General features: G+C 49.7%; 3 protein-coding genes and 1 non-coding gene across 8 annotated transcripts; 3 read left to right on the top strand and 1 right to left on the bottom strand.

Moving 5' to 3' along the window:
* Positions 1-4575: 4575 nt before the first annotated feature.
* PWWP3A (PWWP domain containing 3A, DNA repair factor) lies at positions 4576-37527 on the top strand. 5 transcript variants are annotated; one of them, XM_066277690.1, is made up of 14 exons: positions 4576-4709; positions 5702-5826; positions 6375-6457; positions 9540-9610; positions 12105-12854; positions 14048-14152; positions 17551-17621; positions 19396-19472; positions 20060-20120; positions 23943-24018; positions 24460-24510; positions 26303-26739; positions 28632-28720; positions 36966-37527. In XM_066277690.1, the coding sequence occupies exons 2-14, from the start codon at positions 5773-5775 to the stop codon at positions 37018-37020; spliced, it is 1980 nt and encodes a 659-aa protein (XP_066133787.1). In that variant the 5' UTR covers positions 4576-4709; positions 5702-5772; the 3' UTR covers positions 37021-37527. The 5 variants fall into 5 exon arrangements, with proteins under 5 accessions (XP_066133787.1, XP_066133802.1, XP_066133815.1 ...); XM_066277705.1 differs by having other exon boundaries at positions 4624-4706; XM_066277718.1 differs by having other exon boundaries at positions 4685-4806; positions 5702-5878.
* Positions 37528-44759: 7232 nt separating this feature from the next.
* TRNAN-GUU (transfer RNA asparagine (anticodon GUU)) lies at positions 44760-44833 on the top strand. The gene has a single exon. It is a non-coding gene; the product is annotated as a tRNA-Asn (tRNA).
* A 118-nt stretch (positions 44834-44951) lies between these two features.
* On the top strand, positions 44952-55519 carry NDUFS7 (NADH:ubiquinone oxidoreductase core subunit S7). The gene is made up of 8 exons (XM_066277796.1): positions 44952-45100; positions 46601-46634; positions 48314-48382; positions 48923-49040; positions 51150-51329; positions 51408-51454; positions 52965-53053; positions 55353-55519. The coding sequence occupies exons 1-8, from the start codon at positions 45085-45087 to the stop codon at positions 55448-55450; spliced, it is 651 nt and encodes a 216-aa protein (XP_066133893.1). The 5' UTR covers positions 44952-45084; the 3' UTR covers positions 55451-55519.
* Positions 55520-56257: 738 nt separating this feature from the next.
* On the bottom strand, positions 56258-59718 carry GAMT (guanidinoacetate N-methyltransferase). The gene is made up of 6 exons (XM_066277786.1): positions 59450-59718; positions 58363-58508; positions 58142-58205; positions 57452-57519; positions 57198-57308; positions 56258-56621 (listed from the first exon to the last, which is right to left on the bottom strand). Exons 1-6 carry the CDS (start codon positions 59628-59630, stop codon positions 56481-56483), a joined length of 711 nt encoding a protein of 236 aa, XP_066133883.1. The 5' UTR covers positions 59631-59718; the 3' UTR covers positions 56258-56480.
* Between the last annotated feature and the right edge of the window lie 1230 nt (positions 59719-60948).

Genomic DNA, 60948 nt, shown 5'->3' on the forward strand with positions numbered 1-60948 from the left:
TTACTTTAAAATAAGATCTGTGCAGTGTGCATAGGGATTTGTTCATAGTTTTTTTTTATAGTCTCGCCCTCCAACAGTCTGAGGGACAGTGAACTGGCCCCCTGTGTAAAAAGTTTGGGGACCCCTGTTGTAGAGGAATGGTAAAGAAGGCATTCTTGAGGTCTAGGATTGTGAATAAGTGGTGTTTGAGGGAATGTGTGACAGTAACTTGTAGAGATAGGGACTACTGGATGGAGGGGAATTACTGCTTCATTGACTAGGTGTAAGGCTTGTATAAGGCGATAAGCCCCTGAAGGTTTTCGAACAGGAAGGGTGAGGGTATTGCAGGGAGAGTCCGTGGGGAAGTGTAAGCCTGGTTTAAGAGGTGGGTAATTATTGGTTTAAGGTCTTAGAAACAGACACAGTTATACATTAAACAAAGACTATACATAAAAATTATGAATTAAGGAATTTAAATGGGCGTGCTTTACTTGTTTCAATTCAAATTATACTAGAGATATTTTCTGACAAACAAAGGCAAGACGGATTATTCACTCACACAGTTCAATAGACGATTTTGGGTTTTTTTTAAGCTTTTCGAGATGGCAGGGAGTTGCCAGCAAAGAGGGGAGGAAGAGAGAAAACAGATGGATGGACAGTGTGAGCAGCTGGATGAAGAAGAAAGAGGGTCAGAATCTGCAGGAGGAGGAGGAGGAGGGTAAAGTACTGGTGTGGTGCCACATGGTCAGAGGAGTCAAAAAAGATTTAGAGCTCTGAGGAAAGGGGAGAGGGGGCAAGGAGGAAAGAGGCACAGTCACAGTTTGTAAGGAAGGAGGAGGGGTCGGAGAGGAGACAGGCACCGCAGCCAGAGCCACAGCTTCTAAGGAGGGGGGAGAGGACGAAGAACACAGTGGAGAAGGGAGAGGCCCCCGGCCAGCAAGAGAGTTGAAAGAGAGACCGGTGAATGAGAAATAGGATTTAGTGAAGGGAGGGGACTTTCTGGAGGGAAGAGACTCCAGCAAAAAAGATTTGCTGAGGGACTAGAGAGGGGTCCTGAGAGAGGGGTGCCCCCAGGGGTCAGGCAGGAGAAAGAGAGTTGGGAGTCCGTGGAGAAGGAAAGATTAGGAGCAGAGGTTTTAGGTGAGGTTTCTTTGGCCAAAAACGGCCTGCATGTAGAACAGAAGGCACAGAAATTAAGGACAGGAGAGAAGGGAGAAGAAAGCCTGCACGTAAGGAATTTCTGATGCCCTCCCTGTCCAGTGGCAGAAATTGTCAAGATCTTTTAGGATATTGTAATAGAATGTCCCGTTTTCAGGCCAATGGGAGTCATTGTCTAGTTTGTACTGAGGCCATGCCATGTTACAGAAGAAGATTAATTTCTTCGGTTTGAGGTCTGAGAGACCGAGTTTGGTGAGGTTTTTTTTTATGAGACATCCTAGAAGGGTCTGATCGGAAGGCTTAGACTCTGAAGAGCCCATAGTGGAGACAGGGTGTCCCCACCTTTTGTCACTGTCCCAAGAGGAGAGAATCTCCATGTGGGGGAGTCGTCCTTGATAGAGGTCGTCACCACCTGTCAGGGAGCTCTGAGGACGAGAAGTCCGAGAGAGTGGAGAGGTTTGGTTAGGCGCCTAGTCTTCCGTTCAGTCCACTGAGACTGAAAGTCAAACCCCTTAAAACGTGAGGTGTGTCAGAGAAAACCATCCGACCATGAAGGGGTGTTTTTAGAGAGAAATTTAGAGGCCAACCGGGGAAGGGGAAGGGAGAAACTCCTTACCTTTCTGGTCCAGTAGGGGTTCAGGACAGGGTTAGACTGCTGGCCAATTGACCTACAATTACACATCCAAACAGAATCAGGGAGTAAGCCCGGGACAAGCTGCCGCTGCCCATTGCTTCCCTGGTTGTAAGTTTGGACGGCAAAGAGGGATCATCCAGGCAGTTAGTACCCTGTCCTGGGTTTCGGCACCAGATGTTGGAATCCATGGGAGTCTGAAAGACCAGAGTAACAGGCTTTATTGAAAGGAAGAAAGGAACCCTGCCAGGCGCTTCTCTTGGGGGAAAAGAGCGCAGGTTACAGACTAGGGGCGAGTTATATAGTGTTTGGGAGAGCTTGAGGGGATACTGAGGCAAAAGTCCTGGTATGTCCAGAATGCTCCTCCTTGGGGGGCTTCAAGCATGTGGGTGTTGAATCAAAAGTCCTGGTATGTCCAGAGCCCCTCCTTGGGGCGGCTTGCCAGCTTTTTGCAATTCCTCTGTCTCAGGGGCAACAGTCCAGTAAGGGTGAGGTCTGACAGATAAACAGAACTTCAAGAGGGCAGTTTGGAATACACGTATCTATCAACCCCTTCCTTTCCCCTTTTTACGCCACTCCTGCCATGCATTTTTGCCTCAAGCTTGCCTCCTTACAGGACCACTAGCAGTCGGAACCACTGGACTCCATCCATCTCCAGCTCACCAAAAGGCTGGACCCTACAAATCCCCTATTACTCCTCTTTTTTTAAAAATCCTTACAGGACCGCATCCACGAAGTTTCTCAACTCACAGCCACACAGATGTTCCTCCTGACATCCCTCAAAGCCATCACCTTCCGATCTCCCCCTCCCCACAATGCCTCTAATCAGCAGGAAGTAGCCAGATGAATAAACGGCACCCCTTTTCTTTTTTTTTTTTTTTTTTGTATTTTTCTGAAGCTGGAAACAGGGAGGCAGTCAGACAGACTCCCGCATGCGCCTGACCGAGATCCACCCGGCACGCCCACCAGGGGGCGATACTCTGCCCATCCGGGGCGTCGCTCCGTCGCAACCAGAGCCACTCTAGCGCCTGAGGTGGAGGCCACAGAGCCATCCTCAGCACCCGGGCCATCTTTTGCTCCAATGGAGCCTCGGCTGCTGGAGGGGAAGAGAGAGACAGAGAGAAAGGAGAGGGGGAGGGGTGGAGAAGCAGATGGGCACCTCTCCTGTGTGCCCTGGCCGGGAATCGAACCCGGGACTCCTGCATGCCGGGCTGATGCTCTACCACTGAGCCAACAGGCCAGGGCCCCCTTTTCTATTTAACACAAAAGGTCAGAATGTAAGGTCGGTGGATAATGGGGAAAGGTCAGGCCCCAGAACTTTGGCTAGGGCCGCCCACAACCAAGCGCACCAAAAGAAACTTCGCAGGAACCCTTTGGAGAAAAGCGACCATCGGCCAGCCAGTGAGATTTCTCCACATCATATTAGCTCGACCACCCTGAGACCCTTTAAATATCTCCCACACGGGTCACCACTTGAGACTTCCCTGGCCTCCATCTTTCCTCGGAGCCAGGGAACCTTGCTGGGCGGGATGCATGCTCTGTACTTAATAAAACCTTTTACTATTCCACACTTCGTGGCTCCGGCCCCTTCCTTCCTTCTCGGCGGGGAAAAATACCAGACACATATGAGAAAGCAATCAATGAACAACTAAGGTGTCACAACGAAAAACTGATGATTGGATGCTTCTCATCTCTCTCCGCTTCTGTCTGTCCCTATCTATCCCTCTCTCTGACTCTCTGTCCCTGTAAAAAAATAAATAAAAATAAAAATAAAAAATAAACAACAACAAAAAATAAGCCTGACCTGTGGTGGTGCAGTGGATAAAGCATCCAACAGGAACGCGAAGCTCACAGGTGGGAAACCCTGGGCTAGTGGGGTCAAGGCACATAGAGAATCAACTATGAGTTGATGCTTCCAGCTCCCCCCCACCTTTCTCTCTCTCTCTCCCTTCTCTCTAAAATCAATAAATAAAATCTTCAAAAGCAAAAACTAACATCATAGCCTGACCTGTGGTGGCGCAGTGGATAAAGCGTTGACCTGGAAATGCTGAGGTCGCCGGTTCGAAACCCTGGGCTTGCCTGGTCAAGGCACATATGGGAGTTGATGCTTCCAGCTCCTCCCCCCTTCTCTCTCTCCTCTCTCTTTCTGTCTCTCTCTCTCTCTCTCTCCTCTCTAAAAATGAATAAATAAAATAAAAATAAAATTAAAAAAAAAACAACTAACATCATAGTAATAATATTAAAGAGAGAGCGAGAGACTCTTTAGGCTGTACAGTGCGCACCCGGCTTTCAGGGTCCATGCCAGAGCCCTGCTTCCCCAAGTACTGGACAAAGTAAACCGGTTATTTGCAACACGCACAGCCAACTTTTGTGGGTGTATGCAGGGAACGTGAAATTCAATGGCTTAAGCAGAGGCTCTTCAGGAACAAGAAGGCTCTGTAAGGTTCTACAAGGTTCTCTCAGGGTCTGCGCCAAGCCTCGCGAGTGTGACTGGAGACAACAGGCCCCCAAAGCAAGTTTACAGAGTCTTGGGCCAAAGTCCCACACAAACTAGCGCTGGGTAGATGGAAGCTGCCCATCCGCCACTAAGCCTCGCGTGCTACCACCACGGTCTGCATCCGCCCCACACTGATCTCTAAGCATCCGGCCCAAAGATCAGTTTCTCCGCCCCCCTCCCATGCCCGTCAGTCAGCCGGCGCCCGCCCACCTCGCACCCGTCAATCAGTCTGACCCCTCCCCGCGCCCTTCGGTCAGTTGCGCCCACCCATACTGCGTACACCTGTCAGTCTTCCAGCTTCGCGCGCGACCCGGCGGAAGGGGCGGAGCCAAAACGGGGTATCATGTGCCCTATTGGTCGGCTGTAGGGGCAACTTGGCTGCGCCACGAGACTGGCTCCACTCCCGGCCCCAGGGGAACGGCGGAGGTGGCCGCGGTAGAGGTGGTGAGCGCGGACGTGGGCGGCAGGGTTTGAGACGGCTGTTGGGTCGCGGCGGCCTCCTCGCTCTCCAAGCTGGGCTCGGAGACTCCGCGCTGGGGTGGTGAGAAGGGCGAACCCTGAAAGAGACTACTGGAGGCATTGACCCGCCTGCCCAGGAACCCTCGCCCCTGTAGCGTGAGCTCCTCCTCCTCTGTTCACTAACTCTGCTCTCCAACTCCCCCCCCCTCCGTCCTCTGTAGCCCGAACTCTCCTCTGCTGCGTGATCCCCTGTGTTGACTAAACCCCTCGCTCGGCTGCATGAGCTCCCCTCTGTTGCTGCCTAGACCTCTTTCTCTTTCTCCTATAACCCCTCCTCTCTGAACCCTTCTGCTGTTTCTGTCTCGTTTTTTATTGCCTGAATCTTCTCTGCTGCCTTAACCCTCATCTTTACCAGAACCCCACTTCTGCTGGCTGACCGCCCTTCGCTACTGTAGTGAACCCCTCCTTTGCAGAAACGACCCCCCTCCATCACCTTCTCTTCGTTTGTGCTGACAGCCCAACCAGCTTTCTCACTGATGTAAGGAGCATCTGCAAATGTCCCGTCCTCCAGGGACATGGCGGTCTGAAGAGCAGGCGTTTCTCTTCGATTTTATTTTTTTGCTCTGCGGTCAACTGTTAGCCCCCGAAATGGGAGAGGGTTGTGAGTTTTATTTGTTTAAAATGCTTCCCTTGCGGATTTTCGAGGTGGCCTTCAGCATAGAGATTATTTATTCAGGAGCCTTTAAAAAATAATATAGACAGCCTTTGGCGAGGGAATTTGGCTGTTTTATTTATTTAAAAAACAAACAGGTGCCTTTTGGGATATCAGGGCCAGTCATCTCTTGGTTATCAAGCATCTTCGTGCAGGGTTACAACTTGAGGATAAAAGTCCCCATAACCTTTGGCCTTAAGGTTTACATTTGTGTTAAAATCACCACCAAACCATGTTAGAAATCACCCTGCAAATTTTGTTGCAGGGTCCATCGCACCAGACCTTCAAGCATTTTGTGCCAAATCCTTACCACTTGCTACATGAATCCAAATCATAATGGATGCCAACTATGTCCTCTGCAGATGGAAAGAACGGTTATGGCCTGCAAAGGTGACAGCTTTATTGTCCAATTTCAGGAATAGAAATGACTTTCTGGTTACAGGTAAAATCTTTTTCAAGAGAGACCTAGGAGTTGCTTCTGTGGAGTAATTGAGCCTGAACACTTAGCTGCTGTTTCTGCTGGCACTGAATCTCATTCCCCATTTGATGGGGTTTTGGTGGAACGCTTACAAGGTTAAACTGCTGGGAGTGTTTTTCTTTTTTTCCACACTAAAAAAAAAATTAACAGAATCAGCTTTTAATAGGCATGTATATCTGTAATTCAAGGAAAGTTCTGACAAGGAACCTTGTTATATAGTAAAGAATGCGAGGACCTAGGAAGAAAGTCAAACCGCAAAGCAGAAACCCAGCCTTGTCAGGGTCTGCTACTGACTCCTTGTGCCACAGTTTTCCTTGCCTGCAAAATAAGATTAGACGGTCTCTGAAGTTTGCTTGTATATTTAATAATTTTTCTCCTACATTTGTATTTGTTGTCACTGTTTCTTACTCTTTCAACTGTTTGTTGTATCTTAATAACAAGGATTTTTTTTTAAACATAGGTTTTGGCCAGAACTGAGATGTCAAAAACCAAGAGAAAAAAGGAATATTTTCTAAATGTTCAAATACTCTCCGTAGACAAAAAGTTAAGTGTTACGTTTCTTTTCTTTCTTTTTTTTTTTAAAGCGTGAAGAGGGGAGATAAACTCATGTGCCCCGACCAAGATCCACCTGGCTGGGGCTGATGCTCGAGTCAACGAAGCTATCAGCATTGAGGCTTGAACCAGTGAACCAGTGGAGTCTCTTTGACTACGAGAGGGGAAGAGAAGCAGGTAGTTGCTTCTCATGTGTGCCCTGATGTGGTATTGAACCCAGGTTGTCTGCACGCTAGTAGGCTGACACTCTATCCACTGAGCCAACTGGCCAGGGCCACGATTTTTATCAGTACTATTTTTACCTTATGGGACTTCTGATACCACTCCCCCCTAAAAGTGAAGTCATTGCCATCCCTAAGGGCTTATTAAATTAACTCGTTAGAAAAAATAAAAATAAAAATAAATAAATTAACTTGTTAGTTATTGTAACTGATTAGTGCTCAGAATAACCTTAAGAGGAAAACAACTGGTTTTATTTTACATCAGCTTGGAAATTGAAGACTTATACAAGGCATTGTTTGCAATCTCCCTAGAGACAAGTGCAAAAATGGAAGAAATATAAATTACAACAGGGTAAATTCTCATCATTGGTATTCAAATAGGACAGAGGTTGGGAACCTATGGCTCTCAAGCCAGATGTGGCTCTTTCAATGGCTGCATCTGGCTCGCAGACAAATCTTTAATAAAAATAATAATAACATTAAAGATATAAAACATTCTTGTGTATTACAATCCATTCACTTCCTACCACTCTTGTTCATGGTTGTGGGTGGCTGGCGCCAGTCACAGCTGTCCTCCTGGACAACACCAAATTTTTATTTGATAATGCATAAGATACACGGGTGTCGTATGGCTCTCATGGAATTACATTTTAAAATATGTGGTGTTCATGGCTCTCTCAGCCAAAAAGGTTCCTGACCCCTGAAATAGGGCTATTTCCTTCACACAGATTTGTGTGTCTTTTTTTTCCCCATAAACATGTGTGATAGGCCTATCAGTTTTGAAATATTTGATGTTTGACCCTGACACTCAAACAAACTATTATTTAGCATTTAGAAGGCACACCTATGATTCTGGCAGCACACTTCTCTTGATTATCTGGGATAGAAGGACATAAGATCATCTATAATGAAGGTTAAAATGCTCGGATTCTAGCCTGACCAGACAGTGGCGCAGTGGATAGAGCATCAGACTGGGATGTGGAAGACCCAGGTTCAAGACCCCAAGGTCACCAGCTTGAGCGCGGGCTCATCTGGTTTGAGCAAAAGCCCACCAGCTTGAACCCAAGGTTGCTGGCTCCAGCAAGGGGTTACTCGGTCTGCTGAAGGCCCACGGTCAAGGCACATATGAGAAAGCAATCAATGAACAACTAAGGTGTTGCAACGCGCAATGAAAAACTAATGATTGATGCTTCTTATCTCTCTCCTTTCCTGTCTGTCTGTCCCTGTCTATCCCTCTCTCTGACTCACTCTCTGTCTCTGTAAAAAAAACAAACAAAAAATGCTCGGATTCTGTAAGACTGGTATCTTGTGTCTGGTGGAAGAGTTCCCAATTCTAAGTAGAGAATTAAATCCCAGTGGGCTCTCGCCCTGGCCGGTTGGCTCAGCGGTAGAGCGTCGGCCTAGCGTGCGGAGGACCCGGGTTCGATTCCCGGCCAGGGCACACAGGAGAAGCGCCCATTTGCTTCTCCACCCCTCCGCCGCGCTTTCCTCTCTGTCTCTCTCTTCCCCTCCCGCAGCCGAGGCTCCATTGGAGCAGAGATGGCCCGGGCACTGGGGATGGCTCTGTGGCCTCTGCCTCAGGCGCTAGAGTGGCTCTGGTCGCAATATGGCGACGCCCAGGATGGGCAGAGCATTGCCCCCTGGTGGGCAGAGCGTCGCCCCTGGTGGGCGTGCCGGGTGGATCCCGGTCGGGCGCATGCGGGAGTCTGTCTGACTCTCTCTCCCTGTTTCCAGCTTCAGAAAAATGAAAAAAAAAAAAAAAAATCCCAGTGGGCTCTCCATGTAGGTCCCCACCCCTCTTTCTTCAGAGCCTCTTCCTAAGATTCCTTAGTCCCCAGTTTACACTTTCGCTGCAGCTGGGGAATACGTGAATACTTGAATTTGAAAAGACAGCACATTTTGTTTTTAATTAATTTTTTTGGTATTTTTCCAAAATGAGAAGTAGTGGGGAGGCAGACAGAGACTCCCACATGCACCGGACTGGGATCCACCTGGCATGCCCACCAGGGGGCGATATTCAGCTCCTATGGGTCATCGCTCCGCTGCAATCAGAACCATTCAAGTGCCTGAGGTGGAGGTCATGGAGCTGTCCTCAGCGACAGGGCCAACTTTGCTCCAATGGAGAGGGAAGGGAAGAGATAAGCAGAGAGAAAGGAGAGGGGGAAGGGTGGAGAAACAGATGGGTGCTTCTCCTTTGTACCCTGGCTGGAGTTGAACCCGGGACTCTCACACACCAAGCTGATGCTCTACCACTGAGCCTACTGGCCAGGGGATAAGAGCACATTCTTTTAAACTAAGGCATCTGCTTGGCTGTAAATAGCTTTTAGTGACATTATCTTTACTCTGAAAATCTAATAAAGGGGTTATTTTTGCAGTTGAAAGTAGGATTTGCCTTATAAAAGTCAATTTGGCCTGACCTGTGGTGATGCAGTGGATAAACCTTCGGCCTGGAATGCCAAGGTTGCTGGTTTGAACCCCTGGGCTTCCCTGGTCAAGGCACATACAACAAGCAAGCAATGAACAACTAAAATGAAGCAACTATGAGTTGATACTTCCTATTCCATGCTCCCCTTTCTCTCCTGTCTCTATAAAATCAATAAAGTATTTTTTAAAAAAAGTCACAATTTGAATTCCTTTTTACTCTTCAACCAACCTTTTCTGACTTAAAAGAGAAAAAAAAAATCATTCACCAGGGTCCTTGCAGCCTCTTAACTTCAGGCACATGGATTCCTAGTTGTCTGTAACTTGGTTTAAGTGGAAAGTTAAGGAGGAAGAAAACAAGCCTAATTCTTTTGTCTAAAGAAAAACAGGTTTAAAAATGTCTTCACGACCCATCGTTTCTGTCAATGCAGAATGAGAGTGAAAAGCACAGAAGCCGAGATTCTGAGGAAGTCCCACATCGAGGACATTGCTGCTTTATTAGGTAAGGAACCTGTTGGTCAAATAAGTTTGTAAATATGTATATGTTTGCACACTTATAGTTTGCATTGGGTGTGGGGGACAGGCTGTAAGCTAGCAAAGTCCTTATATCCTAAGGCTGTTTTAAGACTAAGCCTTTCCCATCCTTTTAATACTAAGATCTTTTCAACATCCTTCTAATACTAAGATCCTCTCAAAATTAAGCTTTTCCCCACACCCTTAACTGTTGCGAGATGGGGGGTGGTACACTCTTTATGAGGAATCCCATTATGCCTCAGATAGGTGACTTTGTATCAGAGACTTCCTTATTTGTATATTGGTTTAAAAGGCTTTAATTTTCTACACTATAAAATAAAGCAGACCGAAAAAATAAAGCAAACCGGGGGCTCTCTCTCTCAGTTCCTGCCATCAGCATTGCAGAGTCCTCCCTAATCCCTTGCCTTCCATGGGAAAAGCAGGTTTTCTGCTTTTCCCTTAGCTTTTCTTGTGGCTTGCCTGTCTTGGTGAGACACCAATAAAAAGAATGGCCCACCATCCTCCAACTCTGCCGTTTCTTTACTGTCTGCCGGAATTGAATGAGAACCTGCATGAGCCAGGCAGCTATAATGATAGCCATGGCTACTGGCTGTACAGAACCCTAAGGCCATAACAAAGGGAACGTTTGAGGACAGGTAGGGACACAGCTCTTTAGGTCAAAATGACCTGACTTAACAGTCTTGTCAAGGGAACATGAATTCACTTTAAGGAGAGAAAGAAAATAGGTGTACTTTCTTAAACCTTTCTAGAATTTGCCCCTAGGACTGATCTGTGCTTGACTTCCAGAATGGCTGCAGCTGAGCCGAGCCTTGGGAACTTTCTGGTCATATCCATGGCCCCCAGGGTACAGAGGACATAGAATGTGTTTGTTTCCTGAGGAGAGGTGGAAATAACTCCCACCCCCACCCCCGTCCTCATCCCATAGTAAGACCATAAAATGGTACTCTTGCTGGTTTGGTCTATACCCCAAATTTCAGAGACAGTAGTTTTTGTATAGTATTTAAATTCTGAAGCTGACCCAGTGAAGAGAGCACTGTGTAGCCTCCCTGACCTGGCATCAGCATCACTGACTACCCATTGTGTATGGGAAAGGCAAAGGGAGATTGGTGACCCCTACTTCCTTTGCATATTGCATAGGTAGGAGACTGCCTGGGCCTAGCCCCACTACAGACTGCTGAGGCACTCCCACTCCCCAGGAAACCCTGACCTCAGGCAGCCGTAAGCTTTCTCCTCAAAGTGGGAGTGCTTGTCTCATGTGCAAGGAACTGTTTATCTTGTGAAAAAGTTGTCCAGAATTCCTTTCCATGGTGTTTATAAAATAGGGTGTATATTCTTATGTCTTTGGATAAACAGCTGTATATTGTTCAAAGCAGGTTTCACCCTTGCACACCCTTGGCATGTCAGCCATCACCTCTCAGTTACTGCTGTCTGTTCGCTAAGATCATGTTGGGGGCTGGTTATTTGTGGGTACCTTTATATGAAACGTGGGAAGTTCTGTGTTGATGGAGGTTCATACTCACTGAGCTACAAGATTGTATCTGTCACCTGGTTCCTATGAATCAGGTCCGTGTGTTGGAATGAATAAATGACACTGTTGTGGCTGAGAGGCCAGGCTGAACTTCAAGCCCGGAGTGCTCTTTCCTGCCTTTGCAATGGCCTTTGTAAGAAAAGTATGGAAAATTGACCTGCCTAAGAAGGAGTTGGGTGTTTTTTTGTGTGTAGCATAGACAGAGTCAGAGAGAGGGACAGACAGGAAGGGAGAGAGATGAGAAACATCAATTCTTCATCGCAGCTCCTTAGTTCATTGATTGATTTCTCATATGTGCCTTGACTGAGGGCTATAGCAGATTGAGTGACCCCTTGCTTGAGGCAGCAACCTTGGGCTCAAGCTAGTGAGCCTGGCCCAAACCAATGAGCCCATGCTCAAGCTGATGACCTCGGGGTCTCGAACCTTGGTTCTCCACATCCCAGTCTACGCTCTATCCACTGCGCCACCGCCTGGTCAGGCTACAAAGAGTCTTTTCAATCTGTTCTTTCCCACCCTACCCTCCATCCCAGAATACATTGCCTCCCAGTTCTTTATTTCCTTGGCATGGGTTCTCATTGACCCTGATTGAATTGGAAGTTGTCAGGCTGCAAGAGGATTTGTGAAACATCTGAATATGTTTTGCTGGCAGAATTGTTTTGTAATCTGGAGGAATTTATTTTTTATTTACTTTTTTTTTGGAGAAATTTATTTTTGTAACCAACTCAAGTTAGGGTCACTAAGTTTGTTTTTCTAAAAAAAATGGAGCCCCACAGCCCTGAATGCAGCCCCTGCAACCAGCTGTGGTTTTGTAACCTTGTCCTCCTTTGGGAAGAGGAGGGGAGAAGTGTCAGTCTTACTTTAGGTGGAAAACTACTTACAGAAAGAGATTGAGCTTGTAAAGTGATGCTCTCTTTGTTTATTGACTATCCTTCAGCCTCACAGGTCAAGGCTTCAGCCAAACCCGTGGAAGAGTTGACCTACAGACGGTCGCTTCGGGTGGCTCTGGATGTTTTGAACAAGATAACCTGTTCTCATCAAGAAAGCTCTTCAAGAGGAGAAGGAACTGCTATTTCTACACTTCGTAATCCCAACTCTGTATCTCTTCTCCATGAGGAGGGGGTATTGGGCGGTTCCAGACCTGAGAGTAGGGAACATGAGCTGTCAGGCTCATCCAGTAGTGAAAATGACCTCAAGTGCCAAGTAGACCATAAGAAGGGGGTTGGGGTTAGTGAAAGTCCACTTGCCCTGGTTGTCTCAGCCAGAGGTGGTTCTCGGGACCAAAGTAGATCAAGAATACACCTTGAAAATGGGACAATCTTGAGTAAAAGGAGAAGTTTGGCACAGGAGTCCAGCGGATGTCAAAATGGCCCTCCACTTCCAGTGGGAGATTGGGAAAGAAAGAACAAGGAAGAAGCAGGCAGCTCGGCAGCCCTGAGCTCACCTTCTGCAGTCAGGAAACGGGGTCTGTGTACCAAAGGGTGCCACCCAGGTTTGCCATCAGGAAGACCCACTATGCACCCAGTCTGCCCAGATGCTCAAGGCTCACCTTCTAAGCAGCTGTGCTCCAGTGGCAGCCAGAGGTCAGGGCCAAGTAGGTGCATGACTCTGCACAGTGCCAGTAGGCTTGGCCCACCCACCCCCAGCACTCTCTCAGAGGACACAAGTCTTCATATCCTGGAAGAAGGTAGGTCTGTCCCAGTATTAGGACAGGGTGGCATTCTAGTTCTCCCTCAGCCAGATCCAGAGCCAGGCCCCATGTATTTTTAACCAGATGTTAATGAGATCAGTACCAGAATAGATCCAGAACAGAAATTTCCCAATTTCTTTTGTCTGTCTTTCCCACTGGGCTGTTGTGACTCCCACTTCTCCCCATACTTGTGTCATTATTTTTGTTTTGAGAGGGAGGCAGGGGACAGAGCAGGGCCTGGTACAGCTTGCACTATTGTTGAAGGCACTATGGCTATGGAAATGCTCCCTCCACTCCAGGATTAACTCCTACTTTTAAAAAAAATTTTTTAATTGATTTTAAAGGGCGTGGGGCAGAGAAGCATTTATTTATTGTTCCATTCAGTTGTGCATTCATCGGTTGCTTCATATGTACCCTGATCCATGATAGAACCTGCAACTTTGGTGTTTTAGAATGAAGCCCTAACAGCTGGACAATCAGCCAAGCCCTTAACTCTTCTTAAACTGTTGGAGGCAGGAGAACAAAGGAACCTCAAAGCGATGAACTAACTCCCAGGCTCCTGACTTCTCAGGAATTCCTATGTAGATATATTTCTGTGTGGCCACAATCAGGCTCTGTGATTTTTTTTCCATTTTCATTGTGGCATCCCAATTACTTTTGAAATGCTAATTGAGAAATCTTTGTTTCTGCTTGCTGAGGTATCTCCAGTTCTGCTTGCTACCCACCTACCACTTAGGGTTCTGCCCTTAGTCCAAACTTCCTTCATGAGGCCCGTGCCCTGGAATGTTCACAGGCTTTAGGCAACTAGTTTGTACCTCCCTGTATTCTTACTACAGCCTTGCCTTGTACCCCAGTTGTATCGTGTTCCTGCACATCCACTGAGTGCTTCACACTGGATAGGAATAAGTCCCACAAAATGAATCCTGCCCAGAATTGAGTCAACAACCTGTGACTACCATTACTTCTTGTGCCTTCCAGCCTCGGCATGAATGGCATCCCCCTCTCTGTTTCTCCCTTTGTCTCATTTATTTGTCTTTTAAATGCCTTCTAATGGAAGTGTGCCCCACTTGAATTGGGCAGCATGGAAGTCTGTGTAACTTGGGATCTGTTCTCACTGATAGTCACGGATCACAGTGTTTTTCTTGAGATAAGTCACTGTCCATGAAAGTCTAATTTGACATTATTGGCAGACCATCAGTCTTCTGAAGAATCAATGGAGTTTGATTCCGTTAATTCCATCCTGGAGGAGGAGGAGGAGGAGGAAGAGGAACCCCCAAAAATCCTTTTATATCACGGTAAGGCATGAGAATGACATGGGGGGTTGGGGGTGTGCACAACTCTCAAATGTCTTGATCTTCTGGAAGGAAGTGTACATTCCTGAATCACTGTAACACCTTTACCTGAAGGGCTCTTGCTTTTTCATTTTTATTCTGCTGAGCCAAGACCTTGGAAAGTGCTGGGTTTTCAGTTCTCTGCCTTAAGCTTAGCCACACAGCAGAAGGAGGGACACTTTTTCCCTTGTTCTGCTGTCGCCTCGTGGGCTCCATGGCTACTGTGAGTGTGGTCTGGTACTCCTCACAGGTCTGTGGAGATGACATCTGTGTATCTTTCAGAGGCAGGAGTTTGCACCCTTTTACATCTGCTGCCTGCTCTGGACAGATCAGAGCTAGGGACCCAGATTGTGAACTGATGACAAAGTCTATTTGCTTCATGAAGTAAATGATCGAGAACCACTTCCCTTATTAAACTAGGCTAGCCCATTAACTCTCAGGTTAACAGTTGTCTGTTGTTTTGTGTTTTTAGCGAGCAAGAGAGAGACAGGAAGGGAGAGAGATAGGAAGCATCAACTCATAGTTGCAGCACCTTAGTTGTTCAATGATTGCTTTCTCATATGTGCCTTGACTGGGAGGCTCTAGCTGATCCAGTGACCCCTTGTCAAGCCAGCAACCTTGTCATTCTATACGCCCATGCTCAAGTCGGAGACCCTGTGTTCGAGCTGATGAGTCAGCACTCAAACTGGATGAGCCTGAGTTCAAGCCAGCAACCTCGGGATTTTGAACCTTGGTTCTCTGTATGTTAGGCTGATGCTCTAGCCACTATGGCACTGCCTAGTCAGGCTTGTTTTATTTTAACCATTTGATTTTGAAAGAAAGTCACAGGATGCTGCAGAAATAGCACAGGAGGGGATGGTGACCTATCCGCTAGCCTCTCAATGACAACAGTCTGCAAGGCCAGGAAGTCATGAGTATAGCACTAGGGTGCCCTCACATCTCCCATGCCACCCAGGCATCCTTGTCACATGGTCTTTTCCCCCAGACCACCGATGCTTTTCTCTCACTAGCACTTAGGTGTTTTCCTTTTTTTTGTAAACTTAGTGATTTATTAATTTTTTTGAGAGAGAGCGAGAGGGGAGAGAGAGAAAACCGGGGGTGGGGGGGGGGGTAGACGCAGGAGCAACTACCCTGTAGTAATTGCTTCCTTTATGCACCTTGACCGGGCAAACCCAGGGATTTGAACTGGCGACCTCAGTGTTCCAGGTCCACACTTGATCCATTGTGTCACCACAGGTCAGGCTAAACGTAGTGATAATTCAGGTACTTTTTACATTTCCACATGGTCTTCTGATTATTCTCAGTGGCAACTAGTTACTATTTACTAGGAGTGATGGATAATTATGTACTGAGCCTCCCCATCCGCCAGTTGGCTAGATTGTCCCACGACCATGGGACCACAGTGCTCATGGCATGTGCTTCTGGGAAATAACTGTAGCATCAGCTGCTGGAGCAAGACTCCTTCCAAGGGAACATTTTCATCCTCAGTGCCACCAGCTGAGGGTCAGATTGCCTTGACCCCCAAAACCTGGGTGTTTGTTATTTTCCTGGTTTCTGCTTCCATTTGGTTTGAGTTTTTCCTGTCAGCCTCGGTGTCTGTCTGGGTATTTATTTTTGGTCCCTGCCTAGCCACCTGTGCCCTGACCCACTGTCCTCTGAGAAAGGGAGGCTTGTCACGGGGGGGGAAACCCCTCACAGACCTGTGGAAGGCAGATTCCCAGTTTGCCTCTGTCTTCCCTTGGTTTCACTTCTGTCTGTAGACTTTTAACTGTTAGGTAGTTGGACAGCACAGCCTCCCATCTCCCACAGTAGCATCACAGAGGATCCTGGCTCTTGTTTCAAACACCAGCCTCCACCCTCTCTTCTCCAAGGTTCTGTTACCTGGTTTTTCTTTTTAAGTTTTCCCATTGATTTGAGGTGGGGTGAAGGGGGGGAGAAAGAGAGGTATTAACTCGCTGTTCCATTTAGTTGTGCACTCATTGGTTGCTTCTCATACGTGCCCTGACTGGTGATTGAACCCCGCGACCTCACCATGCCAGGCCAATGCTTAATCCCTAAATACCAGCCACGGCCTTGTTGCCTGAATTTTTAACAATTAGAATTACTTACCTGGGAGGTTTTGGTGGGAAACAGTTTGATTTTATCCGGAGATAATTTATGTTTTTTTTTGGGGGGGGGGGTTGTATTTTTCTGAAGCTGGAAACGGGGAGGCAGTCAGACAGACTCCCGCATGCACCCAACCAGGATCCACCCAGCACGCCCACCAAGGGGCAATGCTCTGCCCATCTGGGGCATCACTCTGTTGCAACCAGAGCCATTCTGGTGCCTGGGGCAGAGGCCATGGAGCCATCCTCAGCACCCAGGCAAACCTTGCTCCAGTGGAGCCTTGGCAGCGGGAGGGGAAGAGAGAGACAGAGAGGAAGGAGAGGGGCAGGGATGGAGAAGCAGATGGGCGCTTCTCCTGTGTGCCCTGGTTGGGAATCGAACCCAGGACTCCTGCACACCAGGCCGACGCTCTACCACTGAGCCAACCGGCCAGGGCTATCCAGAGATAATTTAGTAGTTCCTTTATGACTGTTGAAATAAGTCTCTTTTTTCCCCTAAAATACCCAAGTTTCTCAGACAGGGGAGCTTCTCAGAAATTAAGTTCTCTATTGGTCTTCATTGTGTGGCATTGATTTTCTACCAACGCTTTCAAAAATGTTTATAGAGACATTTGCTAAAGTGGCACAGAGTCCCTGCTACCAGCTTCCCGTTTTACCACCTACATGACCATGGCATGTTGTCGCCATTAGGAAACAAGCATGTTGCCTGGCTCTTAACTATTCAGCATGCTTATAATCGGCCCTGAGGTTCCAGGATGGGAATTAAAGACCTTTCTAGTCCTCATGATCTTTTAAGTGATCCATATTAACATTGTGATTTTTCTTCTTGTTTGTTTCCAAGTGAGAGGAGGGAAGATAGTGAGACAGACTCCCACATGCTACCCATCCAGGATCCACCTGACAGCCCCTGTGTGGGGCCGATGCTCTGTTGCTTGGCAACCGAGCTGTTTTAGCATCTGAGGCAAGGCCATCAGTGCCTGGGGCCTGGGGCCAACTTGGGAGAACCATTTGAGCCATGGCTGTGGGACGTAGAGGGAGAGAGAGAGAAAGAGAGGGAGGGAGAGAGAGGAGGGGTAGAAGTAGATGGGTGCTTCTGTGTGCCCTGACCAGGAATCAAACCCGGGACTTCCACATACCAATCTGATGGTCTACTGCTGAGCCAACCAGCCAGGGCCTATGTTTTCTCAAGCTGATGCATTTGCTGCTTGATGTGGATCTGATTTGTCTGTCTTTTTTGTTTTTCTTTTTTAATTCTAGAACCACGTTCATTTGAAGTAGGAATGCTGGTCTGGCTTAAATACCAAAAATACCCCTTCTGGCCTGCAGTGGTAAGAATAACTGTATATCCTACAAGGAATTACTCAACTTCCTCAACATTTGGACCTAGGCAAATGTTTTTACCATTTCATTATTACTAGAAAAGTAATGGGTTTATAAGCAGGATTTCTAGAGACATGTTTCTAAAGGGAGTTTAGTCATTGTGGCACCATTAAGGGTAGAGTTTACAGGTCAGATTTTTACCAACCAAGCTTAGAGAAACCTGCCTGAAAAAAATATTCACAGTTGGCTCCTTTTAAATGTTGCATGTTTCAGACTTTTTCACTTGTGGAACTTTTTTTTTAATGATATAAAAGAGCTCACAGATATTTTTTATTTATTTATTTTTTTCTGAAGTACGAAGTGGGTAAGCAGAGAGACTCCCGCATGTGCCAGACCAGGATCCACCCGGCATGCTCACTAAGGGGTGGTGGTGATCTGCCCATCTGTGGCATTGCAACTGGAGCCGTTCTAGTGCCTGAGGCGGAAGCCATGGAGCCATCCTCAGCGCCTGGACCAACCTTGCTCCAATGGAGCCTTGGTTGTGGGACGGGAAGAGAGAGCTAGAGAGAAATGAGAGGAGAAAAGTGGAGAAGCAAATGGGCGTTTCTCCTGTGTGCCCTGGCCAGGAATCAAACCCAGGACATCCACACGTCAGGCTGACGCTATACCACTAAGCCAACTGGCCAGGGCCATGTGGAACTTTTTAATCTTTTAGGTTTGGGTAGGGGGCCATTGTATGTGTAAATCAAGCATTTGCGATTCTGCCCAGTGTCCCAATGTGGTGAATGAGCTTAAATGAAGCCAAGTTCATGGCTTTGCTTTCTCTATAGTCCAGATGTTGCAAAGGATCAGTTTATTTTTTAGGCAAAAGCACTATCTTGGCTACTTTCACCCCTTCATTTCCCTCTTTATTGTCCTCCAACTGAGACAGAATCTAGATAATTCTAGTTGGAGTTCTTTAATTTTTAGTGAGAGACAGTGGCATTTAAGTTGGAAAGGTATCATTGGGTGTCAGGAGGAGCTGTGTTGTCTGAATGTGTCTGACCAGCATTCAGCAGGGCCTCCTTGCACAGGGCAGCATAGCTATGGGAAGGGCAGAACCATACCCTGCAGTGGGTTTTTTCTTTTTGTTTTTGTTTGTTTGTTTTGACAGAAGGAGAGATAGGGACAGACAGGAAGGGAGAAAGATGAGAAATCAATTCTTTGTTGGGGCACATTAGTTGTTTACTGATTGCTTTCTCATATGTGCCTTGATTGGGGGGAGCTACAGCAGAACAAGTGACCCCTTGCTCAAACCAGCGACCTTGGGCTTCAAGCCAGTGACCTTTGGGCTTGAGCTAGTGACCATGGGGTCACGTCTATGATCCCACACTCAAGCTGGCAACATTTCAAACCTGGGTCCTCTGCGTCCCAGTTCAGCATTCTATCCACTGTACCACTGCCTGGTCAGGCTTTTTTTTTATTATTATTTAAGTAAGAGGAGGGGAGATGGACTCCTGCATGCATTCTGACTGGAATCCACTTGGCAACCCTTGTCTGGGCCCGATACTTGAGTCACCCAAGCTATCCTCAGCACCTGGAATGGGTGCTCGGGCCAACCAAGCCACTGGCTGCGAGAGGGGGAGAGGGGGAGAGAAGCAGATGGTCACGTCTCGTGTGTGCCCTGACTGGGAATCGAATCTGGGATGTCTGCACGATAGGTCCATGCTCTGTCCACTGAGCCAACTGGCCAAGGCCATCTCCTCAGTTGTTTATGCTTTGTTTTCTTGGTTTTACCCATAGGTCAAGAGTGTCAAGCAGAGAGACAAGAAAGCAAGTGTGCTTTTCATCGAAGGACACATGGACCCAAAAGGGCGAGGGTGAGCCCACCCATCCCTGGCTTTTTACGGATGCTTCCAACCTTTATTTGCCAACTTTGAAAGCCCACCCAACCAAATGTGCATTAAAGCCCTTTTTCCTTGTGAACTAACAAAGGTTGCTCCCTCTGTGTAGGTCGTGAGCAGCAACTCTGCCTCAGTCTGAGTTTTGCTATGTGTGTAGTTGCCTGTCTTTTTCTACTTGCTTGTCGTCATGGGATAAGAGTGCACACAATGTGTCACTCTGCTCCCAGTGGACTGTGAATGCACCGTACCACTCATCTGAGGTATGGAGCTGCTCCTCTCTGACCCTCTGGCACTTAGGTGCTGCCACTGGCAGTGTGAAGATCAGGCCCTGGCATCTGCCTGTCCTGCACAGCCATGTCCTCCTGGGGACTCACTCAAGGGTACCAACACTCTGGGGCCTGGCTCCGAGGGGCTTCCTTAGGCAGCTGGGGATAGCAGTAGCCTTGAGTGACCTGGTCTGGCAGAGATCCCAGCGTGGCCCCTACTAACTTGTCAGAGGAAGAGAATTTCTTTTAAGTCACACGGTGCCTTCTGTCCAGTAACCTTGCCTTTGCTTTCTGCAGCATCACAGTGCCTCTCAGGAGGCTGAAGCACTTCGACTGTAAAGAGAAGCAGGCACTTCTGGTATGTGGCTTAGTATCTGTACTTTACTAAATAGTTCCATTGTGACTGATGACAGTGTCCTTCATGTAGCTTTTTTTGTTTGTTTGTTTTGAGAGGCAGGGAGATAGAGACAGAAACATTGAGTTGCTCCTGTATGTGCCCTGATTGAGGAATCAAACCAGCAACCTCCCCACTCTGGGATGACACTCCAACCAACTGAGCTATCTGGCCAGGGCTTAATTTTTGTTGATTTTTATTTATTTATTTTTTTTTTGGAATAATAAAGGGCTTTATTGAGTACAGAGCACACACCCCGCCCAGCAAGGTTCCCTGGCCCCGAGGAAAGAAACATGTAGGCTAGGGAAGTTGCTTTGTTGATTTTTAGAGAGACAGAGAGAGGAAGGGAGAGAGGGGAGAGGCAAGGGAAGCATTTGTTGTTCCACTCAGTTATGCATTTTTTCATTGCATCCTGTGTCTGTCCCGACTAGGACTTGAACCCGCACATTGTTTCTTTTTTTTTTTTTCATTTTTCTGAAACTGGAAACAGGGAGAGACAGTCAGACAGACTCCCGCATGCGCCCAACCGGGATCCACCCGGCACGCCCACCAGGGGCGATGCTCTGCCCACCAGGGGGTGATGCTCTGCCCCTCCGGGGCATCGCCATGTTGCGACCAGAGCCACTCTAGCGCCCGGGGCAGAGGCCACAGAGCCATCCCCAGCGCCCGGGCCATCTTTGCTCCAATGGAGCCTTGGCTGCGGGAGGGGAAGAGAGAGACAGAGAGGAAAGCGCAGCGGAGGGGTGGAGAAGCAAATGGGCGCCTCTCCTGTGTGCCCTGGTCGGGAATCGAACCCGGGTCCTCCGCACGCTAGGCCGACGCTCTACCGCTGAGCCAACCGGCCAGGGCTCACATTGTTTCTGTACATTGCTCTTAACCAACTGAGTTAACTGGCCAGGGCCTTTTAAAACCACTATTGTGGCCTGACCAGGCGGTGGCGCAGTGGATAGAGCGTCGGACTGGGATGTGGAAGACCCAGGTTCAAGACCCCAAGGTCACCAGCTTGAGCGTGGGCTCATCTGGTTTGAGCAAAAGCCCACCAGCTTGAACCCAAGGTCGCTGGCTCCAGCAAGGGGTTACTCGGTCTGCTGAAGGCCCACGGTCAAGACATATATGAGAAAGCAATCAATGAACAACTAAGGTGTTGCAACGCGCAATGAAAAACTAATGATTGATGCTTCTCATCTCTCTCCGTTCCTGTCTGTCTGTCCCTGTCTATCCCTCTCTCTGACTCACTCGCTGTCTCTGTAAAAAATAAATTAATTAATTAAAAAAAAATGAAAACCACTGTTGTGGGGTGCCTGCCGTGTTGCTTCTGGCCACTACCCTCAAGGGTCCTTGTACTGGACTGTCAGCCACCCAGGAGCTTGCCACCTGTCTGCTCTGTTCCAGGTTGGAAGCTGAGGCTATGCCATTGTCCCAGGCTGGGAGAGAAGGTGGCAGAAAGTCCAAGTTTAAGGCCTGCTTCTTCTGAGGTCTCCCCACAGGATGAGATGCTGAAACCCCTTGGAGTAGAGACCCCATCCTACCCGGTATCTGAGTACAGCATGGATTAGGGTCAGGATTTCCCCCAGGGTACCTGCTCTATTTCCAGTTGCCGCTTTCTTAAAATTATATGATCAGCTTTGTTATACAGTGTGTCCATAAAGTCATGGTGCACTTTTGACCGGTCATAGGAAAACAACAAAAGACGATAGAAATGTGAAATCTGCACCAAATAAAAGGAAAACCCTCCCAGTTTCTGTAGGATAATGTGGCATCATGTGCGCAAGTGCAGATGATGACATAACGCCGTGTATACAGTGGAGCAGCCCACGGCCATGCCAATTGAGATGTGGATGGTACAGAGGAAAGTTCAGTGTGTTCTGTGGCTCGCTAAATTCGAATCTGTGACCAAAGTGCAACGTGAATATCGGTGCATTTATAACAAAGCGCCACCACATAGGAATAACATTATTCGGTGGGATAAGCAGTTGATGGAAACCGGCAGTTTGGTGGAGAAACCCCGTTCTGATAGGCCATCAGTCAGTGACAAGTCTGTAGAGGCTATACGGGATAGCTACCTAAGGAGCCCTAAAAAAATCTGCATGAGCCCACATCGAACTGCACTAAATAGGTATGAAATTGGGAGAGTTTTCCTTTTATTTGGTGCAGATTTTACATTTCTATCGTCTTTTGTTGCTTTCCTGTGACCAGTCAAAAGTGCACCATGACTTTACGGACACACCGTGTATGAATGTCTGTGAGCCATGAGGTGCTGTTTCATTCAAAATGCTGTCTGGAAAAAAAAATGCTGTCTGTTCAGCCTTGAAGCAGTGCTTTTTTGTTTCACCTTTCAAAAATGCAAACCAAAACTGTGGTGGTGGAGCAGAGTTGCCTGCCTATACCCCGCTGTAGGGGTTCCCATGGTCATTGCTAGGTTGGGAAGTAGTCTATATATGAGCTGTCCTCTGAATCTTGGAAACTCATTGTCCACACCTGTGCTATTTTCTGAGGATACAGACCCTGGGCTACAGGTGTGAGTGTGTGTTTGGAAGATTGACACCCATATTAGACCCCAGCCCTTACTTTACTTTCCTGATTTTCCCAGGTCCCCAACATGATCCTCACTCCATCTGTCTTATCTGTTAGAGCTTGTTCACTGCACCGTCTAACTCACAATCGGTGTCAGGTACCAGGTCCCCATCAAGAGTGCTTGTTAGCAGTGGCTGGTTCTGATTCTGGAAAGGGCCTGGTTCTAGTCTTAGAGGGTTCCATGCTCCCTGAATGCCAGTCTGTGAGTTCTGGGAGCTGCTCACCCAGCCTTCCAGGCCAGGAGCTGTCTGACTCCTCTAAGTGCTACGTGCATTCTTAGGGTCCTAGTAGCTTTCCCTTGGAGTTTGCAGAAAAGAGAGTGGAAATTTTGCTTTGAGATCTGTCATGAGAAGATAGCGTGTGGGCCTTGTGTGGTCCAGATGCCTGGAGGGCATTCATGGCCAACTTCCTGTTACCCAAATTCACTTGTGAGGTGGGTGTATAGGGAAACAAGAGGCGCTGGTTCATCTGAGTAGCAGTGAGATGAATCTCCAAGGAGCAAATTTGTCTCCTGTTCTGGGTTATTGATGGATTGACTCTCATGGCCTCCACTGGCCCTTGTGTGACCATCTCTGCTTTGTAACATCTATAGGGCCCTATGTTTCTCATTCCCTGAGGAGTCTTACTGCCTGCCATCCCAGGTGCCAGTCAGTGAGGCCTTCTTACCCTGGAGCTGCTCACTCTGCTTGCATCCCTTGCCTGCTTCATTCGCCAACCATGGGATGGAGAGCAGGCCAAAGCAGCAGTAATGCAAGACATGGGTCTCAGGTTTGTCTCGAGCCTATGGACATTTCCTGGGAACTCATCCCAGCTCAGGGAGCCTTGCTGATTATATTGTCTTTGGTTTTCTGGTGGCTAAGTGTCCCTCCTGCTAGGCTTATGCTGCCCTGTTCTACATGCTGGTCACAAAGACATCTCTTAGAAGGATTTATTTTATATGACTTTAAGTTAGGACCACTACAATTTGGGATATTTATCCACCCTTCTTTTTAGAGCTTAAGGTCTCTGACCCAGAGCCAGGCTTACAAGGGTCCATGTTCTGAGCAGCTTGGCCCCAGACCTGGGCCTTGCTGGGCATTCTCTGCCAGCCTTGGGAGGCTGGCCCAGGGCCATCTGCTGAGTACCTTCCCTGGACAAGGGCACTGAGACAGCTGGCAATGGGGCAGAACCCCAGTGGGCTCCCAATGACACCTGCTGTCTCTCTCATTGCAGAACAAGGCCAAGGAGGACTTCGACCAGGCCATTGGCTGGTGTGTCTCCCTGATAACTGACTACAGGGTCCGGCTCGGTATGTGGAACCTCCACAGCCTCAGATAGTGGTGGGGACATCAGCATGGGGCCTCCTTTGCAGACCCTCCAGTGGTGAGGGCTGAGTGCAACCTCTTTCCTTGTGGTAGTCTGGCCCAGCCTCTGACAGTTGTGTCCCCAGCACAGGAAGGTGAGCAGGCACCCAGGCAGAGGCAGGGATGTTGGGCATGGACAAAAGACAGGGCCTCCTTTGAATCAGAGCTGGTTTCTGTCCACCCCATGTGAGGCAGTTGGGAATCTGAATCAGGCTTGTTAGCAGAAATGTCCAGCCTTTTGGGGACCCCAGGCTCTATGCTGCACCAGCCCTCCCGCTGAAAGAGGTCTGCTTGGGGCTGAGACATGTGGTCGGGGCATCTTGGAAGAGATTTCTAGAGCATTACTCATGTGTGTTTTGCCTTCTTCACTCCTCCCTCCTCTGCAGGCTGTGGTTCCTTCTCCGGCTCTTTCCTGGAATATTATGCAGCCAATATAAGTAAGTCCACTGGTTGCACTGCCTACTTTGTAGTCTAAAAGTAACAGGGGCCCTGGCCAGTTGGCTTAGTGGTAGAGCGTCGGCCTGGCGTACAGAAGTCCCAGGTTCGATTCCCAGCCAGGATACACAGGAGAAGCGCCCATCTGCTTCTCCACCCCTCCCCCTCTCCTTCCTCTCTGTCTCTCTCTTCCCCTCCCGCAGCCGAGGCTCCATTGGAGCAAAGATGGCCCGGGCGCTGGGGATGGCTCCTTGGCCTCTGCCCCAGGCGCTAGAGTGGCTTTGGTCGCAACAGAATGACGCACCGGAGGGACAGAGCACCACCCCCTGGTGGGCGTGCCGGGTGGATCCCGATCGGGCGCATGCGGGAGTCTGTCAGACTGTTTCTCCCCGTTTCCAGCTTCAGAAAAATATAAATAAATAAATAAATAAATAAATAAATAAATAAATAAAAAAAAGTAGCAGGTGCCCTTATCCTGCTGCTGGATTGTGGGACTGTGCAACCCCAGGCCCTGGGGACACTGGGGCAGCCATATTCCTAAAGGGCTCTCCTCTGGCAGGCTCCTGGTAGGGTTATTGCTGGGGTGAGCAGAAGGGTAATTGTTGACAAAATGATAAGTACTGGAAGGCATTTTATTTGCTTTTTATTATTAAATTGTCATTTGATTTTTATGTTATTTATGGTAGGGAATATTGTTAGGGAGGTGGCGTCCCCCCAGGTCTCTCACTGTCATGGGGTCTTGGACAGCAGATCTGCATCCAAATTTGCCCTGTAAATGATAACACCGAAATGTTAAAATGTGATTAGGCGGTGGCACAATGGATAGAGTATTGACCTGGGACGCCAAGGACCCAGGTTTGAAACCCTGAGGTTACTGGCCTGAGCATGGGCTTACCAGATTGAGTACAAGGTCACCAGCTTGAGTTTGGGATCATAGACATAATCTCATGGTCACTGGCTTGAAGCTGAAGGTTGCTTGCTTAAAGCCTAAGCTCGGCCCTGGCCGGTTGGCTCAGTGGTAGAGCGTCGGCCTGGCATGCAGAAGTCCCGGGTTCAATTCCCGGCCAGGGCACACAGGAGAGACGCCCGTCTGCTTCTCCACCCCTCTCCCTCTCCTTCCTCTCTGTCTCTCTCTTCCCCTCCCACAGCCGAGGCTCCATTGGAGCAAAGATGGCCCGAGCGCTGGGGATGGCTCCTTGGCCTCTGCCCCAGGTGCTAGAGTGGCTCTGGTTGCGGCAGAGCGACGCCCCCTGGTGGGCGTGCCGGGTGGATCCTGGTCGGGGAAAAAAAAAAAAGCCGAAGCTCACTGGCTTGTGCAAGGGATCACTGGCTTTGCTGGATGCCCCCACCGCCACCCCCAAGGCACATATGAGAAAGCACACAATGAAGAGCTAAGGCACCGCAACTATAAGTTGATACCTCTCATCTCTCTCCCTTCCTGTCTGTCCCTCCCTCCCTCCCTCTCTCTCTCTCTCAAAAAAAAAAAAAGAAAAAGCATAAATAGCACTTTTCCATCTGCCTTCCTTGTCTCTGTTTTCAATCAGTGACAGCCATACACTGTCCTATTCATTCTGTCTTTAAAGAGAGAGACAGATAAATTAATCCTTTTTGGGGGAGGGAGGATTGGCCTTGTCTTTCAGGTTAAATTTAGCTAAAAGGCTGAGTTGGGAAAGAGATGAGGGCTCCTGCCAGAGGAGAGCCCTTTAGGAATATGGCTGCCCCGGTGTCCCCAGGGCCTGGGGTTGCTCTACCCCCGTCTGCCAGTGATCCCATGGACACTTGCCTCCTCTGCAGGCTATCCTGTCCGCAAGTCCATCCAGCAGGATGTCTTGGGAACCCGGTTTCCTCAGCTCTGTCAGGAGGACCCCGAGATACCTGTGGCCGGGAGCCCTTGGGGCAGAAGGCAGCCCTGCAGAAAAGTCCTGCCCGACCGGTCTCGAGCTGCCCGAGACCGAGCCAATCAGAAGCTGGTAGAGTACATTGTGAAGGCGAGGGGCGCTGAGAGCCACCTGCAGGCCATTTTGAAGAACAGGAAGCCATCCAGGTGGCTGAAGACGTTTCTGAACTCGGGGCAATATATGACATGCGTGGAGACATACCTGGAGGACGAGGAACAGCTGGACCGCGTGGTGAAATACTTGCAGGGGGTCTACCAGGAAACAGGCAGCAGGATGCTGACGCAGATCAATGGCGACAGAATCCGCTTCATCCTGGATGTTCTGCTTCCTGAAGTGAGTGGCCAGCAGGGCATCCTGTGTGAGGGAGGTGGGGGTCTCTGGTGCAAGCCCAACCAGAGCCCCAGTCTAGGCTTACCCAGGCATGGTCTGTACTGGGCATAGGGCATGGGGTGGTTTGGTGCTGGGATGTCACCCTTTCAAAATCTATCTGGAGGCTCATGCATCATGGAGCCCAGCACTCACCTGGCCACTCCGTGGACAGTAGCACAGGCCAGGTAATCCGATTTCATTACCAGGCCTGGGGGAATGATATGTGGGCTTCATCTGGGTGCAAAGGTAGTGACTGTCCCAGAACTTATTTGTGAAAAGAGAGATTTAACTTTTCTCAGTGCTGGAGCAGGGCTGGAAGAGGAGCAGATATGGTTCTTCAGTTACTGTGAAAGTTTAGAAAGGACACTGCTGGGTGTGTATGTACAGTGTGGACAAGACATTAAATGTAAAAATGTTGACTTTATAATTGTGGAAAGTTTCAAATATATACAGTAACACAAGAACATCGTGAACCATTTGTGCTCATTAGCTGGCTGGACTAGTGACCTCAGTTCCTATGTGCCACTAGTCCTCCTCCCAGATTAGTTTTTTTTAGGGGGGTGGGAAATTTCAAGATTTTTATTCATAAGTACTTCCTTGTGTATCTCTAAAAAGAGGTGATCCTGCATCGTGGGGATATCTGGGGTCGTCACAGTAGGGGTACTCCTGGCATTGAGGGTTGGAGTCAGGGATGTTGTTTAGCACCTCATAGTGCCTAGGCTGCCCCACAGAGAGTGACCTGGCCCTAGTGTCTTTTGCTATAACCACAGTATTATTATTTCACCTAAGAAAATTGACAGTGATTTTTTGGTATGCAATATCAATTATACATTCAAATCACCACTTTGAATTTTTTTTTTTAAGAATTTTAAAAAATGCACCTTTTGGTTTAGGTGTTGCTTTTCATTATATGCTTTTGATGATGGGAACTCTCATCTCTAGTCCAAAAGGTAACATTACTGATTTACTTCAGAAACTTTTTGTTTGTTTTATTCAGTAAGAGGAGAGGAAGCAGAGAGACAGACTCCTGAATGGGTCCCCACCAGGATACACCTGGTAAGCCCACTAGGTGGCAATGCTCTGGCCAGGGGCCAGTTCGCTCCAATTGAGCTATGGCTGCAGGAGGAGAAGGAGGAGGAGGAGGAGGAGGGAGAGAGAGAGAGAGAGAGAGAGAGAGAGAGAGAGAGAGAAGCAAGAGGGGGAGGGGTGGAGAAGCAGATGAGTGCTTCTCCTGTGTGCCCTGACTGGGAATCAAACCCTGGTCTTCCAAACACCAGCCAACTCTCTACCTCTGAGCTAACTGGCCCCAGGGCCTAACTCAGAAACTTTGTTACAGAGATGTCACAGGTTCTCTAGGTATCTTTTGAGCCATAAAAACTGATTTTAGGGCCTTGGCCGGTTGGCTCAGTGGTAGAGCGTCGGCCTGGCATGCGGAAGTCCCAAGTTCGATTCCCTGCCAGGGCACACAGGAGAAGCGCCCATCTACTTCTCCACCCCTCCCCCTCTCCTTCCTCTCTGTCTCTCTCTTCCCCTCCCGCAGCCAAGGCTCCATTGGAGCATAGATGGCCCCAGCTCTGGGGATGGCTCTATAGCCTCTGCCTCAGGCGCTAGAATGGCTCTGGTTGCAACAGAGCGATGCCCCAGATGGGCAGAGCATCGCCCCCTGGTGGGCATGCCGGGTGGATCCTGGTCGGGCGCATGCGGGAGTCTGTCTGACTGCCTCCCCGTTTCCAGTTTCAGAAAAATACAAAAAAAAAAAACAAAAAAAACAAAAAAAAACTGGTTTTAGGCATATTCCTCAAGAGATCAAGTGCCACAAGTGGCCTGGCTTGGGGTTGACCTGTTCCCTCTTACAGGCCATCATCTGTGCGATCTCCGCAGTGGATGCAGTAGATTACAAGACAGCCGAGGAGAAGTACATCAAAGGACCTTCGCTGAGCTACCGGTAGGCTACATAGAGCCCTGCCCCAACCATTTTGCAGCTTTTTTTTTTTTTTTTTTTTCATTTGGGAGAGGAAAGAGAAAGAGAAGGGAGGGACAGAGCAGGAAGCACCTATTCCTATATGTTCCTTGACCTGGCAAGCCCACGGTTTCAAACCAGTGACCTTAGCATTCCAGATCAACACTTTATCCACTGAACTACTACAGATCAGGCTGAGCTTATCTTCTAAGGCTAGTATTTTCTCACGTGCCAGTAACTGGGAACTGAGGCCACTCTTTTTGACATGTTGGACGAGATGCCCACTTGATAAATGAATCACATACACTTGAAATGTACACGTTAGTACTGGCTGATAGATTGCTAGACAATCTCAGTGAAGTCAGCAGTGGACATTTCTGTCCTCTGGCAAGTTTGGGCCGTGGCCCCTGAGCCCTGAACTGGACACAGTCCCAGGGTCTACATAGTGGCCTACAGGGGCAGCCAGGGTGACTGTTAGATACACATTTGGACCTCTGCCTAATTTCCTGTTGTTGGGGGCTGCTGTTTCTATTTCCAACTCTCTTCCTTATTGCTGCAATGCCATGGCTGTTGGAGAACAGACAGCACTTGGCCTGATGAGTCTTCACTGGTCAGAGAAGGCTCTGATCAAGACGTTCTCTTACATCGGTATAGTTAGCTGCCCTTGAAGTTCTGGCCCTAAAGCCCCTAATCCCATCTGGGCGTGCTGCCAGGCCCTGTTAGGAACAGGCATGGCTATTGCCACTGACAGTCTGAAGACTCAACTAGAGTCATAGGCCAGGGTGCTGTCCCAGGCTGACTGGGCTCTTCATAGGACACTCTGGGATAAAGATGCTCGGCATTCTTCCTTGGTGGAGTCTCATTGAAGGGCTGCTTGCTTGCCATGATGGATAACAGGTCTCCTGCGTAGCTGCCCACAGAAAGGCCACTTGGCTCTGCATACAGCCTGACTTAACAAGACAGAGCCTTTGGAAACAGAAACTTAGCATCTCTCTACCCGGATCTCAGGAATCTGGCCTGGGGCAATTCATCCATTAGTCAAGGTAGTGGTCCTAATCCCTGATTGGGTAGTTCAGTTTGATAGAGGGTTGTTCCAGTATGTGAAGGTAGTGGTGGGTTTCATCCCTGGTCAGGGCACATTACAAGAATCAACCAATGGCTTGACCAGGCGGTGGCACAGTGGATAGAGCGTCGGACTGGGAAGTGGAGGACCCAGGTTCGAGACCCCGAGGTTGCCAGCTTGAGCGCGGACTCATCTGGCTTGAGCAAAAAGCTCACCAGCTTGGACCCAAGGTCGCTGGCTCCAGCAAGGGGTTACTCGATCTGCTGAAGGCCCGCAGTCAAGGCACATATGAGAAAGCAATCAATGAACAACTAAGGTGTCGCAACAAAAAACTGATTGATACTTCTCATCTTTCTCCGTTCCTGTCTGTCCCTTTCTATCTCTCTCTCTGACTCTCTCTCTGTCCCTGTAAAATAAATAAATAAATAAATAAATAAACAAAGAATCAACCAATGAACGCATAAATGGGTGGAACGGCAAATTGATGTTTCTCTCTTTCCCTCCCTCTTACTCTTTCTCTAAAATCAATTAAAGGAAAAAAAAATGCCCTGACCAGATAGCTTGGTTAGTGTCTTTGTTGTTGTTTGCAACAGAGACAGAGTCAGAGAGAGGGACAGATAGGGACAGACAGGAAGGGAAAAAGATGAGAAGCATTAATTCTTCATTGCGGCATCCTAGTTGTTCATTGATTGCGTTCTCATACATATGTGCCTTGACCAGGGAACTATAGCAGACTGAGTGACTCCTTGCCTGAGCCAGTGACCTTGGGCTCAAGCTGGTGAGCCTTTTTTTTTTTTTTTTACAGGGACAGAGAGAGAAAGTCAGAGAGAGGGATAGATAGGGACAGACAGACAGGAACGGAGAGAGATGAGAAGCATCAATCATTAGTTTTTCATTGCACATTGCAACACCTTAGTTGTTCATTGATTGCTTTCTCAAATGTGCCTTGACCATAGGCCTTCCGCAGACCAAGTAACTCCTTGGTCGAGCCAGCAACGTTGGGTCCAAGCTGATAAGCTTTTTTTTTGCTCAAGCCAGATGAGCCCGCGCTCAAGCTGGCGACCTTGGGGTCTCAAACCTGGGTCCTTGGCATCCCAGTCCGACGCTCTATCCACTGCACCACCGCCTGGCCAGGCTGGTGAGCCTTGCTCAAACCAGATAAGCCTGCGTTCAAGCTGGCGACCTCAGGGTCTCGTACCTGGGTCTTCCGTGTCCTGGTTCGACGCTCTATCCACTGTGCCACCAGCTTGTCAGGCATAGCTTGGTTAGTTAAAGCATCATTCTGAAGTGCAGAAGTTGCCAGTTTGATCCCTGGTCAGGGCACAAACAGGAACAGATTGATGTTCCTGTCTCTCCCTTCCTCTCTCTCACTCTCTTGCTAAAATCAATTTTTAAAAAAAGACTGGTCCTGCCCTGGCCTGTTGGCTCAGTGGTAGAGCGTCAGCCTGGCATGCAGGAGTCCTGGGTTCGATTCCCAGCCAGGGCACACAGGAGAAGCGCCCATCTTCTTCTCCACCCCTCCCCCTCTCCTTCCTCTCTGTCTCTCTCTTCCCCTCCCGCAGCCGAGGCTCCACTGGAGCAAAGTTGGCCCCGGGCGCAAGGATGGCTCTATGGCCTCTGCCTCAGGCGCTAGAATGGCTCTGGTTGCAACAGAGCGACGCCCCAGATGGGCAGAGCATTGCCCCCTGATGAGCATGCTGAGTCGATCCCGGTAGGGCGCATGTGGGAGTCTGACTGCCTCCCCGTTTCCAACTTCAGAAAAATACAAAAAAAAAAAAAAAAGAAAGACGGGTCCTGGGAAGAGGAGGGCAGAAAGCAACGACATCTGGGAGCTCAGCATTATGCTCACATGAACATGTCTTCATCTTTACCCTCTTTCTCTGCTTGGTTGCCAGCATTAAGAGTGTTAGGAGCCTGTCCTGGCCATTTGGCTCAGTGGTAGAGCGTCGGCCTGGTGTGCAGAAGTCCCGGGTTCGATTCCTGGCCAGAGCACACAGGAGAAGCGCCTATCTGCTTCTCCACCCTTCCTCCTCTCCTTCCTCTCTGTCTCTCTCTTCCCCTCCCGCAGCTGAGGCTCCATTGGAGCAAAGATGCCCCGGGCGCTGGGGATGGCTCCTTGGCCTCTGCCCCAGGCGCTAGAGTGGCTCTAGTCACAACAGAGGGACGCCCCGGAGGGGTAGAGCATCGCCCCCTGGTGGGCGTGCCAGGTGGATCCCGGTCGGGCGCATGCGGGAGTCTGTCTGTCTCTCCCCGTTTCCAGCTTTTGAAAAAGACAAAAAATAAATAAATAAATGAAAAGAGTGTTAGGAGCCTGACCAGGAGGTACAGTGGATAGAATGTGGGACTGGGATGCAGGGGACCCAGGTTTGAAACCCTGAGGTTGCTGGCTTTGAGCCCAAAGGTCGCTAGCTGGAACCCAAGGTCTCTGGCTTGAGCAAGGGGTCACTTGCTCTGCTGGAGTCCCTCAGTCAAGGCACATGTAATAAAACAATAAATAAACAACTAATTTGCTGCAATGGAGAATAGATGCTTTTCACCTCTCCCTTCCTGTCTGTCCCTATCTGTCCCTTTCTCTGTCTCTTTCATACACACACACACACACACAAATAGTGTTAGGAAAAAAGAAAACGAGTTCTTTGCTGCCTTTGCCTACTGTGAACATGTTAAATGCCTCCTGTAAATGAGGTTCACTAGCTAACATGAATAAATTAGGTTGGTAAAAACCCCAACCCTGTTTTATTCCCTCAGGGACATAGTCTAAGGCACTGTTTTTCTCTGTAATCTTCATACAGCATCAGGGTGGTTAACTGTTTTGAGAACTGGCAGTTGAAAACCATTGGCCTAAGAAACACAGTTGCCGTTGTTGGCCTCTGCTTCTATCCTTTGGTTCCAGTTTTCAGCCACATGGTTGGTCTGTCATAGAGTTCATACATCTGTGTCTCTCTCATCTTATTAGTTAAAAGGTTGTGCACACGCCCAACAAACTTTACAGAAAGGTGAGTATGCTGTGAGCAGTGTGTGCTGTTTCCATCATGCTCGTTTTCAGGCTGCCCATGTCTCTTATTTTGAACTGACCCACACATTTACCTTATTGATGTTACCTAGCGCCTGAGGCAGAGGCCATAGAGCCATCCCCAGCACCTGGGCCAACTTTGCTCCAGTGGAGCCCCTTGTTTCTCTGGGCCACCTCAGAGTCAATGTTCCTTTCCTGGCCTGTGGTGACACAGTGGATAGGGCATTGAGATCACTGGTTCGAAATCTTGGGCTCGCAAGGTCAAGGCATAACAACAAGCAGCCAATGAACAATTAAAGTGAAGGAACAATGAGTTAATACATCTTGCTCCCATCCACTCTTGTAAAATTAATATTTTTTTTAATTAAGTGAGAGGCAGGGAGGCAGAGAGAGACTCCCGATGCACCCTGACTGGGATCCACCCGGTAAGCTGCCTGTGGGGTGATGCTCTGCCCATCTGGGGTTGCTGCTCTGTTGCTCACAACTAAGCTATTTTAGAGCCTGAGGCGAGGCTGTGGAGCCATCCCTGATGCTCAGGGCCAACTTCTTCAAAGCATTCTAGCTGTGGCTGTGGGAGGGGAACAGAGGTGGGGTTGAGAAGCAGATGGTTGCTTCTTCTGTGTGCCCTGACTGGAATTTTTTTTTTTTTTTTACAGGGACAGATTGAGAGTCGGAGAGAGGGATAGATAGGGACAGACAGGAACAGAGAGAGATGAGAAGCATCAATTATCAGTTTTCGTTGTAACACCTTAGTTGTTCATTGATTGCTTTCTCATATGTGCCTTGACTGCGGGCCTTCAGCAGACCGAGTAACCCCTTGCTCGAGCCAGCGACCTTGGGTCCAAGCTGGTGAGCTTTTTGCTTAAGCCAGATGAGCCCATGCTCAAGCTGGCGACCTCGGGGTCTCGAACCTGGGTCCTCCTCATCCCAGTCCGATGCTCTATCCACTGTGCCACTGCCTGGTCAGGCCTGACTGTAAATTGAACCCAGAACTTCCACACCCTGGGCTGATGCTCTACTGCTGAGCCAACCGGCCAGGGCAAATCTTTAAAAAAAAGAAAAGAAAAGAAAGCCCTGGCCCTGGCTGGTTGGCTCAGTAGTAGAGCTTCGGCCCAGCATGTGGAAGTCCCGGGTTCTATTCCCGGTTAGGGCACACAGGAGAAGTGTGTGTGCTTCTCCACCCTTCCTCTTCCTCTTCCTCTCTTTCTGTCCCCTCCTGCAGCCAAGGCTTGATGGGGGCAAAGTTGGCTCAGGCACTGAGGATGGCTCCATAGCCTCCACATGAGGCGCTAGAATGGCTCCAGCTGCAACAGAGTAACTCCCCAGATGGGCAGAGCATTGCCCCCTGGTGAGCATGTCAGGTGGATTCTGGTAGGGCGCATGTAGGAGTCTGTCTGACTGCTTCCCCGCTTCTAACTTCGGAAAAATACAAAAAAAAAAAAAAAGCCCTGTCTGGTTAGCTCAGAGCAGGGGTCCCCAAACTTTTTACACAGGGGGCCAGTTCACTGTCCCTCAGATCGTTGGAGGGCCAGACTATAAAAAAAAAAACTATGAACAGGCCCTGGCCGGTTGGCTCAGTGGTAGAGCGTCGGCCTGGCGTGCAGAGGTCCCGGTTTCGATTCCCGGCCAGGGCACACAGGAGAGGCGCCCATCTGCTTCTCCACCCCTCCCCCTCTCCTTCCTCTCTGTCTCTCCCCCTCCCGCAGCGAGGCTCCATAGGAGCAAAGATGGCCCGGGCGCTGGGGATGGCTCCTTGGCCTCTGCCTCAGGCGCTGGAGTGGCTCTGGTTGTGGCAGAGCGACGCCCCGGAGGGGCAGAGCATCGCCCCCTGGTGGGCATGCCAGGTGGATCCCGGTTGGGCGCATGCGGGAGTCTGTCTGACTGTCTCTCCCCGTTTCCAGCTTCAGAAAAATACAAAACAAAACAAAACAAAAAAACTATGAACAAATCCCTATGCACACTGCACATATTTTATTTTATTTATTTATTTGTTTGTATTTTTTTGAAGTTGGAAATGGGGAGGCAGTCAGACAGACTCCTGCATGCGTCCGACCGGAATCCACCCGGCATGCCCACCAGGGGGCAATGCTCCGCCCATCCAGGGCGTAGCTCTGTTGCAACCAGAGCCATTCTAGCGCCTGAGGCAGAGGCCATAGAGCCATCCCCAGCGCCCGGGCCAACTTTGCTCCAGTGGAGCCTTGGCTGCAGGGGTGGGGGGGGAGACAGAGAGGAAGGAGAGGGGGGGACTGGAGAAGCAGATGGTCGCTTCTCCTGTGTGCCCTGGCCGGGAATCGAACCTGGGACTCCTGCACACCAGGCCGATGCTCTGCCACTGAGCCAACCGGCCAGGGCCTGCACATATCTTATTTTAAAGTAAAAAAAACAAAATGGGAACAAATAACAATATTTAAAATAAAGAACAAGTAAATTTAAATCAACAAACCATTATTTCAGTGGGAACTGTGCTCCTCTCACTGACCTCCAATGAAAGAGGTGCCCCTTCCGGAAGTGCGACGGGGGCCGGATAAATGGCCTCGGGGCCGCAGTTTGGGGACCCCTGGCTCAGAGTGTCATCCTTAAATGACAAGGCTGCAGGTTCAATCCCTAGTTAGGGCACACACGGGAAGCAACCAATGAATGCATGACTGAGTGGAACAACAAATGAATGCTTCCCTTTCCTCTCCCTGTCTCTTTCCTCCCTCTCTCTGTGCCTCTAAAAGTCAATAAATAAAAAAGCCTGGGCTGGGTAGTTCGGTTGATTGGAGCATCATCCTGAAGCACAGGTTGTTGGTTCGATTCCCAGTCAGGGCACATACATATGTTCCTGTGTCTCTCTCTCTTTCTGCCTCTCTCTAAAATAAAAAGAATTGATGTTCCTTGTTTATCCTGAATGTGGTGGCTACCCAAGTGATTGTTAGCACAATTTTTCTTAACAGTTACTTAAGGACAATTAGGACAATTTGGTATTTCATACTTCTAAGATTTATTTTTATTTAATTGTGATAAAATATACATAACACTTTATCATCTTAACTATTTTATTTTATTTATTTTCTGAAGCAAGAAGTGGGGAGGCAGAGAGACAGATTTCTGCATGCGCCTGACCGGGATCCACTTGGCAAGCCCACTAGAGGGCAATGCTGTGCCCATCTGGGGCATTGCTCTGCCCATCTGGGGCATTGCTCCTATGCAGCCGGAGCCATTCTAGTGCCTGAGGCGGAGGCCATGGAGCCATCTTCAGTGCCTGGGCCAACTTTGTTCCAATGGTACCTTGGCTGCAGGAGAGGAAAAGAGAGATGGAGAGAAAGGAGAAGGGAAGGAGTGGTGAAGCAGGTGGGCGATTCTCCTGTGTGCCCTGGCTGGGAATTGAACCTGGGACATTCACATGCCAGGCTGATGCTCTACCAGTGAGCCAACAGGCCAGAGTCGTCTTAACCATTTTTTTATTTTTTTTATTTTTTACAGAGACAGAGTCAGAGAGGGATAGACAGGGACAGACAGACAGGAACAGAGAGATGAGAAGCATCAAACATTAGTTTTTCGTTGCGCATTGCAACACCTTAGTTGTTTGTCTTAACCATTTTTTTTTTTTTTTTGCATTTTTCTGAAGCTGGAAACAGGGAGAGACAGCCAGACAGACTCCCGCATGCGTCCGACCGGGATCCACCCGGCACACCCACCATGGGGCAACGGTCTGCCCATCCTGGGCGTCGCCATGTTGCAACCAGAGCCACTCTAGCGCCTGAGGCAGAGGCCACAGAGCCATCCCCAGCACCTGGGCCATCTCCACTCCAATGGAGTCTTGGCGGCGGGAGGGGAAGAGAGAGACAGAGAGGAAGGCGCGGCGGAGGGGTGGAGAAGCAAATGAGCGCTTCTCCTGTGTGCCCTGGCTGGGAATCAAACCCAGGTCCTCCGCACACTAGGCCGACGCTCTACCGCTGAGCCAACCGGCCAGGGCTCTTAACCATTTTTAAGTGCACAGTTCAGCATAAAATTCATTCACATTGTTGTACAACCATCTCCACCATCGTCTCTAGGACTTTCATCTTCCCAAACTGAAACTCTGTCCCCATCATACACTAACTCCTGTGTTCCATACTATTTAAAACACAAGTAATTAATAAAATGAAATTGTCACCTTTTGTTTTCTGAAGGGAAAAAGAAATATTTGACAACCAGCTTCTAGAAGAAAGGAACCAGCGATGCTGACATGGGAAGGCGCCATCATGTATAGTGAGAGTTAGCAGAGGTCCCTGTTCGGTCACATGTTTTCTGAAGACAGAACTGGGGAGATGTGTACATCAGATCTGTCTGTGGATTCTCTTCTTGTGACTTTTTGGGGAAGGTACAGTTCCTGAAGGGTCTTTAAGAACAAAAATGACTTCTTTTGCTTTATATTATTACTTGTGACTGTATGGAATAGTTTAATACTAAGGTACACATTTGTCTTTTTATGTTAAAAAGCATTGTATCCAATATTAAACAGGAATTTTAAAAAAAGTCTGATATGATTGTATTACTCCAGAAATGTATATTTTTCCATTTTTTTCTCCTCTGTATGGTTTCTTAAGATGGTTTCTGAGTTTGCTGTGCCTCCTTGTACATTTTTTCAGAAAAACCAGTGTGGAATCAAAGACCAGCTGCTTTCTCGCACTTTAGCATTTGCTGCATTGATTGTGCAGGATGAGACAGAAATAAATCTTTCTGTGGCCTGTTTCTGTTCCATCTTGTGGGGGCAGGGGTGAGTCTGTACTCCAGATGGATGTCGAGGTTGCCTGTCCCTATGGATTTCCATGCGTGACAGCATCTGTCCCAGGGCTGAGCATTGTCACCACCCAGCCAACCCTGTGGTCTTGGTAAGTGCATGGGTAGCTATTAAACTCCTGTGTGTTTGCTAGTCCCATATGGATATCTACAGTCATCTTATACACACCCTGGCCCTGGCTCTTGGTCTGGAAGCTGCAGAATTGGGCTCTCATTCCTGCCAGACTCATGGGACAGGTCCCATGGCCTCAAGGGACCCTTGGCTTGGGACCTCAGCTGTGTGCAGGCCCATGCCTCATTCACTTGGCCAGGCCTTGAACGTAGATGGGTTCCAGTGAGAGCTGCACACCAGTGTTATTTATTCTAAGTTGATGCAAAACTCTATGTGGCAATAAACATCGGTGATGTTAACGATGGCCCTGCCCCATCAACAAGACCCTTGCTTTATTGTCACCCCAGGCTGAGGTCAGCATGCTTTCTTCTGATGTCCCCATCACTGGATAGAAATGTCAGTGGAGGGCAGTCATGAGATTCTCATAGGATGCTTAAAGATGGGTGGCCTGGTGCCTCAAGGGGATGTCAGAGCAGGGAGCTGCAGAAATCACCTCTGGTTGGTTAGTAGGATGCAACTGGGGAGATGTGTGATATCAGGGTCCCAGAACCCTTCTGGTGGTATTTATCTCAGTTGATTTTGCTCAAATCTAAGAGCAGGAAATCCTTTTACATGGCTCTGGTGGCCCTGCTGTCATCCCTCATAGGTTGGCCAAAGGGGTGACCATCTGGGGCCAGGCTTGAGTGGGAGGGATTGGTGGCCCAAAACCAAAACCATGGTGAGTGGGGGTCTGCATCCAATATGAAGGCTCCTGATGCCTAGTAACCTGGCCCTGCACACCTGCATAGGTCACTTCCTGGATAGAGTCCTCTGTCTCCACAGAAGACAGTCCTTACCAGTACTATCAAAATGGGCCTGGCTCCCTTCCTGAAAAGTCTGAAAGTCTTGACAGTGCCGTCTTCTAACAGTGAACCTCTTTGAGACCAGTCAGCTGAGAACAGTCTCTGATGTACAAATACACTGGCTGCTCTCAGGTGACAAATGCCCATGAAGCCCTGTGGAAATCCTGTGGCCTGCATGGACCTATTCTGTTACTGTGAAGTATTTTTAATTTATTTTTTTACAGAGACAGAGGGATAGATATGAACGGAAAGAGATGAGAAGCATCAATCATTAGTTTCTCGTTGCAAGACCTTAGTTGTTCATTGATTGCTTTCTCATATGTGCCTTGACCGTGGGACTACAGCAGACCGAGCAACCCCTTGCTGGAGCCAGTGACCCTGGGTCCAAGCTGGTGAGCCTTGCTCAGACCAGCTGAGTCCGCACTCAAGCTGGGGACCTCGGGGTCTCGAACCTGGGTCTTCCTCATCCCAGTTCAATGCTCTATCCACTGCGCCACTGCCTGGTCAGGCCTGTGAGGTATTTTTAAATTCCTTTTTATTTGCTAATCTTCACTATGTTCCAATGCTGTGCTTGTGGACTTGAACCATTCAGATGAGAAGTAAATGCAATTTAGGAATTCTGACAGCTTTCTTGAGTTTGTGGGGTCCAACCCCTACCTCATCTGGGGACATTTCTAACCCACATCCTGGTCCCACACACAACAGGTGTTCTCAGTGCACTCTGTGTTTTTGTGGATTCTAAAAATTTGTCTTCACACTTGATCCTGAGGCACGGTAGCAGCAGTGGCGAGCGAGGTGAATGGGGGTCTGTTTTCCCTCTAAATGGGTAGTGGTCGTAGTTCAGGAAATAACAGCCAGCTTATCTGTTAAGTGAGGAATATCCTAGATGGCCTATGAGGTGGCTACTGCCACTGTAGAAGCCAGTGCCACTCCAGCTGCTTTTGAAGGATGGAGAAGATGCCAACACAAGGCAAGGCACAGCTATGGCACCCCACCCATCCACACCCTCCTGCATCTCCCCCATTCGCCATGATGATGGCTTCTCTCAAGTATTCTGGCAGCTGAGCCTTTTCCCTTACAGCATGCTCTCCCCTCTGTACTTCTGATGTTTGGGGGTGGGGAGATGTCCTAGGTATTTGAGAGGGGGATTGTTGAGCAGCATCCTTGGCCCCAGCCACTTGCCAAGAGCACCGCCATAAACTGATGTGGGTCTTGCTGCCTTTCCATCACCGTCGTGGAGGCAGTGACTCTTGCCTACCTCTTCTGCTTCCCCTAGGGCTTTGTCTTACTAGATGCTTGAAGCTGCCAGCACCTCCAGTGGGCTCTTTATGCTGCCACCTTGTCCTACACTGTGGACCTCCTGAGGCCCTTTCCTCCACCCCTACCTTCCCCAGCCCAGCCCTCCACTGAACCTCATTTGGACCCTGAGACCCTGAGACCACACAGACAACTTCCCTATGGTCAGTTGACTCCCAGCACCAACCTCTACAGCAGAATAGTCAAACCCACCCACAGGGAAGTAGCTCATTTCTACAGAACCACTCCTTGGAGTGGGGACTCTCATTGCATAGTTAGCACCTCTACAAGTCTGTTACTTATCTAAAAAATACTTGATTTTTTTTTTTAATTTAGAGACAAAGAGAGGGATAGATAGGGACAGACAGGAACGGAGAGAGATGAGAAGCATCAATAATCAGTTTTTCGTTGTGACACCCTAGTTGTTCATTGATTGCTTTCTCATATGTGCCTTAACTGGGTCTTTAGCAGACCGAATAACCCCTTGCTCGAGCCAGCGACCTTGGGTCCAAGCTGGTGAGCTTTTTTTTTTTGCTCAAACCAGAAGAGCCCGCGCTCAAGTTGGCAAGCTCACAGTCTCGAACCTGGGTCCTCGGCATCCCAGTCCGACGCTCTATCCACTGCAGATTTGCCCTGGCTGGGTAGTTCCGTTAGTTAGAGTGAGGTCCCAACATAGGGGTGGTGGTTCAATCCCTAGTCAGGGCACACACAGAAACAAATTGATGCTGCTTTTGCTTTTTTTGGGGGGGGGGCAGTGGGGGCAGTGAGAGAAAGTGAGATAGGCAGACTCCAGCATGTTGCCTGACCCCTGTCAGGATCCACCCAGCAACCTCTGTCTTGAGCCAATGTTCCAATCAACAGAGCTATCCTCAGTGCCTGGGGCTATGTTTGAACCAATCAAGCCACTGGCTGTGGAAGGGAAAGAAGGAGGGGGGAGAAGCACATGGTCACCTTTCTAGTGTGCCCTGACCAGGAATCAAACCCAGGACATCCATATGCCGAGCAAATACTTTATGCACTGAGCCACCAGCCAAGGTCTTTTATTATATATAGTTTTTGTTTGTTTTAAAGTAACATATTCTTGCCCTGGCCATATATAGCTTGGTTGGTTGGAGTGTCCCAATATATATACAAAGGTTGTGGATTTGATCTCGGTCAGGGCACATACAGTAACAGATGTTTCTGTCTGTCTCTCCCTTTCTCTCTCTCTAAAAAAATAAATAAAAATATTCACAGGGTAAGAATCTCAAGCCAAGAGAAGTGTGTCTGCACAATGAACATGGGTCTCTCTCCTGCCAGATTTCACAGCCTCTACTTCTCCACATTTCCTGTGCTGAGGCTGCTTTCCTGTGCTTCCCCTCTTCTCCACCTTTGTCCTTCTACCACCCCCCCACCCCCCAACCCCCACCCCTGTTCACCACACCAGGAGGCCAGGGGTTCCTAAAACAGACTCTTCCTTCCCTTGTAACATACTACTCCTGTAACAAATCACACCATATCCAGCAGTTGGAAAGAACATTCTGATTCCCATGGGTCAGAAATTCAGGAGCAGCTTGGGAGGAGTAGCTCTGGAATCCCAAGGTCTCAGATATGGACCTGGGCTGGGAGCTTAGTTGCTGGGATACTTCACTCACAGGGTGGGAACTTTGGGGGAAATAGGAAACCCAATAAAGGGGGGTGTCCATCAACAGTGTATCCACACTGGTTCAGGAGTTGTGCTAATGTATCATATCAGGGTAACATGTTAACCACAAGTGTGGGGTAGCTGGACTGTATCTTTGTAACTTCTGTAAATCAAATTACTCTAAGATACAAAATTAGTTTAAATATAAAAATCTGTAGGAACTATGCTTGACCTGTGGTGGCACAGTGGATAGAGTCATGAACGCTGAGGTCCCTGGTTTGAAACCCTGGGCTTGCTCAATCAAGGCACGTAAAGAAAGCAACTACTATGAGTTGATGCTTCCTGCTCCTCCCCCTTTCTCTCTCTCTCTCTCTCTAAAATTAATAAAATCTTTTTTTAAAAAAATCTATGGGGTGCAGTGGATAGAGCGTCGGACTGGGATGCAGAGGACCCAGGTTCGAGACCCCGAGGTCACCAGCTTGAGTGCGGGCTCATCTGGTTTGAGCAAAGCTCACCAGCTTGGACCCAAGGTCGCTGGCTCGAGCAAGAGGTTACTTGGTCTGCTGAAGGCCTGCAGTCAAGGCACAGATGAGAAATCAATCAATGAACAACTAAGGTGTCACAATGCTCAACGAAAAACTAATAATTGATGCTTCTCATCTCTCCGTTTCTGTCTGTCTGTCCCTGTCTGACTCTCTCTCTGTTTCTGTAAAAAAGAAAAAAAAAGGAAAATGCTGAACTTTCCTAAATTAAAAAAAAAAAAAAAGCCCTGGCCGGTTGGCTCAGCGGTAGAGCGTCGGCCTAGCGTGCAGAGGACCCGGGTTCAATTCCCGGCCAGGGCACACAGGAGAAGCGCCCATTTGCTTCTCCACCCCTCCACCGCGCTTTCCTCTCTGTCTCTCTCTTCCCCTCCCGCAGCCAAGGCTCCATTGGAGCAAAGATGGCCCAGGCGCTGGGGATGGCTCTGTGGCCTCTGCCTCAGGCGCTAGAGTGGCTCTGGTCGCAACATGGCGACGCCCAGGATGGGCAGAGCATCGCCCCCTGGTGAGCAGAGCCTCGCCCCTGGTGGGCGTGCCGGGTGGATCCCGGTCGGGCGCATGCGGGAGTCTGTCTGACTGTCTCTCCCTGTTTCCAGCTTCAGAAAAAAATGGAAAAAAAAAAATCTGTGGGGCCTGACCAGGCAGTGGCGCAGTGTCAAACTGGGATGCAGAGGACCCAGGCTCGAGACCCCGAGGTTGCGAGCCTGAGCGCGCGCTCATCTGGTTTGACCAAGGCTCACCAGCTTGAGCCCAAGGTCGCTGGCTTGATCAAGGGGTTACTCGGTCTGCTGTAGTCCCCACCACCCCACCCCACCCCGTATAAAAAATCAATTAATGAACAACTAAGGAACCGCAAAGAAAAATAGATGTTTCTCATCTCTCTCCCTTCCTGTCTGTCTGTCCGTAGCTGTCGCTCTCTCTGACTCCGTCTCTGCCATACAAAAATTAATAAATAAATAAAAATAAAATCTGTGGGAACTACCATTAAAGAGGATTTTTGCATCCACAAGAATTTCAGAGACCTGTCAGGCTGGCCACTCTTTTCATCAGCTTTTTTCCTCCTGTGTGTCACCCATTTAGCAGCGAGATTAGGAGATTAGGCCTGGTACTGACCTCATGCCTCTCATTCCCAAGAGAACTTGAGCTCCCTAAGAACAGGAACCAGGCTTGGCTTTGCTCAGCACCAACACAAGTAAAGGAGTGGTCCTCTCTAGGAGGCCAGCTCTGTCACTCACCTGCCTTTGCCTTTTTGGGCCTCAGTTTCCCCATAAATATAATGGGTGGAAGAGCTACCCCACAGAATTGTTAAAATGAAACAACAGGTCGTGGCAGGGAACTCAGTCAGTGTCCTCCCAAGACACCAAGGTTGAGGGTTGGATCTCCAGTCAGGTCACCTATGGGCAGTGACCAGTGAACAAGTAAGGCAAATTTACTTACAACTAATCAATGCTTCTCTCTCTCTCTCTCTCTCTCTCTCTCCCACCCCTCTCTCTTCTTCTTTCTGTCTCTCTAAAAGCAATTAAAGAAAGAAAAAGAAAGAAATAAGAGAAAGAAAAAGGAAGTAAAAAAAGGAAAGAGACAAAAGAAAGAAAGAAAAGAAAATACAGGCGGAAAGTGTTCTTGCAAACTATTCACCTGAACAAATTGGGTTGGGAAAATGGGACGTTAAGACTCAAGTTATATACATATAGTCTTGGAGGTTGGGGCAGGGGTTTGAGTATCTTGCTCTGTCCAAGTTGGCATGAGTGGCAGCCCTGCTCTTCATCTGCAGGATGAGAACACATTCCGGTGAAGGGAGATACCAGACCAAACTGGGACAATTTGTGAGGAAAGGATAATAATGTTTGCTGGGGCGCTGAAACGCTTGAGGAAGCTTGGGGTCCAATTGGGGACCTTTTAAATCTTCAGTCCAACCCCTTTGTCTTTTTTTTAGTATTTTTGTTGCTATTGTAAATAGAATTGTTTTACTTCTTTTCCAGATGTTTTGTTGTTAGTGTATAGAAATAGAACTGATTTATGTAATGTTGATTTTTGCATCCTGCCAACTTTACTGAATTTATTAGTTTTAACAGGCTTTTTTTTTTTTCCTTAGTGGACTCTTTAGGATTTTCCTTTTTTAAAAATTGTTGAGTACTTACTTTTAATTGAACTTATTGGGGTAACATTGGTTAATAAAATTATATGGGTTTTGCCCTGGCCGGTTGGCTCAGTGGTAGAGCGTCGGCCTGGCGTGCAGGAGTCCCGGGTTTGATTCCGGGCCAGGGCACACAGGAGAAGCGCCCATCTGCTTCTCCACCCCTCCCCCTCTCCTTCCTCTCTGTCTCTCCCTTCCTTTCCCGCAGTTAAGACTCCATTGGAGCAAAGTTGACCTGGGCACTGAGGATGGCTCTGTGGCCTCTGCCTCAGGCGCTAGAATGGCTCTGGTTGCAACAGAGCAATGCCCCAGATGGACAGAGCATCGCCCCCTGGTGGGCATGCCAGGTGGATCCCGGTCGGGCGCATGCGGGAGTCTGTCTGACTGCCTCCCCGTTTCCAACTTCAGAAAAATAAAAATATATAAAGAAAATTATATTGGTTTCCAGTGTACAGTTTTATAATACATTATCTGTAGTCAAGCGCTTTTTCAACTGAGCTTTTCGGAAAGGGTGGCAGGTAACGCTAACGCCGCTTTCCATCCAATCTCGCGGTGCCCGCGCGCAGGCGTATCTCGCCCTGTGCTTACAGACCAAGCATGCCTTGTAGGGCAGCATCTAAAACATTCTTCCAGTTCTGTCTCTGTGGCGCAATCGGTTAGCGCGTTCGGCTGTTAACCGAAAGGTTGGTGGTTCGAGCCCACCCAGGGACGCGAGCTCTTTTGTTTCTCCGCTTAAAAAAAAAAGAGCAGTGCTCCTACTCTTTGGAGGCAGATTCCCCACGTCTTTTCATCCCTCGTGGGGCATCGGGGTCCACGGCGCGGGGGACATCCGCGGAGGCGGAACATTTCAGGTCTGGGTTTCGGTTTCCGCGAACCCGCCTATCCGCTCTGGGCGACGGTCTCGGGAACTCGGAATAGTAAAGCGGACGGACCGAAGAGGTTATCTGAAGGCCGAGGCCAAGATGGCGGCGCTGTCGGGTGAGCTGGTCGGGTCGCCGGGGGCAGGGTACCCTTGGGGAACTGAGGGCCGCTGCGACGCGGGACTTCCAGCCTTGGGAGGCCGCCAGGGCGGGGCCCGACAGGGGCCAAGACTGGGCCCGGGGTGCTAACCTAGGATTTCCCTAGAGAGAGGTGGCGTCTGGATTTCAGCCCCGACCGGTGGGGAAACTGAGGCCCAGAGAGGAGCCAGGACTCCCCGGGAAGGTGACATCACTCGCTCAGCAGGCGTCCCAACGTGTCCTGCTCCCGGAACTTGCATCCTGAGATTAGTGGTTAAACGCATAGATGAAATCCACAGGGTTGCAGAGGAAAAGAGTTACCCCGAGACAGTTGTCAGGATTTTGTCTTGAAACCAGGTAGGCGAGTTCCTCATTTAGGTGCTTGGTTATTAATGCCCACAATCTAGAAACAGGTCCAATTGCTGTGGTTTTGAAGGATGGGTGGAGATTCTGCAGCCCTTGTGACATCGTTGGTAAACGTGTGATTTCTGTTGGTGAAAACCTCCGGTCCTGCTAATGCGGGTCTCTGGTTTGTTAGCAACATTCAGAATTGAAAGAAAAGTAAATTTTCAGTACGACAGTGACAACAAAGAGTATTTTCTCTCCCATGGAAGCTCACGGGTCTGCAGATCTGTGAAGGGCATTTACTGGGCTGTGAGCTTATGCAAAGCTCTAAATTTTCAGGTGGGGAAACTGAGGCTCAGGAAGGGGCAGCACCAACAGGAGTCTGGGGCTGGGCAGTTAGCCTGTCTTCTGTGCTGGTGTCTGTGGGTTTGTTTACTCAACATTCATCACCTACAGCCAAGGCACAGAGGACACTGGGGAACCCTGGGGGGCCCTAGAATTGCTGGGGAGGCAGGCACCATACAAATTGAGAGAGCCTGGAGAGGCTGCTGTGAATCCAGTTGGAACTGAAACCTGCTCTGTGAGAAGGGCCAGTTGTTTGCACATGTAGGGCAGGGAACAGCAGATGGAACAGCATGTGCAAAGATGGTAAGGCGGAGCAACACTGACATATGTGAGGAAGGATGTGGAGCATGGCTTTTCTTCCAGGGGCTATGAGGTTTTAAGAAGAGGAATGGTACCCTCTGGTTCATTTATATACAAATATATATTTTAAGATCTTAGTGATTTTTTAGAGAGAGGAGAGAGAAAAAGAGAAGGGGATGGGAAGTAGCAGGAAGCATCAACTTGTAGTAGTCACTTTTCATATATGCCTTGGGATTCAAACTGGTGACCTCAGCACTCCAGGTCAATGCTTTATCCACTGCTCCACCACAGGTCAGGCTGGTCCGTATTATGAAAGACCTCTCTTTACCAAACATTTATTAAAGTAGAATTTTGGTAGACCGAGAGTAGAGGGAGTGTGCACCAGTCAGGGAGCCTGATAGGCAAAGATGTGGCTGACCCAGGCGCCCGAATTTGTGGCCTTTCATGCTATCTGAAACTCACTGCCCGCACCCTATGTTTCTCTCTGCAGCTCCCGGCCTGCTCCGCCCAATTCTTGCTCTGGGGTGAGTGCCTGAGTCTCTGGTCCTGGCCATGGCCATCTATCCAGAGGCCTTTGTAGGGAGGACTCAGACCGGAAGGGGGGATGCAATCAGAGCACCTTAGAGCTGGGAGGGGTTTGAACAACTACAGACAGAATCCTGACTCCTGAAGGTCACATAGCAAGTCAGCGCCAGTACTGGGGCTGGCAGTCAACTCTCCAGCAGGTGGTATGTGGGCCCCTCAGTGGTAACAGTCCATGTTGTGGCAGAGCCTAGGTTCAGACCCTTGTCCACCAACCCTACTGCCCTGAGAACTCAGTTGTTACCTGTTACAGCAAAGCAATCTGTGCATTTGCTCAGATGGCAGGCCCATGGAGGCCTCCTTGGGAAAGGAAAGCAGGTGGCCACTGGGACCTCTTTGAGGACAGAGCCCAGAAATCAAATACCCAGCACCATGGGACCAAGGACATGGCAGATCTAAGGAAATGGTTTTCCTAATGGAGGGAAGTCAAGGGGCTTTGAGGCAGGCATGGATTTAGGTTGAGTTAGCCTTTTCTTTTTTTTTTTTTTTTTTTGTATTTTTCCGAAGTTGGAAACAGGGAGGCAGTCAGACAGACTCCTGCATGCGCCCGACCGGGATCCACCCGGCATGCCCACCAGGGGGCGATGCTCTGCCCATCTGGGGCATTGCTCTGTTGCAACCAGAGCCATTCTAGCACCTGAGGCAGAGGCCATGGAGCCATTCTCAGCACCCGGGCCAACTTTGCTCCAATGGAGCCTTGGCTGTGGGAGGGGAAGAGAGAGACAGAGAGGAAGGAGAGGGGGAGGGGTGGAGAAGCAGATGGGTGCTTCTCCTGTGTGCCCTGGCCGGGAATCGAACCCAGGACTCCGGCATGCCAGGCCGATGCTCTACCACTGACCCATCCGGCCAGGGCTGAGTTAGCCTTTTTATTGATAAAATCTTTTTCCTAAGGATAAAATACATATTCACTATAAAACAAAGAAAAAATGAGGAAAATGAGAGTAGTGTAAAATGGAAACTAGGCACTTTATAGCCCAGAGGTTAGCAGACTTTTTCCCTGAGGGGCCAGATAGTAAATGTTTTTGGCGGTGCAAGCCAGTCTCTATCAAGACTGCTCAACCTCAGCTATGCCTTAGTGAAAACAGCAGCAGATAGCACAGAAACAGATTGGTGTGGCTGTGTGTCAATAAAACTTTTACAGAATAGGAAGAGGGCTGCATTTGGCCCCTGGCTGCAGTTTCCCCAACCCTCTTCCAGGGTAGCTTCTGTAATAGCATCTCAGAGCATTTTTAAATTTTTTTTTTATTTATTTTATTTATTCATTTTAGAGAGGAGAGAGAGAGGGAGAGAGAGACAGAGACGGGGGGAGGAGCTGGAAGCATCAACTCCCGTATGCGCCCCGACCAGGCAAGCCCAGGGTTTCGAACCGGCGACCCCAGCATTCCCAGGTCGACGCTTTATCCACTGCGCCTCCACAGGTCAGGCTCAGAGCATTTTTAGAGAAGAAAGAGAGGGGATAAGTGGGAAACATCAACTCATAGTAGTTGCTTCCCATATGTGCCTTGACTGGGCAAGCCCAGGGTTTCAAACCACTGACCTCAGTGTTCTAGGTCAGTGCTTTATCCCTGCGCCATCACAGGCCAGCCCTAGGCTTCTCTTCATATCTGCTCTGTCTCTACAGCTCTGGCGTGGGTGCGGCTCTCCAGGTACGATGTGTCCATGCAAGTTTGGCTGCCAATGGCCCGAGCAGGTGAGGCCAGCTTTCTGGGTAGCCTGCACATCCTGCAGCACATCAACCCCTAGCATATCAGTAGCCATGGTGACTCTAGCGCCCTTCCACACCAAGCAGGGCTATGCAATCCCTGGCCTCAGACTCTTTCCCAGCACCATCCTGTGCATCTGGGCCAGTGGTTGGACATCCCCAGACCAGCAAGGCCTTTGCTAAACAGTGTGTCAGCTGGCCCCTGTTTTCCCAGTGGGAAAACTGATTTCCCAAGAAGACGGGGCCTTCTGGAGTCACACCAAGGCAGGCCAAGGTGCATCCATGGCATCTCTCATTCCCTTGTTCAGCAGACTAAGGCCTGGGTACTGGGACTGTGCAGCCCCAGGTAATTCCCCCATGGCTCTTCCCAGTACTGTCCTTGGGACCAGCTGTGACCACAGCTTTGTCCTGTGCTCTGAGACACTGCTGTGTGCTAGGTCCCAGTGTAGAGGTTGTGGGGGTGTCCAGAGCTCATCTCCTGGGATTCCTGCCTGCCTAACACCTCCCTATGCCGTGTCTTATGCCCAGCACGCAACCTGCCATGTCCAAGGCTGGAGCCATGGTCCCCAAACCCAGCTCACTTCCCAGCAGCCGGGGCGAGTACGTGGTGGCCAAGCTGGATGACCTTGTCAACTGGGCCCGCCGGGTGAGCCCCCAGTCCTTCTCCGTCCCTCCATCCTCTGATGTACACTTGCATGTGTGCACATAGGAAGCACACACACTTACCCCTGTGGTTCAGGGAGCCAGCTGGACTCCCCCAGAGGTTTTTGATATGTCAGAATTCATCCTCTACACCCCTACCCCCAGCTCTTGGCCCTGACATCCCCTCAGTGTCTCTGTTCCACCCTTTCGTCTCACCTTCAGCCTCTAGTGAAGGTGGCCCACCATCTTTCTGTAGTTCTGTTTTCTGTTCATAGATCTTTTTTCTCTTAATGTAAAAGTAACCCTTTTTTTTGTGACAGAGATGAGAAGCATCAGTTCTTCATTGCAACTCCTTAGTTGTTCATTGATTGCATCTCATATGTGCCTTGAGCGAGTGACCCCCTGCTCAAGCCAGCGACCATGGTGTCATGTCTGTGATCCCATGCTCAAGCCAAGTGAGCCCACACTCAAGCTGGCAACCTCGGGGTTTTGAACCTGAGTCCTCTGCATCCAGTCCAACCCTTTATCCACTGTACCACTGCCTGATCAGGCTAAAAGTAACCTTTTTATCAAGATAAGTAATATGTACTGAAAACATTGGCTCCTTTCTGACAAAAAATTTTAAAAGCTGTGCTGTTCCCAGAGTCAGCCATGAAACAGTTTTTGTCTTTTATCCCCTCCTTTAAGTCATGTGCATGGCATGTCTCCCAAGAGACACATGTCCTCTCTCCCAAGACAGAGGCTCCTTTCAGTGCTCAGACAGGACAGGCCATGTTAACAATCCCCAATTGATGGCTTGTATGCTGGCTTGGTCTTTTGTGTGTCTTTGTGTCACACACAGCATCACAGTGAACACCCTACCAAGACTTCCAGCTCCAGGACAGAGGTGTCCACTGCAGCCTTGATTCTGACCCAGAGACAGGTCAGAGTCAGCTAGTTCAGGTGCTGGTCAGTCAGGTCGCCCTGCCATGTTGAACATCCCTTGGGCTGTCACCTGCACTAACTAGCACCAGTGGGGCAGTGGAAGCCACTTCCTGGTCCCAGATTAGATGCAGAGGAGCAGAGAAAGGTACGGCTGAGGAGCACAGTTGTGGGGAAATCAGGCACCAAACATAAAGGAGTCAAAGGGCGGCTGAGGGCCTCCAGGAGGGCTCTCTGGAGGAACTGGCATTTGGAGTCCTTGGATACAAGGAGGTATCCAGAACAAAATCTGTAGCATTAGGTCTGTGCTACATGTGGCTGCTGGGTACTTGAAGTAGCAGGTGGCCATATTGGAAGGATGGGGCTTAGAATATACTAGGTTACATTAGTGGTATTAAAATTTTTTTACCAGTTTTATATATTTTTTTATTTTTCTCTTTATTTCTTTCTTTCTTCCTTTCTTTCTCTCTCTCTCTCTCTCTCTCTCTCTCTCTCTTTCTTTCTTTCTTTCTTTCTTTCTTTCTTTCTTTCTTTCTTTCTTTCTTTCTTTTCTCCACTGACCAGGCAGTGGCACAGTGGATAGAGCGTTGGACTGGGATGCAGAGGACTCAGGTTCAAAACCCCACAGTCACTGGCTTAAGCGTGGGCCCACCAGCTTGAGCATGGGATCATAGACATGACCCCATGGTCGTTGGCTCAAGCCCAAAGGTCACTGGCTTGAAGCCCAAGGTCGCCAGCTTAAGCAAGGGGTCCTTCGCTCTGCTGTAGCCCCCACCCCAGTCAAGGCACATGTGAGAAAGCAATCAATGCACAACTAAGGAGCCACAACGAATTGATGCTTCTTATCTCTCTCCCTTTCTGTCTGTCTCTGTCTGTCCCTCTCTCTATCTTTGTCACACACACAAAATACGTGTGTGTGTGTGTGTGTGTGTGTACCCCCCCCCAATAATGCAGCTACTGGCAAGTGTTGACCCACAAGATTAGCTCAATTGACCTTCCCGTTGGGCAGCCCTGGGCTGGGGCAGTAAGCTCAGGCTTGTGACAAGCATTTGAAGGGCCTGGAGGCCACATGGGGACATGGCTGATGTGTCATTTTTCAAGAAAGGCTAGGAATCTAGGGTTTCCTATGTGAAATCTCCCATTTCTTTAAACACTATGAGCCAACTGTCTACTCACGGGTTGACCACCTTAGAGCTCCCTGTGGCCCATGACCTTTGGCCTGGCTTGCTGTGCTGTGGAGATGATGCACATGGCAGCACCCCGCTATGACATGGACCGCTTCGGCGTAGTCTTTCGAGCCAGCCCACGCCAGTCAGACGTCATGATTGTGGCTGGGACTCTCACCAACAAAATGGCCCCTGCACTTCGTAAGGTAGGCCTGGCCCTGGCCTCAGCCCCCTCCCATCTTTCACCCAGTTGAGCCAAACATAGACCCTGTTGTCTCTTCTAGGTCTATGACCAGATGCCAGAGCCTCGTTATGTCGTGTCCATGGGGAGGTGAGTGCTGGTGGGGTTGGTGGCCATAAGCTGGCTCCAGCAATGAGACATACTGTGACACACTGGCGTGTTTCCTCCCAGTCTTTAAATGGGCTTCTGTCTGATTGAGGTCAAGGAGGAATAATTTACTCAGGGAAACCCCAGAGCTGCTGGGAGCAGGAGAGTGACTCTCACACTTCTGCTGTACAAACATACAAACTGCCCCCTCCCCAGAGTGCTCCCTTCTTGTGGGTTACCATCACTCCCCCACCCCAAGAGCCCATCTTATTTCTGTTTCTCTGCTTTATGAATACATAAATGACATCCCCCTCTGTCACATTTACATTCTCTTTGCCTTTTTAACTTGTCATTTCCCCACATTGTTAAAACCTGTTTAATCACTTAATTTTTTTGTTGGTTTAGATAAAATTCACATAGCCCCCTTTTACTTTTTTTAAAGCAAGAGAGGAAGAGAGAAAGAGAAATATCGATTTTGTTGTTCCACTCATTTATGCATTCATTGGTTGACTTTTTAAAAAAAAATTTTTTAATTTATTCATTTTTAGAGAGGAGAGAGAGAGAAGTGGGGGAGGAGCAGGAAGCATCAACTCCCATATGTGCCTTGACCAGGCTAGCCCAGGGTTTCAAACCGGCAACCTCAATATTCTAGGTTGATGCTTTATCCACTGCGCCACCACAGGTCAGGCCATTGGTTGACTTTTGTATGTGCCCTGACCAGGGACTGAACCTACAACCTTCGTGTGTTGGGATGACTTTCCAACCACTGTGAAAGTTTGCCCTTCTAAAGTGCAGTTCAGCCCTGGCTGGGTAGCTCAGTTGTTTTTTTTTTTGTTTTGTTTTGTTTTTAATTTTTTATTTATTCATTTTAGACAGGAGAGGGGGAGAGAGAGAGAGAGAGAGAAGGGGGAGGAGCAGGAAGCATCAACTCCCATATGTGCCTTGACCAGGCAAGCCCAAGGTTTCGAACCGGCGACCTCAACATATCCAGGTCGACACTTTACCCACTGCGCCACCACAGGTCAGGCGGTAGCTCAGTTGTTAAGAGCATCTTCCCAACAAGCTGAGGTTGCAGGTTCAATCCCCAGTCAGGACACCCACTAGAGTCAACCAGTGATGTCATGAATAAGTGGAACAAGAATTCAATGTTTCTCTCTCCCTTCTTCTCTCTCTAAAAAAATAAAGTATGCAATTCTGTACCACTGGCAACTCATGAACCCATTTTCTGTCCTGTGCCTGTTCTGGACATTTCACATAAATGGAATCACACACTGTAGCCTTTGTATTTGGCTTCTCACTAAGCATCATTTTCAGGATCCATCCATTAGGTTCTGCTCTACCTGGTCTCAGGTGACTGATATCTTTCCTATGACTTCACATCCCATTCTTGTTCTTTTTGGCACTCTGGGCACCTGCTTACAATTGAAGGCAGGTGTGGTTAGGTGCAGGGCCCCAAGGAGGGAGTAAGGTCTGGTTGGCCAAAGAAGCCCTTACATCACTCCTCCCCCTCCAGCTGCGCAAACGGAGGAGGTTACTACCACTACTCATACTCTGTCGTGAGAGGCTGTGACCGCATCGTGCCTGTGGACATCTATGTCCCAGGTAAGTCCACTGCCCATGTCTCTTGGAACCAGGCCTTCAGGTCCTCACAAAGGAGTCCCCACGCTCCTGCAGACACAGTGGGCTTTCCCTGGTTTTTGTGTGACAGAGACAGAGAGAGAGGGACGGATAGGGACAGGCAGACAGGAAGGGAGAGAGATGAGAAGCATCAATTCTTTGTTGCGGCACCTTATTTATTTATTTATTTTTTAATTATTTTTATTTATTTATTTTAGAGGGGAGAGAGAGAGAGAGAGAGAGAGAGAGAAGGGGGGAGGAGCAGGAAGTTTCAACTCCCATATGTGCCTTGACCAGGCAAGCCCAGGCTTTTGAACTGGCAACCTCAGCATTCCAGGTCAACGCTTTATCCACTGCGCCACCACAGGTCAGGCCATGTTGTGGCACCTTAGTCGTTCATTGCTTTCTCATATGTGCCTTGACTAGGGGGCTACCTCTTGGACCCAGGATCACCCAGGTGGTCAGGTTCAGCAAATCAAAATGCAGGGTGCCCAGTTAAATTTGAATGTCAGAAAAACAATGAATGATCTTTTTCATTTTAAGTATGTCCACCAGGGTATTCAGAATATACTCTTTTTCTTTTCTTTTCTTTTCTTTTTTTTTGTATTTTTCTGAAGCTGGAAACGGGGAGAGACAGTCAGACACACTCCCGCATGCGCCTGACCGGGATCCACCCGGCACGCCCACCAGGGGGCGACGCTCTGCCCACCAGGGGGCGATGCTCTGCCCCTCCGGGGCATCGCTCTGTTGTGACCAGAGCCACTCTAGCGCCTGGGGCAGAGGCCAAGGAGCCATCCCCAGCGCCCGGGCTATCTTTGCTCCAATGGAGCCTTGGCTGCGGGAGGGGAAGAGAGAGAGAGAGGAAGGAGGGCGGGGGGGGGGGGGGAGAAGCAAATGAGCGCTTCTATGTGCTCTGGCCGGGAATCGAACCCTGGTCCCCCGCACGCCAGGCCGACGCTCTACCGCTGAGCCAACCGGCCAGGGCTCAGAATATACTTATACTAAAAAAAGTACTGGTGCATTTTATCTGGCTGCCCTGCGGGACTCCTGCGCCTCTTCCCCTGGCTGATCAGCAAGGGTGGCCTCATGGGCATGTGCTGGCACCTCCCAAAGGCAGAGAAACAGGTTTCCACATTAGATTAGAGCTCAATGGAAAATGGGGTTGATTCGTTTAGCATTCCGCAAATATTTATTGAGTGCTTTTTCTAGGCCTGGGCTTGCCTTAGGCAGCGCTGGGCTCTAAAGAGGCCTCAGCACTGGGACAGGCCCTGAGGAACCCCTGAGGTTAGGGGGGATTGAGCCTGACAGAGATGCATCCAACCCTGCCTAGTGGATGACAGAGGGTACAGTGGGTGGGGCTTCAAAAGATGCATAGGAGTCTACCCTGGAGGCTTGTTAACCTTGACAAGAAGCCAGACCCGCCTAACCTGTGGTGGCACAGTGGATAAAGCGTCAACCTGGAAACACTGAGGTTGCCGGTTCAAAACCCTGGCTTGCCTGGTCAAGGCACATATGGGAGTTGATGCTTCCTGCTCCTCCCCCTTCTTTCTCTCTCTTTCTCTCTCTCTCTTCCCCTCTCCTCTCTAAAATAAAAAAAAATAAAAAAAAAAAGAAGCCAGACCCTTAGACGATTATTGCTTGATACATGACGTCAGGCAAGTCTCCTTTCTGAGCCTCAGTTTCCCCATCCACTAAGTGGGCCATTGTGATCATACTGCCAGGCACTGAGCACCAGAGTCAGCTGGAAGTAAGTAACCATGACAGTTCTTTATCCAGCCACTCAAGATGACAGGCCTATCAGGTCCTGGGAAGTCCTCCAGGTGGCAACCTGTTCCTATTTCTTCCACCCGAGATACTGAGGCCAGGGACTGAGGATTCTTTCTCTGGGGGTTCCCTTTTCAGTCTGGGCCTCCCTGCCCTGCCCACCTTACTGGCTCCTCCCCATGATGGGCCAAACTGCCTAGCCTCTTTGGTGCAGACTCAAGGGACAATGGGGTGGGGGCCTGTCTCAACCCTCCCCATACTGGGAAGTGACCCTCAGTCTACCTGCAGCTCCTAGGTCATTCTTCCCATGGCCCTGAGTGGCTCAGGCCTTTCCTGCTTAATGTGGCTTGTAATTACTGCTCCCCGTTGGGACCTTTGAGGTTCACATGCCCTTTGTCAGGCAGCAGAGGGCAGGGTAGTGCTCCAGCAGGACCCAGAAACCAGTCAAGGTCTCCTGTTTAAGACAGGGCTATGGGCCCCCTCCCCATGGGCAGACACTGAGGCAAAGTCCCACCCTCAGGCTGTCCGCCCACGGCCGAGGCCCTACTCTATGGCATCCTGCAGCTGCAGAAGAAAATCAAGCGGGAAAAGAGACTCAAGATCTGGTACCGCAGGTAGTGCCACCCGACTGCCACCCTGTGATCTCTTCGTCATCCCAAGTGATCGTCAATAAATCCACGAAACCCACCTGGACTGAAGCTTGCCTTCGTCACGTATGGGCAAAGGGCTGTTGGAGGTAGGGAGGTGCCCACAGGGCTGAAAGCACCCCCTTTGCCAGAGGTTGGTGGATGAGTGCTGCCTTGGGCAGGATCAGCCCTTAGAGATGATGAGGCCCTGGAGGCAGATGGTTCAGTTTATGCCAGCCCTTCTTTGGGGCCCTGCTCTTGATCTACTCCAGTCCCCACTGTGAAGGAGGGGAGCCAGAGCATCCCCTTGAGCCAGGTGATGACTGGGCTCCCCCTGCACTGGGACTATAAAGGGTCTGGAGTCAGAGGAAACAAGACAGTGGGAGAATCAGACTTAGCAAATGACACTGCACCTCTCGAGTGGGTGGTAGGGTCCTGTGAGACTCCAGCCATAAAATTTCTCTGTTTTCAGGCTCAGTCTGACTTGGTGGGACCAGAGACCCTCTCAGTAGTCTGAAGACCTGGGACTGGGGCTGCTTCCCTTCTTAGACCTGACCTAGTTCTGCAACCCCCTGGACCCAGCTGCCAACCACAGGGAAGGGAGGGGCAGCCACCCTGGCTGGTTGAGAGAAGGGGCCATAGGTGATTGATTGGCATATCTCCCATGGGCAGGATGGGGTTCACAGGTTCAGACACTGTGGAACAGATAGTTTGTCCACTGGCTCCCTGAAGGTCCACTTAACAGATTTCTTTTTCTTTTTGGACGGATGGAAGAAATCAGAGGACTTTTGCATCATGCTACTAATTAGCCAGCCCAGTGTTGGCATTTATTTCATCCCCATGACCCCTGAATGAGGCTGGTTCTGGTCTCCTTGAATAGATTAGGGAAGAGGACCGGGGTCACACAGCTAATGCTGCCTCAACTAGAACCTGGGCTGTGAGGCTAGAGCCTAAGCTCCCAGATATGAAGGCACTGAGGGGGGAGGAAGGTATATGGGTGGCTAAACCTGTGTCCACCAGGCTTAGTGCTTAATGACCAAGGGTGTGATCATCTGCGGGAAGGTGTAGTAGCGGCAGTTGGCTGGTGGGACCAGCTCCATCACTTGCGTGTGGATGTTCTCCTGCTGGAAACCTGCCTCCAGCAGCGCGGGCACCTGTGTCTCCTGCGACGGGGAGGCGCCAGGTCATGTCTAGATTCTGGAGCCTCATGATACATGCACACACATGTGCATGTACACACACACACCTGGTACCTATCATTCCTTGCATAGCATTGCTAGTGCCAAGGACCCCAGGCAGCAGCCCCCACCCCAAACCCAACTGCTGAGACAACATGGATGCCCAGGTCTGATGATATTCAGGTATCTAAACTCAGGCAGCGGCTTCCTGTCTGTCACAGCCTGTCACCAGGCAGCCCAGCTGCTCCTCCTTGCAGGCAGAGGGAAGAACTTGGTCAAAGGCCCTGAGACAAGCATGGCTGAACCAGCAGTACACTTTAGGTGGAGGTCAGCCAAGTGAAGGGTGTGTCACCTGTCCACCAAGTGGGGAACTTGGGCTGAATCCCTTTGTCCCAAGGGCACTGGGGAGGTACCTTGCCTAATTTCCAACAGAATGCACAATCCACCCAATAAAGCAGCCCAGGGGCAAGGGACCCTCCCACATTATAGATGACTGCATCTGCCTCCTCAGCCTGCCTGGGTGAAGGGTGTGGGTGAGTCTGGCGGTTGTGGCTGCTGTACCTCAAACATGGTTCTGATGTTGGAGTACTTGGACTTCATCAGCTCCCCCCAGGAGGTGAGGTTGCAGTAGGTGAGGACACCCCCCGGCTTCAGCAGACGAAAAGCGTGGCCCTGGGAGGGAGACAGAAGTCAAGAGGCAGAACAGAGAACTGTTCTGTAGAAGGAGGGGATGCTGTGTGTGGATGGCAGATGCCCCCATCCTATTGATCCCCCATTCTGGGGGGTGCAGACCCCATCCCTCTGTGAGGTCTTACCCTGATGAAGTTGAACTGATGTGTATGCCACGTTTCCTCAGATAGCGGGTATGTGTCGTACAGGATCCCTGCATGGGAGGACAGAAGCTACATGGTCAGGGCTGGCGGTAGCCACACCAGGACAGCTGACTACACATGGGGGTGGAATTTGAACACAACCCAGGAATTCTGGCAGCTGTACCCCAGGTTCACTATGCTGCCACCTCCTCTAGGTATCATGTCCAATTCGGTCATTTAAGGTATCACCACATTCCTATTGAGTACCAGGTTTCATGTGTATCTGTGCTCCCCACCTGGGCTCTGTTGTCCAGTGACATGTCAGCACATGTGTCCTTTAATTTTTTAAAAATGTTTATTGATTTCAGAGAGAGAGAGACAGGAACATCAATCGGTTCCTGTATGTGCCCTGACTGGGGATCAAACTGGTAGCCTCTGCTTCAAGATAATGCTCTAACGCAGCGGTTCTCAACCTGTGGGTTGCGACCCCGCCTAAAGCAGGCGACCCCTGTGTTTTGGTCGTTTGACCCCCGCCGGGGTCGTGACCCACAGGTTGAGAACCGCTGCTCTAAGGTCTAACCAACAGCTATCTGGCCAGGGCAGCAAGTGTGTTCTTTAGAAGGTCCCTCCACAAGTGAAGAGGAGATTCAGGTAGAAGCTCCACCTAACCCCAGCACCCACAGCCCCCCTCACCATCAAAGTGACCATCTGGCAGGGTGGGCACCACCTCTTCCCACAGGCCTTTCAAGGGAACCACCTAGAAACGAAAAAGAAGGTGAAGGGTCCCCAGGGCTAATCCACTATAAGGAGGAGGCAGAGGAACTCCCAAGGGAGGGCACCTTTCTACCTCTCCAATCCCGGTGCCTGAGATGGCCCCAGGAGTTGGGTGGGGGGTGTGCAGGCAGAGGTGGCACCTTGTGTGGCTGCCGCTGGGCCCAGTCCTGGAGCCGCTGGAAGACTCCATCATTGCACTCAATGATCCAGTGCTCATCGATGGCGGCTTCCTGCACCTTGGTGGCTGCGATGGCCATGCCGAAGCCCACCTCCAGGATCCGGCCCCCTGTACACACAAAAGGCCCAGGCTGAGGAAGCTAATGGGAGGAGGAGGTGCAGGGATGGTACCTTGGCACAGAGAAACTAGGACAGGAAGTCACAGTAGGCATAGGGACACAGTGGCCCTGAAAGGGAATAGCATGGATCCTGGCCAGTGGCCCAAAAGGGATGGCCTGCTAGGGAGGTGGCAGAATGGCTTTTGGGCCCAGTCCTGGAGGGGTGGTCAGATCCTGGACTTTGAGCCTGGTCTGGCTGTGTAAACTAGTGGCACTGGTGGTATGCCACCAATGCAGCTTATCTCTTGGCTACTTTTCACTCCTCCTTCCACTCTCCCCCACAATGAAGTTCATAAGGGAAGGGCAAGGGAGGACAAGGATTCCAGGCCTGGACTGGAACATCTAAGGGTGGAGGTACCCACTGCATCACAGCGGCCTCAACGCCACACAACAGCCCCCTTGGGAGACCTGGGCAACCCTTAGGCTCTGACACCAGAGCACAGGATCTCCCTGCCACAGCTGTGTTCCTGCCTCAGCTTTCCCGGAGCTATTCTTAGCTGGGGTAGGTGGGGTCTCCTGCGCAGTAAGGCTCCCCATGTGCACCTAGGCAGCGCCCTCCGCCCACCGCCACCCCCTGTTCCGACCTCAGGCGAGGGGCAGGCTGAGTTCCACCAGAGGCCCTGTAGCTGAAGACCCATCTCGGGGGCCAAGGCCTCATTTCCCCTGGAAAGGAAGTTCCCAGTTCTCAGGGAGCATCTACTGGGTGCATACCCCGTGTTTGCAGCACCCCTTTTATTTCCCTGTCGTCGCCCCCCCCCCCCCCCCCCCCCCCCCCGTTAGCAGCCTTATTTTCCAGGCTAGGAAAGAGGCACGGAGAGGCTCCGACGTGCATCAGCCAGAGAACAGGGTCTGATCGCCCCAGCGGCTACAAGGTGGCCGGGTGCAGAGCTACCTCTGGAGGCTGCAGCGGCCGCCAGCGCGTGCATGTAGGGGGTCTCCCAGCGCTCCATCACAGGCTTGCCAAGTATTTGCAGGTGTGTGTCCAACGCGTCGTAGGACGCGGGCGCCGCCTGCCACGCGGGCCCGCAGTTCTCGCCAGGCGCGAAGATGGCGGTTGCAGCGGTGTCGCTCATGCTGTGGGTTGACTGATGTCCCAGACGAGGCTCCAGACGGACAGAGCTGGTCGCTGCAGGGCCTTCTGGGCTGTAAGAACAGAACTAGAGGGGGCGTGGCCGAGGGCGGGACTTAGTTGAGGCAGCAGCCAGCATCTGCGAGCGGGCAACTGGGAGGTTCGAGTGGCCTCTAGCGGCCGCGGAGCCGAAGACGGTGTAATGTGGGTCCTACCTCGGCCGACTCCTCTCTGAGTCTCCAGTGCCTTATCTGCGAAACGGGTACAAGCATCAGGCAGCCCTTAGGTTCCAGATCCTCGCCCTTTCATTCTCCTGCCTCGGTTTTCCAATATGTAACCAACGCAAAAAGCCCGACTTCCTTGCTGGGGTGGGAAGATCTAATGATTTTCCCGAAGCTATTGGAAGTGCATTAAATTTTTTAAATCATTCAATTTTCACAGATGCTGCAGTGAGTTCTTTATTATCCTCCTTTCACCTGCAGAGTGCCTGTGTGCCTCCTGTCCTGAGGCCTTTACTTGGCTTGGACAGCTTCTTTCAGCTGACCTGGTGTGGCTTCATGCCTTATCCCACACCTCCCAGGCTGTTTTATCTTTGAGCACTTTTCCTTGGCATTTCACTAACTGAAGGCATTTATTTCTTCATGGCTCTATTGTCTGTCTGGTGGGCTTGGTGCATAAAAAGTGCCTTCATGATAAATTCTGAGCACACATTTGGATCAAATGCAGTCTGAATGTGCTGGCACTGATTTCACAAGAATTTTAGGAAGGGGCAGGATGAATAGATGTCATTAGACACCTGGGTTGGTCTCATACTGTTTTCTACCTCATGTGAGTCCATTTGGTCTGGTTTCTCTACCACCAGATTCCATCATGGGCACTGTGACGGACACTTTGTGGGCTTGTATCCTAACATCCTTGGGCTGCCCCAGAGACATGGCCCAGGATGCTCCCTTGTGCATCTGTGTAAACAGGTGACACTCACTAAATGTCACCCAACAAGGGACAACCTGGAACACCTACTTGAGACCGGAGAGGGGGACTGTATTCATTAACACTTGCTATGTAACAAGTCATCCCAAAAGCCACTAAACAAGGTATATTTATGATCTCAATTTCTACGGGTCAGAAATCCAGGTGCAGCCCAGGTGGGTCCTCTGTCTCACAGGCTGTGGTCATGGTGCCTCTGGTGCTGAGGCCTCATCTGAAGGTTCAGACAGGGAAGGTACCTTTCCAAGCTCATTCACTGGTTGTTGGCAGCATTCAGTTCCTGGTCATGTGAGCCTCTCCAATGTGAAAACGTGCCCCATCAGAGCCAGCAAGAG

The sequence above is a fragment of the Saccopteryx bilineata genome, chromosome 1, assembly GCF_036850765.1.
Source record: "Saccopteryx bilineata isolate mSacBil1 chromosome 1, mSacBil1_pri_phased_curated, whole genome shotgun sequence".
Taxonomy (NCBI): Eukaryota; Metazoa; Chordata; class Mammalia; order Chiroptera; family Emballonuridae; genus Saccopteryx; species Saccopteryx bilineata.

Excerpts from the sequence above, each read along its gene's own strand:
- GAMT (XM_066277786.1), bottom strand. The coding sequence starts at position 59,630 with ATGAGCGACACCGCTGCAACCGCCATCTTCGCGCCTGGCGAGAACTGC. Across the intron at positions 58,206-58,362 it reads CCCAGCGGCAGCCACACAAG|GTGGTTCCCTTGAAAGGCCT; the intron begins GTGCCACCTCTG and ends TTTCGTTTCTAG. Across the intron at positions 56,622-57,197 it reads ACATCAGAACCATGTTTGAG|GAGACACAGGTGCCCGCGCT; the intron begins GTACAGCAGCCA and ends TCCCCGTCGCAG.
- NDUFS7 (XM_066277796.1), top strand. Across the intron at positions 49,041-51,149 it reads TTGTCAACTGGGCCCGCCGG|AGCTCCCTGTGGCCCATGAC; the intron begins GTGAGCCCCCAG and ends TGACCACCTTAG. Across the intron at positions 51,455-52,964 it reads TATGTCGTGTCCATGGGGAG|CTGCGCAAACGGAGGAGGTT; the intron begins GTGAGTGCTGGT and ends CTCCCCCTCCAG.
- PWWP3A (XM_066277690.1), top strand. The coding sequence starts at position 5,773 with ATGGATGCCAACTATGTCCTCTGCAGATGGAAAGAACGGTTATGGCCT. Across the intron at positions 5,827-6,374 it reads AACGGTTATGGCCTGCAAAG|GTTTTGGCCAGAACTGAGAT; the intron begins GTGACAGCTTTA and ends TTTTAAACATAG. Across the intron at positions 26,740-28,631 it reads TGGATGTTCTGCTTCCTGAA|GCCATCATCTGTGCGATCTC; the intron begins GTGAGTGGCCAG and ends TCCCTCTTACAG.